Genomic DNA, 72089 nt, shown 5'->3' with positions numbered 1-72089 from the left:
TGCACAATGACTCAATATGCCAAAACCACTTGTTTTGATACTGAAAATAATAATACAATCTATTAAAATTACATTGTATTATGATATAGTGGTCAAATGAGCGATTTTGTAATGTAACTATACGAATGACGTCACATGAGCTTTATCCGTCATCATATTCTGTCAATAGAAACAGTGGTTGCAGGATGAAAGTTTATATCTTTCAACATTCTTGTTTAGTGCTATATATTCAACTTTAAACAACCCCTCAATAAAAGAAATTGGAGGAAAAACAAAAAACAATCACCAACTTTTTTAAACTTGGCTGTTAAGAGTTACATAAAACAATAATTATTGAAGTCTGTGGTATGTCTATTCTATCTACCCTAGTGGGTTTCTTGTCTTTTCTCCAAGAGTTAGAGATGTATGCTTTTCAATCCATGTAGCCGATAGGATATAGCATACTAGTTCAAACAAGTATTGGACAGACACATAAAAATAAATGTTTTCATCACCACCATCATCACATCTTGTTTATTTAAACCCATGTCCATCACAGAGCATGTCCTATATCAACTTGGTCAACAATTAAATAATAATACAACACTATACAACTGACATACATTTGAGTCTGTAATGAACACATTATATACTAATACATGTATCAGCTTAAATCAGTTTTACTAAACCTATATTAACATCATTAATTAACACTTTAGTAATGCACATTTAATTAAAATATAAAATCAAATGAAAAAAACACCCAACAACAATCAAAAGCAAAAAACCAACAAAACCAACAACATGATCAAACATACACATGGAATAAAAATGTAGTACATAAAAAAAAAAAATTATATAGGAACTGTGATTTCAATAGTAAATACAGGTAACTCACATGTACTTATTTTTATGCTAATATGCACTTACCTGAAATGTGTGATATAATACCACAGATAATTCAAAGCACTACAGAGAATGTTCTACAAAAGCTTTAAATATTATACAGGAACTGTGATTTCAATAGTAAATACAGGTAACTCACATGTACTTATTTTCATGCTAATATACACTTACCTGAAATGTGTGATATAATACCACAGAAATTTTGAAGCACTATAGAGAATGTTTTATAAAAGCATTATAAAGACATGTAAATCTTTGTCCAGCAGTAATCCTCGCCTAACTAGTTAGAATACTCTGTGGAAGCGCAACACTTTGCTCCGTCTCAACTGACACACACAACTGGTGTTTCCCAGCCTGATGAAAAACAGTTCTGGCTACATGGGCTGGACTAGATTTAACTCACATTAACAATAAAGTCTCTTTGTGCAAAGAGAAAAAAACTCAGATGAATCAACAAATTATTGTCAGTGATACTAAAAGCTAAAACAAAATACAAAAGTTTTAAATCAGCATCAGTATAAGTTCATATTAGCCGTTTACGAAAACTTCAATGAAATTTTAGTTTCTGTGAGTGATTGAACAAATGAATGAACAAAAGAATGAATAAACCAATCAATCAATGATGGATGAACTATTGATTGAACAAATAAATGAATGAACAAATGAATAAATACAGTTCTATGAAGGAAAAAAAATGGGGTATACAGCCACATAACATAAATGCACACAAAGTATTGTTTTATATACATGTATTCTGTACCAGTTAATCAATGGTGAGTTGATGGATGGATGGATGGAAGGATGGATGGATGGATGGATGGATGGATGGATGGATGGATGGATGGATGGAAGGATGGAAGGATGGATGGATAGATGGATGGATGGATGGAAGGATGGATGGATGGATGGATGGATGGATGAATGGATGGAAAGAAGGATGGATGGATGGATGGATGGATGGATGGATGGATGGATGGATGGATGGATGGATGGATGGATGGATGAATGGATGGAAAGGATGGATGGATGGATGGATGGATGGATGGATGGATGGATGGATGGATGGATGGATGGATGGATGGATGGATGGATAGAAGGATGGATGGATGGAAGGGTGGGTATTGGTTGGGTGGATGAATGGATGGATGGGTGGATGGATGGATGGATGGATGGATGGATAGAAGGGTGGATGGATGGATAGATGGATGGAAGGGTGGGTATTGGTTGGATGGATGGAATGATGATTGGATAGATGGATGGATGGATGGATGGATGGATAACCAGTATTGGTATTTTGAGGGAACAATATGTCTGGAATAATGTCATTCTAATACATCCAAATTTTAAAAAAAAAGAGATGGCCAATTCCAAGCATTAAAACAACAACCTTTTTCTTTCTTTCTTTTAACTTTATTAATGTGCCTATATTCAAAAGAGGTTCAGGCAACCTTTTTAATACAGACGGCTATTTAATGCTGCTAGCAATATGCATGTGCAGATACCACTGTTCTAATGGGCTGCACCCAAATAAGAGGGTAATGTTAAAATGTGTTTTGTTTAACAACACCACTATAGCATATTGATGTATTAATCATCAAATATTGGATCTTAAACATTTGGTAATTTTCACATTTCTATTAGTAGCAAGGGATCTTTTATATGCACCATTCCACAGACAGGGTAGCACATACCACAGATGTTTGTGCACTGGCTGGAACGAGAAATCCCAGACCAATCATGCATTAAGTAAGTGCTTTATAACTGGGCTATGTCCCATCCCCCCAATAAGACGTAGAGGGAACCTCACTAGCACTTTAGGAATTTTCTCCTGCACTTCAGATGACACATATCTTTGGTATCTAACATTTTTAAATAGAAAGGTATGAATCTATCTTCATGGGCACCTGACTTCATTTCAACAATCCATGCTGATAAATGGGACTAAACAGCCAATATTGTGACAGTACCCGGTATGTCACACCATGTCCACTCTCTGTATAGAAGAATCCCATGCATGGGTGGCAGTCTTTGGAACAAAAATATATTCTTTATTACTGGGATTTCAGTATATAGGACAATAAAACATATATGTCTGTGCGGGAGACAGGTGGTCTGGGTAAAATATTTATTCAGCATAGATAGCTACCTGCAGATTAGAAAAATAAACAACTTTGGACCAATTACTTAAAAAAAATATCAGCTATCTTAATTTAGCTACCTTCCACATAGATAAACAAGCAACTCTGAAACACTTTAGAAAAGAAACCAGCTATTGTGGGTTACGTAATCAGTGACTATCAGGTTAGAGTTGGCATGTGAAATTTTTTAAAGAGATAAGCAGACAGTGTATCTGTACAATAAAATATCCAGTGTAATATCCAGTGTTTCTAACAGGCCACACAGCAGGATCTCCCAGATGTGAGTTGGCAATATTTATTAACAGGCTGGAAAGGCATTATGAAACAGGTTGAGTTTTATTATTTTGTGAAAAATTCAAATGTGTAGCACTTTAAAAAGTTTAACAAAATACCTGAGTGTTAAAATGTTAACAGTTTGAGTTTGTTTTGTTTAGCAACACCACTAGAGCATCATTTGGTCAAACATTTGGTAATTCCAACACATTTTTCCATAAGCAGCATGGAATCTTTTATATATACTTTCCCACAGACAGGAAAGCACGTATTACGACCAGTTGTGGTGCACTGGTTGGAACAAAACAAAAAACCAATCAGTTGAATGGATCTAACGACGTGGTTTGATCCTGTGATGCAAGCACCTCAGGCATGCACTCAACTGACTGAGATAAATCCCGCTCAAAATGTTAACAGTATAGCACCTTAAAGGCATATTATCACAGACCACTGACCTATAAAATGGCCTAATAAAGTATTACCTGAAAAAAAATATTGGATCTATCCCTAAATGTACTTTATTCAACCATTTACGTAACCACCATATTCCACTTATTAAGGATATTTTATACAAATAATTGAATTATGGCAATGGTCCATAATTAAAAAACTAAAATTGCGTAGAGGGTTGACATGGATTTCACTCCATCATGATTCAGTTAAGGCAGTGTTCAAGATTAAAAATTTTGGGCAGTATCCCAGTTGGATACTAACATTTAAAAATCTGGTATCCCACCTGAGAATTTTGTATTTATATGGTATCCCGGTGGGATACTGGATTCTTGAAGTCTGGTATCCAAAATTAAAGTCTGGTATCCCCGGGATATCAGGATACCGTTAATCTCGAACACTGAGTTAAGGTGATGCGATAGCTAGATTTGGTTTCCAAAAATTAATGTAATTTTCATTTATTATTAATTTTTAGAGAAATAAGGTCCTTAAATCCATGACAGTATGCCTTTAAAGGAATGAAAACACATACCTTAATATTAATAATTTGTGATATTAGGTGGGGTTTTTTTAAATGAATCAGTTTCTTTAACAGATGTGCTAATATAGGACAGTGTAGGTAGTGGGCATGTAAATGAGCTACATATTAAAATGTACCAGCTACTGTAGTGCTTTAAACAGCTACTGTAGTGCTTTAAACAGCTACTGTAGTGCTTTAAACAGCTACTGTAGTGCTTTAAACAGCTACTGTAGTGCTTTAAACAGCTACTGTAGTGCTTTAAACAGCTACTGTAGTGCTTTAAACAGCTACTGTAGTGCTTTAAACATGTGACAAGTCCTACTAAAACTAGGATAATAAATGTTGTGCTGAATTAGGGTAGTCAAAGACGCTACCCGTTATGTCTCAAATGAGCAGCTTAATTAATTATCCTTTTTTCTGACTTATTTTAACGGTGAGGGGTGGTAGTATTTACATCTATGATGTACATGTTGATTTAAATGTTGCATGTAGGAGTCTTAGCCTCATAGTAGTGTCGTATGTGTGGTTTGATTTGGTTGTATACACCCTAAACATATGTCATATACTCCTAGAATATACAAGCCATGTAATATGAATAATGACGCAGATCAAAATCTGTTACCACAACAGGTGTGCCTGTAACAGCTTGCTGAGATTAGCACATAAAATCTGTTCCTTACCGTGTAACACTTGTAAACACCTATCTATAAAGAGATTTCAGAAATGCCAATAGTCTAACGTGTACTTGTATAATGATAGAAGCTGCCTGTAAGAGTTATGTTTTGTCCATTTCAAACAGAGTTCCAGTAAAACTGATCACTGGGATCATGAACAGAAGTAATATTTCATCACAGTTCAACTCTGTTTAATCAACATAAGGAAACGGAACTCTGTTTAAGGACACCTAAACAAATTGTATTATGGTTATTTTAATGTTCAATATTCCTAGAAGTGAAACTGCTGCACCACATATCTATACAGCAGGAAGTTGTATTCTATATGAACTTCCCATAAACAGGACAGTACATAATCACAGCCTATGATTTACCAGTTGTACAGGATGAACCAGTCCTTCAGTGCTTGAAATTCTTGGATTAACAAAGTACCCATACCAGTCCTACATCCTGGAACACCTTGGATTGGGATCAATCCTATATCCTGGGACTTCGCGGGTTGGGATCAATCCTACATCCTGGGACACCTCGGATTGGGATCAATCCTACATCCTGGCACTCCTCAGGCTGGGATAAATCCTACATCCTGGGACTCCTCAAGCTGGGATAAATCCTATATCCTGGAACTCCTCAGGCTGGGATAAATCCTACACACTGGGACACCTCAGGCTGGGATAAATCCTACATCCGGGGACACCTCAGGCTGGGGTCAATCCTACATCCGCACCTCAGGCTGGGATAAATCCTACATACTGGGACACCTCAGGCTGGGATAAATCCTATATCCTGGAACTCCTCAGGTTGGGATAAATCCTATATACTGGGACACCTCAGGCTGGGATAAATCCAACATCCTGGGACACCTCGGGCTGGGATCAATTTTACATCCTGGGACACCTCTGGCTGGGGTCAATTCTATATCCTAGGACATATCAGGCTGGGATAAATCCTACATCCGGGGATACCTCAGGTTGGGATAAATCCTACATCCTGGGACACCTCAGGCTGGGATCAATCCTACATCCTGGGACACCTCAGGTTAAGATCAATCCTATATCCTGGGACACCTCGGGCTAGGATCAATCCTACATCCTGGCAAACCTCAGGCTGGGATAAATCCTACATCCTGGGACACCTTGGGCTGGGATAAACCCTACATCCTGGGACACCTTGGGCTGGGATAAATCCTACATCCTAGGACACCTTGGGCTGGCATCAGTCCTACATCATGGGACACCTCGGGCTGGGATAAATCCTACATCCTGGGACACCTTGGGCTGGGATAAATCTTACATCCGGGGACACCTCGGGCTGGGATAAATCCTACATCCTGGGACACCTCAGGCTGGGGTCAATTTTACATCCTGGGACACCTCAGGCTGGGGTCAATCCTACATCCTAGGACACCTCAGGCTGGGGTCAATTCTACATCCTAGGACACCTTGGGTGGGCTTCTCTGAGATTATTTTGCTAAAAAAAAAATTAATTCTGTCAAAGACTTAAATCTTTTAGCATATGTTATTTTATATTACTGAATCATATTTCAAAGCAGATCCAAACTCGTGACGGTTCAGTTATAAGAAATGCAAATTTCATCATTTAAAATGTAACCTATAGCTACCGCTTAACTCTCAACCAGGAATTGTATGGTCTTTTATGAGCAGATGATCTGAATTATATAGTGGGGCATTCAGCGTGGAAAAACGGATAAAAAAGCATTTTGCAGTTCAAATGTCAGCATGGAGTCCTTGATGTTAAATGAAATATTCATATTTTCAAACAGTAAAGAAAAGTGACTATAGACAAGTGATTCAAGTTTGTTAGATGTTTAACGACACTCATAATCACTAACAACTAACCCACGTTCCTGGACAGACAGACACGAAAATAAGTTGAATGAAATGAACGACACCCTAGCACAAAAAAAAAATATATCAGCTACATTGTATAGTAAATAAAGACATATGCAAATCATTGGAAGTAAGTTAACTCATACATAACTAGTAAACAGAGGTGATTTGACAAGAGGCACTATACAATCCATACATAACTAGTTTAGATGATTATATAGACAATAACTTACGAGTTACGAGGAATTATGGATTATCTGTCCCGAGTGAAATTAATGTTATCAGTCATGAGCATTAGCGAGTGACTGAAACATTAATTTCACGAGGCACAGATAATCCGTAATTCCGAGTATCGAGTGGGTTATTGTATTTATTACCCATAGTGCAAATAGTTTAGAAACAAACTTCAAACTTCTTATATGACACAAACTATACAATATACAAGACGTGAAAGTCTGAAAAAACTGATGACGTCACGAATGAAAAGCAATGACGTCAAAAGCTATCTTTAGGTACACAGAAGCAAGAGAGGTCACATTTGTAATGAACTGATGTTTCTAGTGGGAAGTGAATGAACTACAAAGAAATTAGTTTAGAGAATGTTTGATTGTTAATAAGAACAAATTGCTTAAACGATTTCAACAAAAACTGAACACTTGTGGAGCTAAATGTTTTGTAAAATCTCATCAATAAGAGACGACAGTCGAGGAAACCAAACTAACGTCATGACGTTAGATAGCTTCTATCTTTCCCTAGGGAAAGATAAAAAATATATTCACCCGCATCTCACTGCCCATATGGGTAATAAATTAGAATTATTGCGAGTACTTCGACAAATACATAACTAGTAAACAAAAACCAAAACAAATATGAAACAAGAGTTTCTGTACATTAACAGAAACATTTCTATGAATATTCTGATCAACATTAAAATAAGATGGAAACAGATTTACAGCAATGTACTATCAATAGGCCATGTTTAGAGGGGGTTGTCCATTATTTAAATTTTGTAACATTTTTATAATATACTTTTGAAAGAAGCCCAATTTATCACTCAGATCGGAATATCTGTATGAGACAATTTTCACAAATTTGACTGAACAAGAAGAAAGAAGAAAAATAAGGCAGATGTCTTGACTGAAAAGAAAATGGTGCCGATGGGCGAGATGGGTTATTTTTCTTAGTGGTTGTCTTGACATAGTGAGCCTTGAAACACTTGGTTTAATGTGCTCACAAAATCTCACATGACAGACTTTCAAAATCATCAAGCTGACAGTTGTGTGGTGTTTTGCTGCACTGAGGAAGAATCTGGCTGCACACACAAAACTGTCAGCTAAAATAAATAACTGAAGGAACCATATAGGAGGCAGGATTATACTGCAACATGAATAGCTGATATATATGTCGCATTTAATGCCACTGTAATGCAACATACAACATACAGGATTTTTATGGAACTCATTTGGGAATTATTTTACTTCCTGAACAAGAACACATGCTACAATTTGTTTCAATGTAACCATTTATTGTATACCATATGGAAAAAAAAGAGATGTATTTACTACCATTAAGGCCATCCTTATAAAACCATGCTTTCTGTAACCAGCTACTCAATAACAGTGATGCAGAATATTATCCAAAATATGACAGTTCAATTTAAGATCAAAAAGTTTGTTTTTTCCTTTCTGAATATTAGAACATCCAACATCCACACTTGTTTATAACAGACCTGGATGAAACATTTACAAATATTAAGGACGTAGCCCAGTGGTCAAGTGCTCACCTGATGCGCGGTCATTCTGGGATCAATACCTGTCAGTGGGCTCACTGGGCTATTTCTCATTCTAGCCAGTGCACCATGACTGGTATAACAAAGGCTGTGGTATGTGCTATCTTGTCTGTGGGATAGTGAATATAAAATATCTATTAATGGACATATTAAGTGGGTTTTCTCTCTAAAACTGTATTTCAAATTACCAAATGTTTGACATCCAATTGATAAATCAATGTGCTCTAGGGGTCTCATTAAAAAAAACCCCAAGTAAACAAAGCGGTAAAAAAGTTGTCAACCCAAAATGTAAATATTATATCCTTCAGTCAGTTTCCTGCTGTGAATATATTTTTTTCTGGTTTATCCTCAGACCCCATAAAAGATAGAGACTGCACTAAATAAAAAAAAAACCTGCACATCAGTTCTGTCAAGTATGAACTTATCTCAAGAGGTTCAATTTCCTGTTATTAACAACAGTCACGTTGGATTTCATGCTGAATTTATTAAGACTCCAGACTTCAAAGAAAATTCCTTTTTGACAGACAAGCATGCAACCGCTAAATCTTAGAATATCATGTTGTGGGGGGTTTTCTGTTTGTACTTCTTTTTCGCAATGTAAACATGATTGATAAATGAAGGTAATTATAAACAGCATATATAGATAATTTGTAATATAATGCTGGATGAAAAGGTATCAAAACTTGATTTGCAACTATAAAACAACTTTTTACTCTCACTGTCTTATGTTTTTTATGTCCATCTCATCGCCTAATGTGTTTGTGTTACCATTAACATCAACACTAATGGAACGTTGATGGATAATATAAAAAGTGTAGAATCAGCTACTGAAAACTGCCATATAATCAACAAAACATTAATCAGTGGGGGGTTTTAATTGGCATATCTTTTAAATTAATTAATTAAATAACTATTTAAGTCAATGTTAGTCCCAAAATATATATATATATGTCATTAAACTTTCACAACTTCCCAAATCATAGTGCAATGCAAAAATACTTGCGAAAACAATGTGATGTTGTTTTAGAAAGTTAAGAGTGCTTTGTGAATTAGGCCAAAAATCTATATATATTTATTAAGGAATGGCTTAGCTCAGTGCTCTACAAAGCAAGTTCAAATTTACTCTTCCCTGGCCAGTAAAGTATAATATTTTAGTCGCCAGCCACTTATATTTAGTTGCCAGCTAATATATACTTGTCATTAAATCGATTCATCTGCCATTTTATGGCACATTACTAATGCCGTAATTCTTATTAGGACTGCATTTGAATGAACTCGTGAAGAGGTGATTCCTAGTTGTTAAATAGAAATTACAAGTTACTGTTTTTGTGTCCGGTTCTACTAAAACAGTGAAAGACTATTAACTATCATTATCAAATTCTGTACCCGTAAAGCGAATTACTATTTTAATGGCATTGCTAAAATTTGCATTTAAATTGCAGTACTCATTAAAAGTTAAATAAAAGCATTGTGATAATATCTACCAGGTTTCAATGTGTTACTAGTAGTTATCAATCAGCTACCTTACTTTTGGTTTAAATAATATTTATTTTCGTCACATACTGCCTTGTAAATCCATAAATACTTTTTTGTAAATAGTTGTGTCTCAAAGCCGTTTAAAGTCGAGTCATGAAAATAGAAACATGTTTTCATCCTCCACTGGTGAACATGACTTCAGACGTGATTAAAATGACATTCACGATTGGAGACATCGTTATCGTGGAGGGACCCGTTATCACGATAAGCATGAGACGATTGGAGCGCAGCATAACACATATACAAGTCAACATTTAAAATAATTAACGTTTTAGTTTCAAACAGACAAGTAAAGACACAGTGGCTCAACAATGTCATTTTAATACATAAATAAAACCTGGCTCTAAATGGGACAGGACCGACTTGATCCAAAACTGAACTGGAGCCAAATTATTTCAAAATGCTTATTCACGTTAAGGGAGATAACATCATAACAAAGTATTACCTCCCACTTAAAATCACCGTGTTTACTCTTGAATACTGGAAAATCGTTATTCATAGTCCGATTAACATGTCTAAAATTTTTATTTTTCAAACAAATTACTGATAGAAAACACGTTTTATGGAAGATAAATTGCTACTGGTCCACAGTGTTTTCCGATGTCCAGTTTTGTTTACAGATTAAAGTAAAATTATTGGACAGTCACCAACTAGCGAATGTGATTTTGTTTTTTTAGACGCTAGGGAATGTTTTTAGTCGCCATGGTGTGTATTTTACTCGCTTCGTAGAGCACTGTAGCTATATGTATTTCATAGCTTACCTAAACAAAAATCAGAAACAAATAAGGAATACACATCATGAAATTCAATACACAAAAATATACTGATATATCACATTTCGCCAACATAACTACACATACACAGGTAATTTATTAAGTGGTGTCAGACAATGATTTTTGTAGGATATTAGGCCATTCTTTAAACAATATTTGTTTCCTATAACAAAACATTAAATAACTTTAAACATTTGGTAATTTTGACATAGTCTTTGAGAGAAAAACCACTACATTTTTCTATTAGTACAGTACCTATGGATCTTTATTATGCACCACCCCTTACACAGGATAGCACATACCACAGCTGTTACAGTGCATTGGCTGAAACAAGAAATAGCCCAATGAGCCCACTGATGTCGATCGATCCAAAACCAACAGCGCATCAAGCGAGCACTTTATTACTGGGCTACGTCCCTAAAGTTATTTCACTACTTGGGCTCCAAATCCATTTTGATATTAATTTAATGAGCCATATTGTAAATGTTATAATTATTTCTATTTTACCAGGCCTCATTCTTAATGACACCAGTTGCTGTCTTTGTAATATTAACTTTCATAGGTCAGAGTCTTACCTAATGGTCTTTGTTTGCCGTTGGATAAAAATGACTTCTATTGGTTGAAGGGATGAATTTCTAAACTTCTAATTTTGGCAAATTTTATTACAATTCATTTACTGGAAATTTTCAGTTTAAAATTGCTGTAGGCAGGCACAAAATCATTTAAAAATTGCTGCATGTAACAAATTCTTAAGTTTATGTCCTTTTTCACTTTTTATTACAAAACCGATATAAAAAATAAAGCCATGGGCTAAATTACAAAGCCTTGTTGTTTTTAAACGCAAGTGTTTAAGCAATGTCACTGGCGTAGGAAGCGGAGGGGAAAGGGGGCATGTGCCCACTCCACTTTTCAGATATTTTGCTTTATATTTGCTTTATAATAGTGTAAAAGTGTGTAAATATAAAAGTGTATCCCTACTTTTTGACACCTTCCTACGCCATTGATAATTTATAACTTTATGTAGTTACATGCTTGTATGTCTAAAACAGGCTTTATAAATGTAGTTCATTATGTCTAAAACAGGCTTTATAAATGTAGTTCATTATGTCTAAAACAGGCTTTATAAATGTAGTTCATTATGTCTAAAACAGGCTTTATAAATGTAGTCCACAATGTCTAAAACAGGCTTTATAAATGTAGTTCATTTTGTCTAAAACAGGCTTTATAAATGTAGTTCATTATGTCTAAAACAGGCTTTATAAATGTAGTCCACGATGTCTAAAACAGGCTTTATAAATGTAGTCCACGATGTCTAAAACAGGCTTTATAAATGTAGTTCACTATGTCTAAAACAGGCTTTATAAATGTAGTTCATTATGTCTAAAACAGGCTTTATAAATGTAGTTCACTATGTCTAAAACAGGCTTTATAAATGTAGTTCACTATGTCTAAAACAGGCTTTATAAATGTAGTTCATTATGTCTAAAACAGGCTTTAAAAATGTAGTTCATTATATCTAAAACAGGCTTTATAAATGTAGTCCACGATGTCTAAAACAGGCTTTATAAATGTAGTTCATTATGTCTAAAACAGGCTTTATAAATGTAGTTCACTATGTCTAAAACAGGCTTTATAAATGTAGTTCATTATGTCTAAAACAGGCTTTATAAATGTAGTTCATTATGTCTAAAACAGGCTTTATAAATATAGTTCATTACGTCTAAAACAGGCTTTATAAATGTAGTCCACGATGTCTAAAACAGGCTTTATAAATGTAGTTCATTACGTCTAAAACAGGCTTTATAAATGTAGTTCATTACGTCTAAAACAGGCTTTATAAATGTAGTCCACGATGTCTAAAACAGGCTTTATAAATGTAGGCTTTATAAATGTAGTTCATTATGTCTAAAACAGGCTTTATAAATGTAGTCCACGATGTCTAAAACAGGCTTTATAAATGTAGTTCATTACGTCTAAAACAGGCTTTATAAATGTAGTTCATTATGTCTAAAACAGGCTTTATAAATGTAGTCCATTAAGTCTAAAACAGGCTTTATAAATGTAGTTCATTATGTCTAAAACAGGCTTTATAAATGTAGTTCATTATGTCTAAAACAGGCTTTATAAATGTAGTTCATTACGTCTAAAACAGGCTTTATAAATGTAGTCCATTACGTCTAAAACAGGCTTTATAAATGTAGTTCATTACGTCTAAAACAGGCTTTATAAATGTAGTCCATTATGTCTAAAACAGGCTTTATAAATGTAGTTCATTACGTCTAAAACAGGCTTTATAAATGTAGTTCATTACGTCTAAAACAGGCTTTATAAATGTAGTTCATTATGTCTAAAACAAGCTTTATAAATGTAGTTCATTACGTCTAAAACAGGCTTTATAAATGTAGTTCATTACATCTAAAACAGGCTTTATAAATGTAGTTCATTATGTCTAAAACAGGCTTTATAAATGTAGTCCATTACGTCTAAAACAGGCTTTATAAATGTAGTCCACGATGTCTAAAACAGGCTTTATAAATGTAGTTCATTACGTCTAAAACAGGCTTTATAAATGTAGTCCATTACGTCTAAAACAGGTTTTATAGATGTAGTCCATTATGTCTAAAACAGGCTTTATAAATGTAGTCCATTATGTCTAAAACAGACTTTATAAATGTAGTTCATTACGTCTAAAACAGGCTTTATAAATGTAGTTTATTACGTCTAAAATAGGCTTTATAAATATAGTCCACGATGTCTAAAAGAGAATGTGAGTCAGAGGAATTTGCAGGAATCAGTTCGGTTTTCAACAAAGTGACAAACAGTTTTTTTTTAAACACTGGCCTCGGTGCATGTTGTGAAAGAATATGAGACTTTAACTCATTCTTCTTCACTTGTTACCAGAACAGACCTGCCATTTTTTGTCTTGTCTGCCAGATGTTCTAGAGAATGACAGTCATGTTAGGTATCTGGGCAACTGTTAAGGGAATGTTTATGTCATCAGACATCCCCAATTATGAGGGTGTTTCAGGTACTTCGTGTCTCAGCTCCCCCAAATAGATCGTGAAACTCAAGAATCTGAGGCAAGCAGAACATTTCAGTCTGGAAAGTCTTAACGGGAATGTTTTCTTAATGACACCTCAGCATGATGATCAGTCAGCAGTTAGTAGCTGTCTAACAAAGTACAATGATATTCAGTCTACAATATTAGAATATTAGAGTTTAAAGGTTTTGTTTTGCTTAAATACACCACTAGAGCATATTCATTTATTAATTATTGACTATTGGATGAACATCTGGAAATTCTGATATATAGTCTCAGAGAGGAAACCCACTACATTTTTCAATTATATTATTTTTTTTAATTGCAAGGGATCTTTTATATGCACCATCCCACAGACAGGATATATCAGTCATGGTGCACTGGCTGAAATGACAAATAGCCCAATGGGTCTAACAACAGGGACTGTATAACAAAGTATAAGGATACTTAGTCTAGAATATTAGAATATTAGCGAGGAAACCTACTGCAGATGAGCACTCTACCCACTGAGTTAAGATCCCACACCATGTATGTAAAGATACGGGAAATGAGCTAGAAACGTTTGTGTAATGACAATTAACTCTGCCTATTGTTTGACTAGCAGTTGTAGTTAACTAACTAGTAACATACAGTGATTTGTGGGCAGGAGGTAGCTCAGTGGTTCATTCATTCATTTATTTATCCACATGCTTCCATACCACGAAGGTTTCAAGCATGTCTGTCCCGGGGTCGAGTTCTGGATAGCCAGAGGTCTACTCCGGGACAGAAAATTTAACGGAATAATTTTGAATTTTATTCAAAAATTAAAAATATATATAGGGGGACAAATTTAACTATATTTAAAAAAAAAAAATTCGAAGGTGTAGTCCAAAAATTTATTTAGAAACTATTATTATATCCAAAATTTTCCTAGACTAATAAATTTTTCACCATTTTAAATGGGCGTTCTAAATTAAAATAATACAACAAACTCTAAGCCCTATCTGGAACGAAGTTGGAGGTTGTTGATTGAAGGTTGTCACAGGAGGTTGATATTAAAATATAATACTAACAGTAATTTACCTTTATAGGGAGGTACCGGGTCCATTTTTAGCTTCAGCGTGGCCGAGGGGGGGGGGGGGGATTAGGGAGAGTGAGGGACGGGGGAAGGCCCCAGACAATCCTATCTCTCCCTAAATCCAAAACGCCTACGCCTAAGTGTCTAACCCCTAATTTCTGGTGGCATTCTCCTCCCCCCATCCACCCCAAACCACCACCCCCATCCGCCCAACCGTCGCGCCAGCCGGAACCCAGCACCACTCCCCTAACAAATAATATACTAAACCAGCGTTGGGGTCTCCAAGTGATGAAAAACACTGTAATTAACCCAGCCCTGGCTACAGAAAAATAACTTTAGTAGATTAAATACTTAAGACAAAATTAAAAGTTAGCAAATCGTGGTAGAGGAAATGCACCCGGTCGACGCGAAGACCCATTGCACCTCTTAGTTAACCCAAAGAACAATTTTTTTTAAATTTTTTAAACAAAGTAAATTTTTAAAAATTGGATAAAACAAAACACATTAAAAAGAGCACGCCAGTAAACAATTAAAGTTAAAAAATGCAAAACACATTATAAATTTTTAAATAACAAAACCTAAAATTGTTAAGGACAAGATCAGTGGTAATAGACTCACTTGATGCGCTGTCAGTCTAGAAGAAATGTTTTATTTAACGACGCACTCAACATATTTTAAGTATGGTTATATGGTGTCAGACATATGGTTAAGGACCACACAGATATTGAGAGGGGAAACCCGCTGTCGCCACTTCATGGGCTACTCTTTCCAATTAGCAGCAAGGGATCTTTTATATGCACCATCCCACAGACAGGGTAGTACATACCACGGCCTTTGATATACCAGTCGTGGTGCACTGGCTGTGATGAGAAATAGCCCAATGGGCCCACCGATGGGGATTGATCCCAGACCGACCACGCATTGAGCGAGTGCTGTACCACTGAGCTACGTCCCGCCTCCCACTGTCAGTCTAGGATTGATCCCCGTCGGTGAGCACATTGGGCTATTTCTCTTTCCAGCCAGTGCACCATGACTGGCTATGGTATGTGATATCTTGTCTGTGGGATGATGCATATAAAAGATCCCTTGCTACTAATGGAAAAATGTAGCATATTTCCCCTCTACGACTATATATCAAAATTACCAAATGTTTGATATTTAATATCCAATTATTAACAAATCAATATGCTCTAGTGGTGTTGATAAACAAAACAAATTTTACCATTTACAGTGATTCCGACATGTTCCCACAACCTTTTGCCCCATGCATGTAGAAATATTACCTTTTCAACCTTCCACACCTGAGTCAACACTAACATATGCAAATTATGTAACACAAGACTTGTATAAAAAGGCTATTACATTTTCCCCCTAATGTACACACATCATAATAGATAAATGTATACTAGTACTATTAATTTGGGCCTCCACGAGTCCAGCATATTGGACTCAATTATTCGAAGGTCAAACTCGACCCGGACCAGAGTACCGGCCATTTACACCAGCTGATAATGAGACTAATATAAGGAATAAAGTAAACTAGCATTCTATTTCATCTTAATTCCAGCACTGAACATGGATCCAAATCATGCCATTGTAATGCATTCCATACATTCGACTTTTGTTTTACTCAGTTTCATAGCTCTATAATGTAACCGGTGTCAAGCATTATATGGCAAAATGACATAAATAATAGAATTAAATGAGTGCTCTTCCTTGCACAGGTAATCGAGTCCTTTGAACGACTCTAGTCTTGCTAGACTCAGCCAGGACCCGAGTACTCGTGGAGACCCTACTATTAATCATTATTTCCATGTAGACATCAATATTGTAAATTCATAAATTTTATAATTTTAGGTACTTTTAGGTCTAGGTACTATGGGGCAGGACATCGCTCAGTGGTTAAGCACTCGCCTTATATTTGGTTAGTCTAGGATTAATCTCTGCCAGTGGGCCCATTGGGAAACTGCATATAAAAGATGCTTTATTGCTAATCAGAAAATAAATTGTTGTTATGCTTTTTGGCACTCACTACATTCGCAATCTGCTACTTTTAAAACCAACTTTAAAAACCATACTTATTTTAATTTGGCAAATTAATTTCATGATAAGATTGATCGCTTGCTAGAAAACAGTGTTTGAGATTAAATTCTTTGGCCAGTATCCCAATTGGATATTAACATTTCAAAATCTGGTATCCCACCTGAGAATTTAGTATTATATGGCATCCCGGTAGGATACTGGGTTCTTGAAGTCTGGTATCCAAAATTAAATTCTGGTATCCCCGGGATATCGGGATACCGTTAATCTCGAACACTGGAAAATAACTGGGTTTCTGACATTTTTAAAATAACAGGGTTTCTGACATTTTTAAAATTTAATATAAATAATTTAACGAAAATGTTCCATTCTCAAAACTTTAAAACAGAGTTGCAAGCTGCATTCCCCCTCCCCCAACTAGGATCTTGGGTACTTCCATGTCCTGGCTTTAGTTTCACTGGGCCTGTCAACAGTGTATCACTATCAGTCTGCCCCAAACCCATCCCATATTCACTTGCTTTTCCCCATGTAATGTAATAACAACAAAGTCAGGAATTGTTGTCATACCATGGTGATAGGACTGGTGACACGACTGACCTGCTGCACCACACAAAACATTAACTTAACTGACAGCTGGAATATATTGGTACAATTACTGTAGGGACATACCAACAACCAAACACATGGCTCAGACTTCGTAATTTGCAAGACTTCGTAATTTGCCACCCATGTAAAACGTCAATTTTTTAGCCTCCATATGGTAGTTTGTTTATTTAAACAGTGACTTTTGTAGCAAATAAACATGACTGAAAGGTTATTTTGCTGTATGAAATCTATTTCAAAGGTATAAAACATTTTGTATACATTTTGGGGTTACCATTGAGGAGCTTTACCAACAGCAGTAAAAAATTTTTTATCTCACAGCACCATCACTAATGCCTCTGATAGAAGGCAATTCATATATGACAATGATAACAATTACTGTTGGTGTCGTCGTTAAGTTCAAGCCCTGACAACAATGGGAAATTTAAAACAAATTTGTTTAAGAACACATCAACAATCTCATATATATCTAATATAGTATTAAATTCTTTACTTCAAGAAAACAAATCCTAACCATACATTTATCATAACCAGAGAGTAGGGGCGTTCGCAGGGTTTGAACTAACCTTAAAATTATCATAATCAAGTACATTTGTTCCACTTTAAGGTCTAAGACATTCTGTACATCCACCACCACAAAACTACACACAAATACCAAATAGCCTCTAATTGCACACACATACAGGGGTCAAAGATGAACCTACATATAGCAAGACATAGGATTTCAACTTTCATGGGAAACACTTTTTTGGTTCCGTGTCTTGTGATCATGGGAACCTATCAGAAAGTGTTTTTTAAAAATACATGTAACTATATATATATATATATATATATATATTATTTTCGTTGAATAATCGAGCTCGATATAATAATCATGGGAAAAAATGTTTTGGTTGTGTGATATTATCGACACGGCATCAAAAAGGACTGTTGCCGTGAAATCAGAGGACCTGTAGAAGTCAACACAAAAACATCATTTCCCATCACTTTACTTGCAAAATCACAGAACCTTATATTTCAAAATCCCCCCATGGGCATGTACATATTACCTTCTATTATTTCTATATACAGTGAAACATGTTTAAACCGGACCCTGAACAAACCGGAATCCTACAGGCAAAACCAGGTTCCAGATTTCTAGATGCTAATATGTGCCTCTTTAAACACTGGATCCTGTTTAAACTGGATAACTATTAGGTCCCCGGTATGATCGGGTTTAGACTGGTTTCACTGTATCACTTTTGCTTTGCTTTTGTTAAATGGTATCTTATGTGTTATGAATACTGCAATCTTTAGAATGTCTCGATGGTTTGCATTCTTTAAGTACATGACCAAGCCCATACATTTTTTATCTCACAAAAACTGATAACTAGTTTCATTTGTGTGTTATATTTCGTGTAGATCCTGTGATAGTCACGTGAATGGTGAATGTGCATAAAAAAAACTACTTTTGAATCATTAAGTTTTTTTTTTGGAACAAGTATATTTTTCACCTGTAATTTATTAGCAACATGTGAGACAGGTGATAAAGATCATAAAGCAGAAACAACATTAATTAATTTAACGTGATATGCTATGAGATATTTGCCATATTATGTATAAGCTTTACAAAGTTCTATCAACTCTTGCATAAAACTAAAAAAATTTACAAGGAGTATTCTTTTTATATATGAATGCAAGTGACACACTGAAACTATAATATAAATGTACATCCATCTGTCACATATTTGACTCGCCAACCATACATGCAGTATGATGTAAGCCACTCAGCATTCCATTCACTCCTAAGTACGTGTACTTCAAATAAAGCAAAACTAGGGTATTTAATAAAACAATCCCTTAGGCCATTGTTCACAAAACTTTGGCTTTATATAACATTAATTATTTTGAAGTGAATCCATATATACAGGAATTTGGGAAGAACAAGCTAATTTCAAGATTCCTATTTTTCAATACATTGTTTTTATACTCAGACAAATATTTTTATTTTTTACTTCTATTTCTGCCACAATTCTTGTCTGAGTTTATCTGTGAAATTTTACTTGAAGAAGTATAAAATTCTTTGTCCTTGAGATATATATATATATTTTTTTAAAGAAGACTTTTTTTTTTATAGTAAGACACAAATTTTAATTATTAACTTTTATTTCAGCCACAATTCTTGTCTGGTTTTAATTTTTTAAATTTTATTTGACCCCAGAAAAAGTAAAACAATTAATTCTCTGTTTCTATATGTATAAATATTTATTCTTAGCTTGGAACATGGTAAGAACCGAAGTTAAGCGACATGGATGATAAAATCCTGATCTTTAAAGATGATTGGTAAATTAATTAATTAATTTTTAATGACACTCAAGCATGAAAAATACACCGCTATTGGGTATCAAAGGTAAAAGATGGTTGGTAAATGACTTTAGGGTGTAACCACAAAAAACACTGCTTTCTTGAAGTATGCAAATGTATATATGCAGATATCCATATGATTATCATTATGTAGAGTTGTTTAAGTTTATCAGAATGCAGTTTAGTTGTGTATGGATTTGTTTCAACCAGATAGTACTCCATGACCAGTGTATCAAATGTGGTACCAGTATGTCCTAAATAAAATTACCTGATATATTGGCGTATGAAAATCTGACAAAGGTGTAGGCCTACAGGCATGAAATAACGAATGTCCCATGTAGGATTACCATCACTTCTGTAACATGAATGTGTGTAAACCGAAACACCCACATGTGGGATGAGGAAGAAAACATTGTGTACGTCACACCCACTTAGCATGTAGGGTAGGAATCCATTACCTAAACTTATCAGAATCAACACACCAGACTCACACAATACAGATCCTGCTTCGTTGTTTTCAAAACATTTAGCAAGTAAATACCCTTTCTGCTTATCGTGCAAACCAGCGGAATACACAATATACCTTTCTGTTCACCAACAGGTAAATGTGGCAGTTATCTGGAATACAAACGTGTCCACGAACCTCCAATGACTGAACAAACACAGGTGTTTACTGAAATAACTAAAACACACACCAAGTCTGGCAAACGACAACATGAAGTTGACAAGTTCTGATTTTGAACACAAAACATGGTGTAAGAACATTGTTTTCCTTTCACAGACATAAAAAAAATAATAAAGAAAATACACCGACACTAAAAATGTGTATAATACTTCTATAGTTTTACAAAACTTTTACACAAAATGTTCTTTTAAAACCCAACTTAACTAATTCATAGACAGTTATAAACCAATTCTATTAGCATTTATATGATAACCATTATAGACAAACGAATTCATAAAAAACAAGGGGATGGATAGATGCAGAAATTTTGCCACATGTGCTCATAAACAAAGATATACCGGTCTCGGTGGTGTCGTGGTTAGGCTGGTAGGTAACTGGGTTCGGATCCCAGTCGAGGCATGGGATTTTTAATCTAGATACTGATTCCAAACCCCGAGTGAGTGCTACACAAGGCTCATTGAGTAGGTGTAAACCACTTTGCACCGACCAGTGATCCATAACTGGTTCAACAAAGGCCATGGTTTGTGCTATCCAGCCTGTGGGATGCGCAAATAAAAGATCCCTTGCTGCCTGTCGTAAAAGAGTAGACAGCAGGTTTCCTCTAAAAAAAAACAGTGTCAGAATGACTATATGTTTGACGTCCAATAGCCAATGATAAGATAAAAAAATCAATGTGCTCTAGTGGTGTTAAATAAAACAAACTTTACTTTTTATAAACAAAGATGAAACTGGGGTGGCCTTTATATCCCATTCACCTTGGGAGTTTATGTATGAATAATATGATGTACCAACGTTTAACCCAAAACAACACGGTTGCAAACACAAAGTAACTTTTCTACATTTATATTCACAATATCAATGGCTTGCCATATGTACAGTGGAAAGTCACCATTTTGACAAAAATATAAATACAATCGACATGGGCCTTTAATTTGACGCTTTTTTAAAAATCAGATTGTAGTTCAGAACAAAATTAAAAGCATAACTTAATTTATGAAAACTAATCTAAGAGCAAAACTCACCGTAGTGAATTATTTGAAAGGTCCGGTAATCCTCAGTATAACGAATCTTCGGAGACAAATGCTGTTAAACGATGTTAGTTTACTTTTGTTACCTGTCCTCAAAAAGCATGTCGCCGCGGACGCAAGGTCAAGGTCGTTAATCATAAAGCACCTGTCTGTTTATAGTGTATAAGGCACGCGACGTTTTGGACTGAAGCCAAAAAACATCGTCATAGACTTGTTAATAGTATTTTGCAGCGTAATCAACGCTGGATATATTACACAATTTAATAAATAAATAAATTCAGTAGATATATAAAGTGGTTTATATTGTTTGTTGGATTTTATTTTATGCCTGCAACTGTTCATGTAATTTTTTTTACAAAAGGTATGACATTTTGAAAAAATATATATTTGCTGTGTAGGCCAACGTATTATGACTAATTTTTTGGTAATAAATAATAATAAAAAAAATAATAGAAAAACATAATTTGATAAAAAAAAAAAAAATTACTAGAAAATTAAAAAATTGTGTTTTTGGGAAAATGGATTTTTAAATTTAAAACAAAATTAATATGCAGGTAAAAAGAGTGCATATATTTTTCATCTGGATCAGTAGAGGTGAATGTATTAAATAGTAAGAAAAAGACCCAATAAGTTAATGGGTCCAGTGAAGAGTTTCGATCCTGCAACCCAAGCATCCCAATCACTGACCTAGATCCTACCCCAGGTTTCGATCCTGCCACCCAAGCACCCCACTCACTGACCTAGATCCAACCCCAGGTTATTTTGTTTAATGACACCACAGGAGCACATTGATTAATTAATCACTGGTTATTGGATGTCAAACATTCAATAATTATGACATATAGTCTTCAGAGGAAACCTGCTACATTTGTAGCAGGGGATCGTTTATATGCACTTTTCCACAGACTGGACAGGACATACCACAACCTTTGATATTCCAGTTGTGGGGCATTGGTTGGTTTGGGACAAAACCCAGTCAGAAAATGGGGCCACTGATGGGATTTGATCCTTCAACCCAGGCACCTGAGGCGAGCACTCTACCGACTGAGCTATAGATCTGAAATCTACTCTCTTGAGTCACAGGATCAATCACCTATACGTGGTAAGTACTGTCCTGGTTTTTACCTAAAAAAATGTTTGCTGCTTTGCAGCTTGAGTGGTAACAGTGGGTTACCTCTTTCTGTAGACCAAGTGTTGAATTATTCTAATGCTGGATCCCACGCTATATAACCGTAAATAAAATGTGTTGAGTGTGTCATTAAATAAATAATTTCCTGAACACCAATGAGCCAGCGGCGGATGTAGCCCAGTGGTAAAGTATTCGCTTGATGCACGGTCAGTCTGGGATCAATCACTGTAGGTGGACCCATTGGGCTATTTCTCGCTCCAGCCAGTGCACAACAACTGGTATATCAAAGGCTGTGGTATGTGTTATCCTGTCTGTGGGATGGTGCATATAAAACATCCCTTGCTGCTAATCACAAAGAGGAGCCCATGAAATGGCGACAGTGGGTTTCCTCTCTCAATATCTGTGTGGTCCATAACCATATGTTGGATGCATATATAACCGTAAATAAAATGTGTTGAGTGCATCGTTAAATAAAACATTTCCTTCCTTCCAATGAGCCATAGTTTGCATTGTTTTAAATGTGGTATCATTAAACAAACATTCCTTTCCTTTTTATTCAACAGAAGCAGCCTGTTTGGTGGCAGTAGTGTTCCTCTTACTCCCAAGAGGTTATCAACATTTTAAATAACATACTAGGCTCACAGTTGCCAGTACCTTCAAATGCCTGTGAATAACCCTATTTTAAACACCAAATAGCCATAGTTTAACATGTGCTGAGGTGTTATTAAACAAATATCCGTTACCTTTTGCCAGATCACTCAAAATATTGTTTTGTTATCAGATGTTTATCATAATGATGATGATGATGATGTCTTTAAATATAATTCATGGTATATGATCTTTGGATTCAATTATGACTATTATTTCATTTCATTTTATTTGCATGCCAATTAAGGTTCAAGCAAGCTGTCCTGGGCACACACTTCAGCTATCTGGGCTGTCTATTCAGGACAGTGGGTAAGTTGTTAGTTGGTTAGTGGTTAGTGAGAGAGAAGAGGGTGTAGTGGCCTTACACCTACCCATTGAGCCCTTAAAAACTCGCTCTGGGTTGGAGACGGTACCGGGCTGCGAACCCTGTACCTACCAGCCTGTAGTTCGATGGCTTAACCACTGCACCACTGAGGCTGGTCTATGACCATCATTGCTTTATTTCTGGAACAGCTATTAATATTAATGCTTATCAACATAACTAACTTATTAAGTAAGTCACCAGGTGCATCAAATACACATCTAGGCATACCTGACTTACCTTACAAACCTCAAATGTTTCACGGAACATATATTTTTACCCCAAAAAAATCTTCTTTTTTTAAATTTATGACTTTTTAAAATCAAGATGCAGGATATGTTACAGGTCAGTGACATGACAGATTAGATATTAATGATGATGTGAAAAACATGTGAAGATGGTCTTACTAGATAGCATCAGGAGCAGCCGAGAGAAAAAAAATGTGCTGAAAGCATTAGCTTCAAACAGACTTGTCTCCTTAACCTGGTCTTAGTTCGTAAATCTGCCAATGACAGAAAAAGATTTGAGCAAAAGAGAAATATACCTAAAGTACTTTTTAAAAGTTGAAATATCTATTCAGGGCTTCTCGAATTTGTATAAAATCCACTAGCCATGGGATCAGTGATTTAAAACATTTACTAGCCACAATTAGAAATTCACTAGCCCTACTTTACTTTAAGTTAATATAATTTTTACTCATTAATAGTAATAATCGGATATGTCACCTAAAAAGGCAGATAGACCTTAAAACACTAACAGAACTTAAAAACACTAACATTGGGTGGTGGTGGGAGGGGGAGCAGAATATTCATATTTACAAAACAGACTTTTAACTGCAGCATTTGACTCGCTTTTTATTTTCACTAGCCATCGGGCATGGCAATAGCAGTTATTTACTAGCCCAACACTGAATATCACTAGCCATGGGAGTGGGGCTATCATAATTTAGAAGCACTGTCTATTTATAAGCATATAAAGAAAACCAAAACACTTGATATTAAAGCCAGTAAAATAAAAAAATATGAAAAAAAATTGTGCCAATACTGAAAAAAAATAGAAAAAAAAGAAATAAAAGCATATTAGAGAAATAGTATCTTATTTTTTCTATGTTCAGTGTTTTATGCTTCTTGAATGAAGGAAGGAATGTTTTATATAATGACACTCAACACATTTTAATTGCTGTTATGTGGCATCAGACATATCGTTAAGGACCACACAAATAATTAATGGGCTACTCCTTTCGATTAGCAGCAAGGGAACGTTTATATGCACCATCCCACAGACAGGGTAGTACATACCATGGCCTTTGATATACCAGTTGTGGTGCACTGCCTGGAACGAGAAATAGCCCAATGGGCCCACTGAAGGGATCGATCCCAGACTGACCGCACATCGAGTGCTTTACCTCTGGGCTACTTCCTGCCCTCAGTTTGGTTGGAGCATAGATAACCAGGGGCTCCATCCCTGTCTGGTTGACCCAGTGCTTTACTACAGATGTGGCTGTGCCGAGTTTGCCAGCTGGTTGGTCTCCCTCTGTGCTGGGTTCGATCCCTTCCATCAGCGCCATAAGATTGGCCCTTATAAGGGCCGGCGGGTGGGGGTGTCGAACTACGGATCGAGACTTGTCTGGGCTGGCTAGTGCATCAACCTCAATGGTATGAGGCGAGGCCTGTCTGCGTGAAGGGGTCGGCATCGGCGTCGGCGTCGTGGCATTGAAGGGACTGCCACCGGTGGAGTAGCCACCAGCTTTGATAACCCCCTGTGCCACTGCTGCTGTCCCTCTTCCTCCGGTTCCTTATCTTCCTCTTGGCTGCTGGTTTGGGTTGGCCACTATACATCAGGGTGATGTAGGCTTTTCTGCTGTTGTACGATACTTTGAATTCAGCCAGCTCTCCAAACAGTTGGATCATTGCCCCCAAAAGTGGGGGGAGATCGACAGTGCAGGCTGCAACATCTAGCTTCTTAACTGGAAGGTCATGCATGCAAGACATCTTACTCTGTCAAGAGCTGGAGCAGGAATGCTGTGTGTGGACTGGACTGGAATTATATTAACGTGCCCCTATCCACAGAGGTTCAGGCACGCCCACTACGGATTTAGCCTCTGACTTCGCCAGTGAGTAACTCCGGAGCAGGGGGGGGGGGGGAGGTAAGTTTGAAGTGGGCAGATTTTGGAAAAAAGCCATTTAGTGAAGTCAACGCGAGCGCGGACCGAATAGCAGACACTTCGCAAACTTGAAGTAACACCGAGTGGGAGCCGTGTTCTGATTGACTGAAATTCGATTCCTCGGTGAAGCCTGTATTTTACCCAAGTCTACAAAGAGTAACTGCATCCAAAAACATGTCTGGACTCTAAATTAAAACCAAAAAGTTTATGACTGCTCGGCCGAAAAGGTTTTAGGGTGATTTTGAGCAATTTAGACGGACTGCCGAAAATAAATGGTTACCGACTGTTTACAAAAAAATAAACGTTTTTGAAATGACGGCCTAAAAAATTAAATTCAGTAAAGTCCATACTCACGGAGGTAAAGGAGGTTGGCAAAGGGGAGGACGTCACGGTGAGCCGATGAAGTTGGTTATGCCAAAATGTGGGATGGCTGGCTGGTAGGTGGATCCTGCTATCGAATTGGCTAGTGATCGATACTCTTTCCCGGCTATGATTTTGATGGCTCGATGGAGGGTCGGGTTATCCATTTCTGGGAGTAGCAGTGCTTGGTTATAGATCCCATTCCGGCGTACAGTGAAACAGAGTCCACGGCCATCCCGCATTGTGACGCTGTGCACACAGAAGTCTCCCTCTGACGGGCTTGTTGGTAGCGGTCTGAAAGCGCTGTGCTTCGGTTGGGTGAATAGGTTCCGGACGTCCTCGATGTTGGTCTTAATTAACTGGGAGTAGCGCGTTGGTAGTTTGCCGGCCTTGAGTGACCACTGCTCCTCAGTTTCCGTAACAGGCTTCGGCGGTTGTGTCGGCGGATCTGGCTTGGCTGGTTGGTCACCTGGAGACGCTGATCTCGTTACTGTTGATCGGTGCTGGGGGTGCACAACGGAAGAGGCCGCTGCCGGCAGTTGAGCTGTCGGTTTTGTCCTCCCCCGGTCCACCCCTGGCGCGTCCGTCTTCCTCCTTCTTCTCCTCCTGGTTGATTTCCTTACCGGGTCGCCGTACACCAAGGTCACGGTTGCCCGTGGCCCGGTGTACGTGACGCGGTATTTGAGAAGCACTCCGTAACTGGCAATGAGTCCCCCCAGGTGGGGGGGGTAACTCGAGAGAGCAGGCGCATACGTCTTGCTTCATCTTTGCAAATTTTACGAGTGCGTGCTGTGTGTGTTCCGATTAACAGCAAGGGATCCTTTTATATAGGCAAACAGGAGAGTACATATCACAGCTTCTGTTACACCAGTTGTGGAGCACTGGCTGGAATGAAAAATAGCCCAATGAACCCACCAATGGGGATTGAACATAGATGAAGCAACATCAAGCAAGCACTTTACCACAGAGCTACATCTGGCCCCTTATGCTTCTTGAAATTCAAATTGGGAGTCTTTCTTTGGTGTCCAAGATGGGTGGATGGATGGATGGATGGGTGGGTGGATGGGTGGATGGATAGATGGTTAAATGGATGGATGGATGGATGGATGGATGGATGGATGGATGGATGGATGGATGGGATGGATGGGTGGATGGATGGATGGGTGGATGGATGGATAGATGGTTAAATGGATGGATAGTTGGATGGCTAAATGGATGGATGGGTGGATGGATGGGTGGATGGATAGATGGTTAAATGGTTAAATGGATGGATGGATGGATGGATGGCTAAATGGATGGATGGATGGATGGATGGATGGCTAAATGGATGGATGGGTGGATGGATAGATGGTTAAATGGATGGATGGATGGATGGATGGATGGCTAAATGGATGGATGGGTGGATGGATGTTTAACAAAATCTCAGCATAAAAAATATATTGCCTACTGTGTGTCAAATAGCATCATCTGATGTTGCACACTTCTTAACACTGACATATACTGTCTGTAAATGATCGCGCTAGTGACACAGACAATTGGGGTGTAAAAACACTCAACCAACAGCAAGTCACATTCTAGTATATCATGCTTTAATTCTTCAAATAAGTCACGGCATGATAAAACAATATTAGTTTACAATGTTTGATGTTTATTTGGCTCATTTTGATACAAGTGTAACAGCAGTTATCTACACTTGTCTAAATAAACACGATATCAAACCATTCTAACATATTTTATATATGTCAGACGTATATATATATACACACACACACACACTGTAGGAGCATGTAAATAATGTAATTCTTTTTGTTTGTTCAGCTATATCCAATGTGTTTGTTTATGCCATACTTTGTTTAAGCAATGTGGGTTGATGAATTGAAATATTGCTATAGTGATAGGTATTGTAAATCAAGAAATGTTATCGAGCATAAAATGTTAGTGAATTGAGTGAGGCCCTGCAATACACTAACATTTCATGACACTAAATTTAAAGAGACATGTAACAGACTGTTCTAGAAAACTTGTGTATGATTGTTTTGTCTGTGATTAACTAAACACACAACAATGGTTATATATTATTGGTGAAACCAAAAGGATAGCAAACAGTAGTTAGTTAACATGCACCTTATTGCAATTTTCTACAAAATTCAAGGTGTCTGTAAGCTGCATAACATCAAGATTCGTCAAAAACATTATTTCAGCTGATCCTGCAACTTCAGCTTATTCTCCTTTTTTTAATATGGTGACCTTGCTAAAGTTGTATGTCACTAATATGTCACTAATATGTCACTTATTTGGATTTCGCTAAATTTTAAGATCGCTAATATTTTATGATTTACAGTAAATAGCTCAGGCTGGAAGGCAGGGAGACAAACAAATAAGCAGGCACAATGCATACAGTTCTAAAATGAGTTTGTTTTGTTTAACACCACCAATAGAGCACCTATATTTATTAATCATTGGCTTATAAATGTCAAACATGTGGTAATTTTGTCATACAGTCTTACAAAGGAAACTTGCTACATTTTTTCCATTAGCAAGGAATTTTTAATATGCAAAATCCCACAGACAGGATAGCACATACCACAGCCTTTGATATACCAGTCGTGGTGCACTGGCTGGAATGAGAAATAGCCCAATGGACCCACCACCGTGCATCAGGCAAGCACTTTACCGTTGGGTTATGTCCTGACCCGCATACAGTTCTGGAAACAAAAATTAAGAATTAACCATAAGAAATAAATTTCTGCCAGAACTCTCTAAAACAAACAACATATTTCTTTTCACTAAAATATTGATTTAAAAACATGACCACAATTTTAAATTTCACATAATCAACAAGCACTCTGAGAATACTACTAAAGCAATACCGCGTATATGTCCCGTACTGGGCCCCAATTTTTTTTAGTCAAGGGCTATAACTCCGCCAAAAATGAGGATATCGTCATAAAATTCAAACATGATCTGTAACAGTGTCATGATAAAGCTACATGTATACACAAACTTTCTGCTCAATATCTTGTGGAAAGTACATTTTTGTTAATTCCAAGTTCAAGGGTCATAACTCTGTCAAAAATGGTAAAAATCGCCATGAAAGTCAAACTTGATCTGTAACAGTACTTGATAAAACTATATACACAAAATTTAACAAAACTATACGGGAAACAAAAGGACAGAATGATGGACAGATATACAAATGAGATAACAAATACAGAAGAACGGAGATGAAGCCTACAGTCCCCTCCAGTTGGACCTGTAGGGGACTAAATTCTACCTACCAGTAATGATTTCATAACAGCTCATTCAGGTATGCACAGAAATGATAATTAGGTTAATAAAGAGAAGCAGAAACATCCCTCGAAATTTGTGACGGCAATCGGCAGTGCTGCTACAAAAACTTCAGCATAATTGATCTGCATCGGCATTTGGAACATTATTGGCTGTTTAATTTATTATCTGTACTAAACTGCCATCACAAAATGATTTGAATTTCGATGGTTGCAGAAATAAACCTTGTTTTAAAGTGTACAATATACCACTAGCAAGATTAGTGTTTGATAAATTGACACAATTCAACAATTTACCAGTTTTATACATTGAACACATATGGAGCAAAGTGTACAGTTTAACTGTTTTGAAAACTTATCCCTTGGATTGTGGAATAGTTAACCTGGCTTAATCATGGAGAGAAATTTAATATTTTTTAACCACAGCCCAGGACATTTTGAAAGAAAGAAAGAAAGAAATGTTTTATTTAACGACGCACTCAACACATTTTATTTACAGTTATATGGCGTCAGACATATGGTTAATGACCACACAGATTTTGAGAGGAAACCCGCTGTCACCACTACATGGGCTACTCTTCCGATTAGCAGCAAGGGATCTTTTATTTGTGCTTCCCACAGGCAGGAAGCACAAACCACGGCCTTTGTTGAACCAGTTATGGATCACTGGTCGGTGCAAGTGATTTACACCTACCCACTGAGCCTTGCGGAGCACTCACTCAGGGTTTGGAGTCGGTATCTGGATTAAAAATCCCATGCCTCAACTGGGATCCGAACCCAGTACCTACCAGCCTGTAGACCGATGGCCTACCACGACGCCACCGAGGCCGGTCAGGACATTTTGAAGTTCAATCATTTGATATTAATATATGGTCATTTTAATCCTTGTTGGTTTATTGAGGAAATGGAACTCTACTATCATTGCGGGGCGAGATGTAATCCAGTGGCAAAATGCTTGCTTGATGCGCAGTCGGTTTGGGATCGATCCCTGTCAGTGGGCCCATTGGGCCATTTCTCACTCCAGCCAATGCACCATGACTGGTACATAAAAGGCCGTGGTATGTGCTATCCTGTCTATGGGATGGTGCATATAAAAGATCTCTTGCTGCTAATCGAAAAAGAGTATCCCATTAAGTGGTGACAGCGGGTTTCCTCTCTCAATATCTGTGTGGTCCTTAATTATATGTCGGACACCATATAACCATAAATAAAATGTGTTGAGTGCATTGTTAAATAAACCATTTCCTTCCTTCTTCTACTACCACCACATGGGCTACACCTACCAAACAGCAGCAACGGGTCTTTCATCTGTACTTTCTAATAGACAGGACTGCAGATACCACAGCCTTTGATGTACCTTTTGTGGGGCACTGGTTGGAATGGGAAGAAAGGAAATGTTTATTTAACGACTCACTCAACACATTTTATTTACGGTTATATGGCTTCGGACATATGGTTAAGGACCACACAGATATGGAGAGAGGAAACCCGCTGTCGCCACTTCATGGGCTACTTTTTGCGATTAGCAGCAAGGGATCTTTTATATGCACCATCCCACAGACAGGATAACACATACCACGGCCTTTGATATACCAGTCGTAGTAGTACACTGGCTGGAATGAGAAATAGCCCAATGGGGCCACTAACGGGGATCGATCCCAGCCTAACCACGTATCAAGTGAGCACTGTACCACTGAGCTATGTCCCGTCCCCTGGTTGGGATGGGTCCACTGGGGATGATCCATCCCACGATGTACTTGGTTCGAGTTCAATCTTGGAGTTACAAATCCTACTCCCATCTGACATAATCAACAATTTCCAAACTGCAGTTTTATTAGCTTCAGGCAAATGGCTGAAAAGCACTCTGACCCACCAGTCAAAATCATATGGTAAAATGTTGTTTTTATTAGTTGTGGCAAATGTATTTTCCTGTCTGTGAGAAAGTGCATATAAAAGATCCCTTGCTGCATTAGAAAACATGTAGCAGGTTTCCTCTGATGACTACGAGTCAGAATTACCAAATGTTTGACATCCAATAGCCGATGATTAATTAATCGATGTGCTGCAGTGGTCATTAAACAAAACAAACTTATTAGTTGTGGCTAGCTTACCATACTATCTACTTCTTGTAGTATAAATTACAACCTCTTTCTGTTGTCATCACTAGTGTCTGATTTTAATATCGGTCAGTGAAAGTTTCAAATATGTCAATGAATATTAACACTATTGGAATCACAAGCCTTGTAAAAGTATAAAAAGTGTGCTTCAGCTAAAATACCTTTATTTGGCATTTGCATTTTAAATGCCTCTATTACCTTGTGGTATTTCTTCACAATAATATTCAGTTGCTGGACAGAATGAGAACACATCTCAATAAAATATAATCAGCTTTATAATCAATAAGTACAGTGAAACCCCTCTAAACCGGACACCCTCAGGACCAAGTAAAATGTCTGATGTTAAAAGGTATCCAGTTTAGAGAGGTTAAGTTTTGTACTGATTTTTTTTTTTAAAGGATCGTGAAAAATGTTCAGTTTTGGGAGAATTCCATTATAGAGAGGGTCCGGTTTTTAGAGGTTTCACTGTATTCATAGAAAATTTTAACAAAGTTTGTTTGATCATGTCAAAAATTGTCATGGAGTCTTTTATTGAAGTTGCATTGGCAAAAATGATAGGTGCATATGCAGAGGAGGGGGTGTTTCAGGTGTCAGATCCCCACACCCTGTTGATGCAGACTTTTGACTTATTATTACATCAGACACTGTTGAATGCTGAAGTGAAATGCAACTGATATTCAATGTTATCTTGCCATGGACCTGTAGCTAGATACCTGACTCGGTATTTACAAGTTCCAGAATCTACATCTAGCATGGAGTTGAAAGAGTTGGTTCAAGAATATTGTTAAGTTCATTTCATACGAATTTTACCAACCTCATTTCATATTAATGTTCTAAAGTTGATTTTATATTAATATTGTCATGCTCATTTCACAGACATGTTGCCAAACTCATTTTCCTACGAATGTTGCCAAGCTCATTTCTTATGAATGTTGTCAAGCTCATTTCTTATGAATGTTGTCATGCTCATTTCTTATGAATGTTGTCAAGCTCATTTCTTATGAATGTTGTCAAGCTCATTTCATATGAATGTTGTCAAGCTCATTTCTTATGAATGTTGTCAAGCTCATTTCTTATGAATGTTGTCACGCTCATTTCTTATGAATGTTGTCAAGCTCATTTCTTATGAATGTTGTCAAGCTCATTTCATATGTCTTCAAATGCTTCATATAAACTTTGTCTGTTATGCCTGGTGTGGGGACAGGAACACTCATCAAGGGATAGTCTAGTTGTCAGACAACATCACTGAGTTATGAGAAGAGTCTGTAACTAAACTTTGTCTGTTATGCCTGGTGTGGGGACAGGAACACTCATCAGAGGTGAGTCTAGTTGTCTGACAACATCACCGAGTTATGAGAAGAGTCTGTAATTAAACTTTGTCTGTTATGCCTGGTGTGGGGGCAGGAACACTCATCAAGGGGTAGTCTAGTTGTCAGACAACATCACTGAGTTATGAGAAGAGTCTGTAACTAAACTTTGTCTGTTATGCCTGGTGTGGGGACAGGAACACTCATCAGAGGCGAGTCTAGTTGTCTGACAACATCACCGAGTTATGAGAAGAGTCTGTAATTAAACTTTGTCTGTTATGCCTGGTGTGGGGACAGGAACACTCATCAAGGGATAGTCTAGTTGTCAGACAACATCACTGAGTTATGAGAAGAGTCTGTAACTAAACTTTGTCTGTTATGCCTGGTGTGGGGACAGGAACACTCATCAGAGGTGAGTCTAGTTGTCTGACAACATCACCGAGTTATGAGAAGAGTCTGTAATTAAACTTTGTCTGTTATGCCTGGTGTGGGGGCAGGAACACTCATCAAGGGATAGTCTAGTTGTCAGACAACATCACTGAGTTATGAGAAGAGTCTGTAACTAAACTTTGTCTGTTATGCCTGGTGTGGGGACAGGAACACTCATCAGAGGCGAGTCTAGTTGTCTGACAACATCACTGAGTTATTGGAAGAGTCTGTAACTAAACTTTGTCTGTTATGCCTGGTGTGGGGACAGGAACACTCATCAAGGGATAGTCTAGTTGTCTGACAACATCACCGAGTTATGAGAAGAGTCTGTAATTAAACTTTGTCTGTTATGCCTGGTGTGGGGACAGGAACACTCATCAGAGGCGAGTCTAGTTGTCTGACAACATCACTGAGTTATGAGAAGAGTCTGTAATTAAACTTTGTCTGTTATGCCTGGTGTGGGGACAGGAACACTCATCAAGGGATAGTCTAGTTGTCTGACAACATCACCGAGTTATGAGAAGAGTCTGTAATTAAACTTTGTCTGTTATGCCTGGTGTGAGGACAGGAACACTCATCAAGGGATAGTCTAGTTGTCAGACAACATCACTGAGTTATGAGAAGAGTCTGTAATTAAACTTTGTCTGTTATGCCTGGTGTGGGGACAGGAACACTCATCAGAGGCGAGTCTAGTTGTCTGACAACATCACCGAGTTATGAGAAGAGTCTGTAATTAAACTTTGTTTGTTATGCCTGGTGTGGGGACAGGAACACTCATCAGAGGCGAGTCTAGTTGTCAGACAACATCACCGAGTTATGAGAAGAGTCTGTAACTAAACTTTGTCTGTTATCCCCGGTGTGGGGGCAGGAACACTCATCAGGGGAGAGTCTAGTTGTTGACAACATCACCGAGTTATGAGAAGAGTCTGTAACTAAACTTTGTCTGTTATCCCCGGTGTGGGGGCAGGAACACTCATCAGGGGAGAGTCTAGTTGTTGACAACATCACCGAGTTATGAGAAGAGTCTGTAACTAAACTTTGTCTGTTATCCCCGGTGTGGGGGCAGGAACACTCATCAGGGGAGAGTCTAGTTGTTGACAACATCACTGAGTTATTGGAAGAGTCTGTAACTAAACTTTGTCTGTTATGCCTGGTGTGAGGACAGGAACACTCATCAAGGGATAGTCTAGTTGTCAGACAACATCACTGAGTTATGAGAAGAGTCTGTAATTAAACTTTGTCTGTTATGCCTGGTGTGGGGACAGGAACACTCATCAGAGGCGAGTCTAGTTGTCTGACAACATCACCGAGTTATGAGAAGAGTCTGTAACTAAACTTTGTCTGTTATGCCCGGTGTGGGGGCAGGAACACTCATCAGGGGAGAGTCTAGTTGTCTGACAACATCACTGAGTTATGAGAAGAGTCTGTAATTAAACTTTGTCTGTTATGCCTGGTGTGGGGACAGGAACACTCATCAAGGGAGAGTCTAGTTGTCAGACAACATCACTGAGTTATGAGAAGAGTCTGTAATTAAACTTTGTCTGTTATGCCTGGTGTGGGGACAGGAACACTCATCAGAGGCGAGTCTAGTTGTCTGACAACATCACTGAGTTATGAGAAGAGTCTGTAACTAAACTTTGTCGGTTATCCCCGGTGTGGGGGCAGGAACACTCATCAGGGGAGAGTCTAGTTGTTCGGGGGCAGCTACTGGGCTCGGTGTATAAGTAGATATTTTCACAGACAGCTGCTGGAAAGTGCTGTGGACAACATCACTGTGCTGTTGGAAAAAAGTATAATCATATCAATGAGGAAATAAGGAAAATCTAAGGAAAAATCTAAGCAGGATAACCTATTAGCAGAAAATTTAAAACTGGTAACCTGTGAGATTCATCAAAATTACTAACCTTTAGACACAACAATTGGTGACCTATTGGAAATAGAAATTAGTTCCCTAAACCAGATATTTAAATTATTGATGGTTAAACCTAATAGTTTCACAGGGCTCACTCAGCCCATTGCCAAATTAGCTAAATGCTAATTAGGTATATAAACTGGCTACAACATTTAGCATTTGGCTATCAAAATTACCAAATGTTTAACATCCAATTGCTGATGATAAATAAATCAAGTGCTATAGTGGTGTCGTTAAACAAAACAAACTTTAATTTTAGCATTTGGCTAATCAAATTTTGTTTAAATTTACCACTTTTATATCCATTTTCAATGAAATACTCTACATATCTTAAAAATAGCCAAAATGAAATTCTTTACTGTGTGAGTCCTGGTTTTATTAAACTAGTAATATCAACAAATTTAAGTGTTACATACAGAAACCTTTTTGCCTCAACTTTTTAAACTGTGAAAATACATTATTACTATGTCTAGACAAGGAAATATTCCATTTTATGATTCAGGATTAAATTTGAATGGGGGTGGGAGGACTACAATTGTATGTAACATCATATGGTAACTTTTTACATTTAGGTACTATGGTGCCGTTTACTTTTACTAGTGTACTCAGGGGAAATAACTCTGTCTTACTTCATTATTTGGATGCATTATCTCCAACAGCAGGTCAAGCCTGGTTTGTGACAACTTGGGATGGACAAACCAAACAAGTCGCAGAAGATGACGCAGAACACTCTCACGCGATAAACCTGTCTGTAATTTAAAGAAATAAAAAAACATGAATTAAGAAAGAATACTCTCGGAAATGCATCAATATAATACAGTAATCGAAAAGAGTAGCCCATAAAACAAGAAAAATGGAAGGAAATGTTTTATTTAAAGATGCACTCAATGCATTTCATTTATGGTTATATGGCATTGGACCACACAGATATTGAAAGAAGAAACCCACTGTTGCCACTTCATGGGCTACTCTTTTTTGATTAGCAGCAAGAGACCTTTTATATGCACCATCCCACAGACAGAATAGTACATACCACGGTCTTTGTTACACCAGCTGTGGAGCACTGGCTGGAACGAGAAATAGCCCAAATAGATTGATCGTGCATCAGGTGAGGGCTGTACCACTGAGCTACGTCACGCCCTTAATATAACACACATTTATTAACAAAAAGTTTGTTTTGTTTTACGACACCACTGGAGCACATTGATGCAGATTTATCAGTGCAAATCACATTGTAGATCTGTTACTTTGCAGGGTAGAATAATGTATATTAATTATTTATTTTTTAAATTCAGTCTATAAAGCTGATCATCCATTACATAATGTATATGTTTAGGAAATATATTACATACAAAACTGGCTTTTTACCATGTTACAGACCTTAATGTGAAAAGAAACTTACAGGGAGTGATTAACTGCTTCACTAACTGACATTAAGGGGAGCCACAATAAAAATACCAGGATGATCAGAAACACTTTGGATGTACAAAAATGGACAATTTAAACAATAAAATCTCATAACAAATGGTCTAATAGTGAAAAATATGCTGTAGTGTTTAAAAAGTAGAGTTTGTCATTTTAAATAAAATATCTGAAAATACAATGTGGTGAATAAATTTATCCCAAGCAATTGTTTGCATCAAACGATATTTTCCCAAATATCTGTTTGCATCAATATTTTTAAAATTTGAATTCTTTTAGGACTTTTAAAACTATCTGCTGACGGAACCAAAATGATTTTACCAATAAGAAGTCATCAAATACGCAGATGCAGAAATCATCGTTGGCGAACTCGTCGGCCATCTGTATGAGGTGTGACACCATCGAGTGGAGAAACGTGTCCTCGTACACGCGGTCATTCTCACAGTGAATCAGCGTCGGCAGCATCTGAAAGTTTTTCAATGTCACAATTAAAATATTCGTCTTTAAAATAATGCAATGCTTGACTAAGAAATATTTGTCCTTAGTTTTATGCTATAGAAAGAAATGCTGGAACACTTGATATTATTGATCAAATCAAATTTATTGCTAGTATAGTAATGTCTGTATAATGTTAAAAAAATGTCAGGTACGACTGATTGTCAGTAACAGTGTTTTCCGTTACTGTCTATGTGATTCCTTATTTCTTTCAATCGGTATCAGACATGTGTGTAGGAAATTAAGCAGAGGGAGTGGGATCTAGACTATGATGAGTGAAATTTCTAGGGGGATTGAATTATGCTCCCCATAAAAATATATGTAGAAAAGAAAATTTGCTATGAGCAGGGGAAGGTTTTGATCCCCAAACTTCCCTGCTCATGCATATGAGTATACTTCCATTCTTTTTAGAAAGCTGCATGATATTTGATACTTACCTGTAAAATAGCCATCTTGGGTTTATGTTTTTTTTACCAGCAACATCCCCCCCCCCCCACATATGCATTTGAGTATACTACATAAAAAAATAAATAAAATACCTGATACTTTATTCTTGTAAAATAGCCATCTTGTGTTTATGTATTTTTACCACCAACCCCCCCAACCTCCTGCCTATGCACTTGAGTATACTACAATGTTTTAAAGCTACATGATACTTGCTACTTACTTGTAAAATGGCCATCTTGTCTTTGTGTCTAGAGACCTGCAGTGTGTAGTACATGGCAAACACAGAAGCAATGGAACTGTTCTTGATGTGAGTGGCGTACAGCTCTGAAGGAACTTGGAATCCGGGCATCGGCTCATCCAATTTGGACTTTACCGAACGGATCTGGTCGTCCACCATCATTCCAACAATGTCAGGCATAAACTTGGTGAACAGTGTGATATCCTGCAAGTAACGAACAACTGAGATGAAAATGAAAATATTTAGTAAAAAAGTATGAAAAACTAAAATCTGAAAAGCATGGGGATCCACCATCAATCCAACAATGTCAGGCATAAACTTGGTGAACAGTGTGACATCCTGCAAGTAACAACCAAATCAGATGAAAATGACATTGGTAAGAAAATCTGAAAAGTTATGCTGAAAAGCATGAAGATTACAGAGCTTTTGAAAGGAACTGAAATCCAGAATTCTTTAAAAATCTATTTTTTCATCTCTGCAACAAATCCGATTGACTTTCTTAGACAATATTATTTATACCTTTAGAAAACAGAACACTTTAGAAATAGCACAATAATTAATAGCATCTAATAAAAATATAATTCATCATCTGAAAAATATCCAAATTATCACTGTAACTTAGTCTCACAAATGGGACCTCACAACGGTCTGTTTGCGATATATTATGACATGAGATTTTCTACCATTCATCACTTTGGGGAAATTTGTTTTTATATAGCCTCCTTTTATTTAAACCAAGTATTTATAGTGGTGTATGAAATGTGGCAGACGTACAAGATTTAAAACAAAATTACAGTCAGGGCTAGCTCTGCCACACGCCAACTTCGCCAACTGTGAATTTTAATAATTGGTGAATTTTATTTTAATTTGGCAAATTTAGATAATGTGGCAAACAGAGCTAGCCCTGACAGTGTATCATGTCCACATCACCACATGGTCAGTTCCGGAGCAGCTCCAAGGTAGAGAGTGTTTAAGACTAAAAATTAGTGTTTTCGGGAATGTGCCGGAAAACAATTTACAGTTGGTTGGGTAGTCTGACCTTTTTTTTTTTTTTTACTACATTCACTCCTATGGGTCAACATAAAACATAATATATTTTCACCTAAATATTAATAATAATACATTAAAAAAAAAAAAATTAGGGTCACCCTTTTTTCTAGAAAGGGTACGTTGGCTTCCCCGAAACACATTTTTTTGTTTGTTTTAGGCCTTACCAATCTTGGTTCTTTGAAGACCTGACTGTCTATCATATCCCATGCCCCGAGTCCCAGCGCCATCATTCTAACCAGTAGTTGCAACTCTTGGTTCTCCTGAAAACAAAACCACAAATTGTCATCAGTACAGGTGGGGATGTATGCACACCTAATTCATGTTGCTATACTTCATTAGAATACGGGCACTCAGTGTTCGAAATAAGCACTTGTCCCTTTGTTCTGACAAGTGAAAATCTATTCGGACAAGCAAAATGTGCTTTTGTGGACAAGTAAATATTTTCAGTGCAGTTTTATTTTGAGCAATCAAAAACATCCTGGTATTTGAATAAAACAAATAATTTATTTGGACATGTGAAAATATTGGCGGACAAGTATATTTCTAGATGTATTTGTCCGGTGGACTAGTGAAAATTTCTGCTTATTTCTATCACTAGCACTAATCTAGCTGGTGAAATGGAGGGGTTTTTGACAAAAGTCTGACTGGATTTTTTTTATTACTGCTATCTATTATCTCACTGCACATTATTATTACCAAAAAAATGACTGCCATACTATATTCATATAACTTTTATCTCTAAATGATGCTCATTTATTCAACGTGAGAATGTTTATAATATGGTTGACCTCGGAATTATTGTTTTATAAACATAATGTAGATCTAATGCAAACATTGAGACATTTTAGGCCGACATTATTAAAAAAAAGGTCATATGTCTAACATTAAATAATTTGGTTTTATTTGCATTATAAAATATAAGAATAAGAACAAGTTGGTATAATTTTAGTATCAACAACCCTCCATGTTGAACATTTTTGAACAGCTCTATACAATAAAAAAAAAATACTCACCCTGGGAAGACTATCCATGCTGATACAATGCTGGAGAGACTTTACTGTTGATAATGCTATTGTGTTCAGAGCATACGGGTCACAGAGAATCATAGATAAGTCTCTGAAATAAGAGTAATAGTTAAAGTATACCAAACATTTGTATTATTTCAAACTAGAATACTTAATCAAGAAACAAATGTACGTGCAGCTGACATAGGAAGTTATAATATATGTAAAACTGACAATTTATCACCCATAGGGTTCAAATATTTTGGTACACATCAAAGTGATATGTCCCACTAGAACACCAATTGGGACGTAACACTTCAACGTCACATAATAACGTCATCGATTGGGACATAACACTTCGACGTCACACGATGACATCATCGATTGGGACATAACACTTGGACGTCACACGATGACATCATTGATTGGGACGTAACACTTGGACGTCACACAATGACATCATCGATTGGGACATAACACTTGGACGTAACACTTGGACGTCACACGATGACATCATCGATTGGGACATAACACTTGGACGTCACACGATGACATCATCGATTGGGACATAACACTTGGACGTCACACGATGACATCATCGATTGGGACATAACATTTCGACGTCACACGATGACGTCATCGATTGGGACATAACACTTGGACGTCACACGATGACATCATCGATTGGGACACTACAACCTTACAGGAACATCAACCAAATGAGTTGAATGATATAAATTAAGATCAATTATAAGTAATAAATAGGATATTAAACTCGCTACCATTTTGTGTCATGTTTATATCCCTCGTGAAATAATGTTCATTATCACTCGCTAAAGCTCATGACAACTGAAAATTATTTCATTCAGGACATAAACATGATACGAAATGGAAGCTTGTTTAATATCCTATAAATATCTGTGATTTAGCATTAATAACATATAAATGGTCAAAAATGGTTATGAAAAACATCTGTGCAATATTTGGAAAAGAAAGGTTTACCACCCCAGCACACTGTTTATTTAATGGCTATTATGGGAAATGTCAGATTTGATTTGCAGAATGAGAGGAAATTTCACTGTAAGTTCATACTCATAGGTTACTCAGTAGGATGCTGCAAGGGATCTTTTTATCTTTTCATTTCATTTCAACTTATTTTCGTGCTTATATCCAATTAAGGTTCAAGCATGCTGTCCTGGGCACACACCTCAGCTATCTGGGCTGTCTGTCCAGGACAGTGGGTTAGTTGTTAGTTGGTTAGTGGTTAGTGAGAGAGAAGAAGGTGTAGTGGTCTTACACCTACCCACTGAGCCCTTAAGAACTCACTCTGGGTTGGCGCCGGTACCGGGCTGCGAATCCTATACCTACCAGCCTGTAGTCTGATGGCTTAACCACTGCAGCCGGTTCTTTTTATCCCCTTTTTCAGGCAAGACAGCATATACCATAACCTTAGGTATAGGATAGCTCAGATCCCTGGTTGAGATGGGCATAACCAAATTATGTGACTCACTGCACCTCAGATAGAAGGTAAGATTAGTAAGGAGCTACTTTCCACTACCAGTATTGGAAAAGTATCCATATTCATTCATTCATTTCAACTTATTTTCATGCTTATATCCAATTAAGGTTCAAGCATGCTTTCCTTGGGCACACACCTCAGCTATCTGGGCTGTCTGTCCAGGACAGTGGGTTAGTTGTTAATTGTTAATGAGAGAAAGGAGGATGTAGTGGCATTACACCTACCCACTCAGTCATTAAACATCGCTCTGGATGGGAACCAGTACCAGGCTGTGAACCCTGTACCTACCAGCCATTAGTCCGATGACTTAACCACAATGCCACTGAGGCCATATTGAAATTAAAGTAGCAGACTTCAAGGGAGGTCATTCTGTTAGAACTCCAGTTTCAGTCTCCACACAAATTGTTACATTCAAAACCTATTCTCACCCTAAAACAAATTCCTGTCCTTTCTTGATACCATCGAGAAATCCTTGAAGCTCCCGAGATCTGTTAGCGTTAACAATCTTCTCCCTGATGCAGGCGTCGACACACCAGGTGAACTTGTGACAGGGATCCACCGAGCAAATCTCATTCATCTCGTGATCGTGTACAGCCATCAGCAGTTCCGCACGTAGCGTACAGTAGTGAACATTTCTAGTCCGCAGAAACAGGGTGCGCAGAAACTGCAGCACCATGTCGTAGAGCTTCACATTCTTACCAATCATGTTGACCAACTTCTGAACCACATCGCCTTGTCGTCGAGTCCGAGGCGAAGGAAGGAAAAACGTCATGGAACTATTTTCGTGACTGAAAAGCGAGGTTTCTTTCTCTGTGATGTACTGCTGAAGCAGAGGCGAAACTTCGTCGCCAAACAGAGCCTGACTGTCCTGCCAGATCTGACGTTTGACCTCTGTAGCTGCTTCAGCGTAAAGTTCTTTGTCGTCAAGAATCTGCGCTAAGTATTCTTCCTTGATGTTGGGGATGTGCTTGAGAATACACATAACGACAGGACGAACCGTCTTCACCTTTATAACAGGAAAACATTTCCCAAGTAAATCTCCCAAAACTGACATGTTTTTCTCCTCTCCGCTGTTTGCTAATTCAGCGATGCGGCTGAGCAACTTGTCACGCAGCTGTTCCAGAGTGGATTCGTGAAATTCAAAGCGTCTAATTCCATGTAGATCAAGGAACGGCAGAGCCGGTTTGAGAGACGGCAACAGAACACCGTTTTCATTCTGAAATTCTTCAATGGCTGCTATTGGATCTGAACAGTTGGTCAGTGCTTCCTGTAAGAAGTCACCCCCTGTGATGCCAAGCTCCTCTAGACCAGACATCTTCACACCTGAGAAATAAAAGTATAAAGCACATCTAAATAACATCAGATAAGGATGTAATAATGTTAAATAACTTTTATTACAATAAAAGCTACATGTACTCTGACATTTAAAGGAAACATGTCACGTAAACCATATTTGGCACCAACCATGTACAATTAATTATAAATTGAATCACCTAAAAAAATAAATTATAAAAAATTAATTACTTAAAATATCTCCATAAAAGAACCCCAGATACGAGCTCTTAGCGGAAATTGCCGATCTTTAATGAGCAGGGCAATCACGAGGTCCGTCACGTCAGAGACGCGTCGCTTGATCTGAAGCCTTACACTTAAAAGCATTAGTCCGTACCACTCATAAAGAATCTAAGACTTGCACAGCTTACCAAAACAATGAGTGGTCGTTCGCAAAACGTTTTGCCGTATCAATATGAGCTGTTAGTAAATGAAGAAAGACACACATTTACTTACAACAGTGATACTGAAGAAAAAACGGATAGCGAGTCGGAGGGTGGAGAAACTGATGGTGCCAGACCAGACCGGTTGACCAATTTACAGCCCGGAGCCCGAAAGTAACCCGGAGACAAAACCAAAACTCGGATGCTAATGCCGAGGTGTATACTGTTCATATTTAGCATAAAGATACACCTCGATATGATGTATTTAAATATGTTAAAAAATATAAATGTAGGACAAACATTGTTTTGTTTTTTTTGGTTTGTTTTTTTAGAAAATATCGCATTTTTTATGTTCGGGCTGTACATAATGAAATCTGTATGCACAGTGTAAACAAACGCTCTAATTTACAAGGCGCTTCACTTTCATTAACCTGGCTTGTAAAACAACATAAATGACTTGAGAGTATAATCAACTTTTAAACTAAATATATTTCTATTTGCATCAATAGAACGAAATGGGGTTATAGTATTTTTCTCTCATAAAAAAAAGTAGCATATTATTAGGCCTATGGGTATTTTTCGTTAGAGTAAAAACGACCACTCACGATACCCAAGTGATAATTTTCTTTTCTTTGGTACTACGTAATTGGTCAGTTTTGTAATTTTAGATGGGAAAGTCTACTTAATCAAGGGTTTTACAGCATTATTTACAGTAATGAAGCAGGGCGGCTGATAATGTCCATTAACATTGTACTATAGTCTCGACAGGTTACACCACAATACCCTGTAATCTTAAACAAACTGGCACGTATTTTGTACGCATGTCCTGACCGTGGTAATCACTTACCTGGTCGATACCCTGCAATATACACCTGCCAATCAGGAATCACATGTGCAGGCCACGGAAAGAAAGGACCAATTAACTAAAACAACACTCCGATTCTCAAGTCAGCCCGTGGATGAAACATAATAGTTATTTCGACACCGACAGTAGTGGGGGTTTTTGTATTGAACTTCGTGTTGCTTAGGGGCTTCGGGCGATGAGGAACGTTTTTGTAACGTATTCCGGCCGAAGATTAAAAACATTATTTAAAATTATTATTGTTTTCTACACGTTTTTTAAAAACATATTTAAATACATCGTACTGAGATGTATCCTCATGCCAAATCCCATGTTTGTATATGCCATATTTAATTACTTATTGACGTTTCCTTCTTCAGACGGTGAATACAGATTTTGTTATGTAGGCCTACAGCCCTAACATGAAAAATCTTTTTGTTTTCCAAAAAAATAAATAAATAAAAAATTCTACATTTTTGTTTTAACATATATAAATACATCATGCTGAGGTGTATCTTTGTGCCAGATATGTACAATGTACACCTCGGCATTCGCAACCGAGTACTGTTTTTGTCTCCGGGTAACGTTCGGGCTCCGGGCTGTAATTAGGCGGACACCAAAGTACTATGCGGTGTTGGTGTCCAATCTTTTCTTTTGCGATAAAATACACACGTCTTTCTTCGGATACAATCCTTTGGAAAACCATAAAAAGACAATCCCGATCGTTTAAACTTTATTTTTACACCCGAAGGCCGCGCAGTACGGCACTGTTGGACTTATTTATTTCAACTTATTTTCGTGCTTATATCCAGTTAAGTTTCAAGCACGCTGTCCTGGGCACACACCTCAGCTATCTGGGCTGTCTGTCCAGGACAGTAGGTTAGTTGTTAGTTGGTTAGTAGTTAGTGAGAGAGAAGAGGGTGTAGTGGCCTTACACCTACCCATTGAGCCCTTAAGAACTCGCTCTGGGTTGGAGCCGGTACCTGGCTGCGAACCTGTACCTACCAGCCTGTAGTCCGATGGCTTAACCACTACGCCACCGAGGCCGGTCTCTGTTGGACTGAAAAGATCGTAAACCCCTTACTCCATATATAAACAGTTAACAACAATGGAAGAGTACAGCGGCTCTGACGTCACTTCCCTTTTTCTCCGAACGCTCACGAAGAAATATGCATAAATCGTACTTTGATACTGGTTAGCGTAATTTCTTCATTTTAAGTTAACTACACGTATTTTATTGTTATAAAGTTATTTGTATATTATTTTTATATCATTTTTCTTTTAAAATGAGCTATAATATGGTCTCGTGTCATGTTTCCTTTAACAAGATACAAGTTCTAACATCAACATTAATCAAGCAGTTATAGGGGCAACAGGTCAGCTCGACCCATTGTTTGGTCAACTCACCCCACAAACATTTTAAACTCGCTCCAGTGCTTGGCCAACTCATACCAATGATTGCTCAGCTCGCTTCAATTTGATTTTAGTATATTCAAATGTAGTTATTATTAATATTTTCAAGATAGTTTAGCATGAATATTGTCTTTCAATAACTTATCTTTCATAATAAACATACATTACCCAAGAATGTCCATGATAGAATGACATACATTTAAACAGTGTTAAGTTTAGTTTATATACAACATTTATATACCAAAATGTACATCAACTTGTTTTCAATAATGTCATACAAATTTGGATTGTGGCAAGTTGACAACATACCTAAAGAGGCAAATTAACTAACAACCATGTTAAATGATGTAAAACAAAAATGACCCAACACAATATTCATATACATACATGTACATCAGTCGATATGAATGAATGAATGAATGTTTAATGACACTCTAACACGAAAAATACATGGGCTGTTGGAAGGCCCACTCAAAATCAGCTGTTCTTGGTCAGTTAAAAATAGCCTGGCTAGGCAAAAAAAAAAACCCCACACCTGATTTCAGTGGGCAGTTTTAGCCTGCCTGCATCTTTTAAATCAAAAGGTCTATATAATATGCTATTTAACTCGTTCGTAAAATGTCACAAATTTATAGTTTATAAATAAAAGAGGGGTTGGAGTGAGTTGACCAATTATAAAGACAAGCTACCAAGTTGATCACTTTTAGGGTGGGAGATTTGGGCACATTACAATAGTTTTAAGTTTTGAGATAAGAAATATTTCATAGAAACTAGATTTGGGCAAGCCGACTAACCATTAAGGCAAATTGATTTTAGGGCAAGTGGACCAGTATTCATTATAGGCATCAGTTTATGTCAAGTAAAGCGTACATTATGGTTGTTAATTTTTGCTATATATATATATATATTGTATATATACTCTTCAAAAGAAGAAACGCAAAACCACATTGTCGTAACATTTGGAGAATTGATTTAATTAGTGAATGGTGAGTCCGATAATTACCAAATGTTGCAGGATTGTTCACAATTCACTCTAGTCCATTGTGAGTAAGTGATAGGACACACCACCAAGGTCAAGGTCATCTGAAGTCAATACCGGGTGTGGCCTCCGCGTGTGTTGACAACTGCCTGGCACCGCCTGCCCATTGAAGCAACCAGAGTACGGATGACGTCCCGGGGGATGGTGGCCCACTCGGCCTGCAAGGCTGCTGCCAGCTCGGGCAGGGTCTGGGGCTGTGGTTGTCGCTGTCGGAGGCATCGGTCCAACTCGTCCCATAGATGCTCAATTGGGTTCAAATCCGGTGATATCGATGGCCAAGGAAGGACATTAATGTTGTTGTTCTGTAGGAAAGCCGTTGTGAGACGTGCTGTGTGAGGCCTGACGTTGTCATGTTGGAACACTGCGTTGGCGTTGGCCATAACTGGAACGATGTGTGGCCGGAGGATCTGGTCAATGTAGCCCTGTGCATTTAGGTTGCCCTGCACGTGGACCAGGTCAGTTCTGCCAGTGTGTGAGATGGCTGCCCACACCATGACACTACCCCCGCCGAATCTGTCCACTTCCTGCACGCAGTTTGCCGCATAACGTTCACCACGACGCCTATACACGCGACATCTTCCATCATGACGTCGGAGCAGAAATCGGGACTCGTCACTGAACCACACCTGTCTCCATCGCAGTTGAGGCCATTGTCGATGAATCTGGCACCACTGCAGTCGGAGTCGACGGTGTTGTGATGTTAAGATGACACCTCGAACTGGACGTCTGGCACGAATTCCTACCTCACGTAGGCGGTTCCGTACGGTCTGGTCGGATATCCTGCGCAAACCTGGTATTGCTGCGGCTGTGGAGGTGGCAGTAGTCAATCGTTCCCGAAGGTGGCGTACCCGGATGTAGCGGTCCTGCCCGGGGGTAGTGACCCGTGGTAGACCGGATCTAGGGAGGTCACGTGTTGATCCATGTTGCTGGTAACGGTCCCACAGTCTGGAGATGGTGCTTGGGGACACATGGAATGCCCTGGCAATGGCCGTTCTGGATTCGCCTGCATCTAGTCGGCCGATGGCATTGTTTCTCTGCGGTTCACTGAAATGTGGCATGTCCTGGATTGTCAACTGTCGGCCAGATACAGAGGCCAGGCAAGCGTACACCCTGCACTTTTATACTGTTGGTGTTTATGTTGCACGTGCAGACAACGCACGTGCAGTGGTGACATGGTTTGCACGTGGCTGCGTTTTTGCGAATATTCACATTTTGGAACTTTATTGTACAGTAGCTGCGTTTTATCGAATGTAACCGTGGGAATGTGTTTGGGACATGCAATGACCTTATATTCACAAAGCATGAACCGGTAGGAAACATAAAATCGGAGTTATAACCCATTTGTACCCTTTTGCGTTTCTTTTTTTGAAGAGTATATATTGGATTTTTTATTAAGTTAATATTTATCCGATATCTAGAAAACCAATATTTTGTTACTCTTTGATTTCTACCTTTGAGCTTAGAATTTAGTTCCAATTTAAACAACTTTCAAAATACTTTTTATTTCTCCCCACATCTGTATTCGATTTGATAGGGTGTATACTACCAAATCAAATCCCATAGATGACAATAGTAACATATGTGGCTAAAACTCCAACCTGCAGCGTATCAATCGACATAAACACCACAGATACAAATACTATCATCCCTCACCCTTAAAGTGAATCAGAAAATATTGGGGGTCAAGGTACTTTTTTTTTTACAGGTACCCTATACATGTTTCAAGCACAAGGCTACATGATACATTGGTACTGGATGAAATAAAACTGTATACATTTTTTGCCGAATTAAAACTTCTTTTTTTTACAACCAACACACTCACATTTATCACCAATCACAGGACTTGTGGTGTTCACTTCTCTATCAAAAGTTCGCTGCACCTCGAACTTTGACCCAGCTGGAAGGTATTTGGTTTAGTACTACCTTTAGAAAATGCTGGTATCTTGGCTTCTGCACAGAGACTATGGCATATTTTCCACTATTAGAGCTGTTTTTGATGATTGACATTATTTTTAATTTTATTACTTAAGTTATCCATTTCCATACATCTGACCTGTTTCTGGTAATCCAAGTGTTTTTTAATACAGTGAAATATATTTTTCATATTTAAAAAAAACTCATCTACTTCTGACAATTAATTGTTAATGAAATGAGCTCTAATCTATTTTTGAGGGTATTTCTACGTTTTAACGTCACATACATAACTTTGTTTCACTCTTCATCTTTAACTTTATCCAAATGTGTTAATAGTTTGTAGATTAAGTAAACGTAGTGTCCATTTTCACAGGTTGAATTAAGTAAACGTAGTGTCCATTTTCACAGGTTGAATTTAAAACTAGGGTCTGTGACTTTAAATTTAGTATTAAACACTGTCACGGTGTCAACTAAAATGGTATCCCTTGGAAGAATGCTATTAAAAACAACCCAATTTAGTATTAAACACTGTCACGGTGTCGACTAAAATGGTATCCCCTGGAAGAATGCTATTAAAAACAACCCAATTTAGTATTAAACACTGTCACGGTGTCGACTAAAATGGTATCCCCTGGAAGAATGCTATTAAAAACAACCCAATTTAGTATTAAACACTGTCACGGTGTCGACTAAAATGGTATCCCTTGGAAGAATGCTATTAAAAACAACCCAATTTAGTATTAAACACTGTCACGGTGTCAAATAAAATGGTTGGAAGAATGCTATTAAAAATAACCCAATTTAATATTAAACACTGTCACAGTGTCAACTAAAATGGTATCCCCTGGAAGAATGCTATTAAAAACAACCCAATTTAATATTAAACACTGTCACAGTGTCAACTAAAATGGTATCCCCTGGAAGAATGCTATTAAAAACAACCCAATTTAATATTAAACACTGTCACAGTGTCAACTAAAATGGTATCCCCTGGAAGAATGCTATTAAAAATAACCCAATTTAATATTAAACACTGTCACAGTGTCAACTAAAATGGTATCCCCTGGAAGAATGCTATTAAAAACAACCCAATTTAATATTAAACACTGTCACAGTGTCAACTAAAATGGTATCCCCTGGAAGAATGCTATTAAAAACAACCCAATTTTCAAGAATCAAAGATGTATAAATCTTTGACCCACCCACACAAGTCATCTCCTAAATGATATATATGTAATATATAAATGTATGCAAATATTGTTTTTATTTTGTTATAACCATGTTTATTTTAGAAACAACGCAGGTGAGTCATGACATGCTTTAGTGCCAAACACAAGGGCCAGTAACAAGCAACACTATAACAAAGCCAATAACTGGTAATGGTAAAAACCAATAGAAATAAATAGTCTAACCTTAAAGCCGCACACCCTAGTTCCATCCAGTGAAAATAAATTATAATTTGGTTAATCTACAAACCTGTAACACACTTAGATCATGTTTTTATCAAATGGAGTGAAAAAGCAGGTTTTATATCGATAAATACCATGGGAATCCCCATGTCCCAATTGCTTGAAATAATTTTGAAAGTTAGTATTCTGATGTCACCGGTAGGTGTCGCTCGAAGCACAACAATGCCTACGTCACGACAAATTTCACAGAGTGCGCACAGACTTGGGGTGCGTTCTTTTCACCTCTCCTGGACATGTTACATCTGTTCTGTCCTGGTTGTATCCCCTCTCCAGATATCGTAAGACTTAGCAAAATTATTGGTTTTAAGGGTTTGTAATGTTTTGTATTGAGACACTTACTTGTCTGAACTTTATTGTTACTGAAAATGTTCACGAACTATGGACATTTGGACATAAATACACTCTCATTACAGTCAGAGACCAAGCTATGTATTTTTTTGGCAATTCCCGACAACCAAAAAGTTGGCAAAGATTTCCGCTCTAATACCACAACAATCCTATGTTTGACGTCAAATCGATCATTTTCGAGTTAACTGATTAAAATAAATCCACATATTAATCACTAATACACATAGTACAGAAAGAAATCCGACAGCACCCACATTCAGCTACGCTTCGTGACACTCCGTCACAAGAATTACAAAGCTTGGTGACCTATTTCGTGACGTAGATCACGTGATCGTCCACTGGGTGATTCCGCCTAGTAGATGGAATGGCTGAGTGGGCGATCATGTGATGCAACGTCACAATATAGGTTGGCTAACTTAGAATTCTGCTGTCCGGAGTTTGCCGAAGCTTAGCTGAATGTGGGTGCTGTCAGGTTCCTTTCTGTAGTGTGTGTATTAGTGATTAATATGTGGATGGTTTTTTTAATCAATTAACTCGAAAATGATCGATGTAAAAGTATTTGACATCAAACATAGGATTGTTGTGATATTAGAGCGGAAATCTTTGCCAACTTTTTGGTTGTCGGGAATTGCCAAAAAAATACATAGCTTGGTCTCTGACTGTAACGAGAGCGTATTTATGTCCTAATGTCCGTCTAGCTCTCTTACAGTCAGAGTACTCGGGCTACTAAAAGGGCAACCGGACAGGGTCTTGTCAATTATCAATTATCATTATGATTTACACATTGCAATGTTATGATATTGTAAATAATTGTTCGCATAAAAAATGCTGATACATGTAACAATACCTGATTAAAATCAAAAAATTTCATCCGTATAGTTTTATACATTTACAAAACAACAAAATAACAAATAAAATAAAAACGAATAATTTCTTTCTCTCCGGAACTTATACTATTTATATCTTTCTTTTTAAAACGCACATAAAGGGACATAACTAGATTTCATCGGGCTGTTGGATTACCGAAAAGTACTGCTTAAAGCCCTCAAGGTAGGTTGGATTATGTGTTGCATTTTGTAATACGAACATAGGGCGTAAAATGTATGTATGTCTTGGCAGAAGTCCCGAATGTCTATGCCTACAGATCTCTCTCTCTCTCTTTTTTTTTCAGCCAGTGAGATTTTAGTTTTGGGGATTAATCAGATCATTGAAACTGAAGGGAGAGGGTGCGTGGAGTGGAGTGGGGTCCGTGAGAAACTAAAATCTGGAGACATTTAACACGGCGCACTTTTTCTCTCCTTTTTTTCCTTTTTGTTTTGTTTTTGTTTTTGTTTTGTTTCTTTAAAATCTTTTTCTTTTTTTACCTCCCTCTGTGTGTGTGTGTGTGTCTCTTTCTCTCTCTCTCTCTCTCTCTCTCTCTCTCTCTCTCTCTCTCTCTCTCTCTCTCTCTCTCTCTCTCTCTCTCTCTCTCTCTCTCTCTCTCTCTCTCTCTCGCTTTCTCTCTTTCTCTGTTTTGGGGATTAATTAATCAGATCATTGAAACTGATGGCGTTTATAGGGGTGAGGGTGGATATGGTGGAGTGGAGTCTGATAGAAACTTAAAACTGGAGACCTATAGCACAAAAGTCAATGATCAGTTTCAATACAGGATGGCAGTCAAGTGGGATGGAAAGGTGATTAGCAAAAGCTACTCTGGTTAATTAATTTGAGTTATTATTATTATTATTATTATTATTATTATTATTACCTCAGCCCCGTTTTGACCTATTCCATTGTCTGATACTGTTTTGATCTTATTCTCATGACCCGCCTCGTAAAGTCTCCGGGGGTACTCAAGTACTCGGGCACGGGTCGAGTCTAGCAAGACTCGAGTCCGTTCACAGGACTTGAGTATCCCTGCAAGGAACGGAAAAACACTTTCAGTTAATTCTATTTTTACGTTATTTTGTCATATATGCTTGCCGCCGATTACATTATAGGGTTATGGGACATGGAGGGAAAACAAAAGTCGAATGTGTGGAATACAATACAATGGCTTGATTTGGCATCCATATTCAGCGCTGGAATTAAGATACATAATGCTATTTTACTTTATTCCTTGAGTCTCATTATCATCTCGTGTAAATGTCGGGTACTCTGGTCCGGGTTGAGTTTGACTCTTAAGTATTTGAGTCCAATATTTTGGACTACTTGAGGCCCTACCGCCTCGGCTTCTAACAACTGGCTAGACAGTTCCGTTGCAAATTTCGTTAGTCATTAATTATTAAATACTGTAGACAAAGGCACGCGCACACAGGACGTAAGGAGATGCCATGCTCACCCCCTCCACTTTCCCCTGTTTTTGTATTAAAAATTATGGATATAATGGAGCCATTTTTTCAAACGTTGATTAACTTAACAGGTTAGGGCTCTTCATGTCCTCCGTTTTTCATTCGCCGGGATACAACATTGTCGGTGCCTCCTCACCCACCCCCAACACACACGTTTAAATACAATCAGCGATACACGCACACGTATCAATATAAGACACGATTACGCAAAGCAAAACAGAAATAAATGAAAACTATATCAGCAACAATCAAACAAAAAATACTGGCAATTCAATACTATGTACAGTCTTCAAAGATCTAGGTGGTTTTTCGCGATTATTAGGTGCGTCCCATTATTGTTGACTGGTTTATGGTTCTTTTTTCTGATTAACTCCAGGGCAGAGTTATATACCCGTGTGTTATTGTCTAACACAACAGAGATATCCGACACTACTGAATTATTGAGGATTGTTTATGATACTCACTTAAAGGTACCGGTTAAGCATTTTTTAGATGATAATATTTACTTCCGGTGTGAAATGTTTGGTTGGAAACGAGACGTTCTTACATCCTAGATTAGCCTACGTTCTTTGATAACACTGTAACACATTCTCTTTTCACTGATGTTCGTTTATTTGTAGCGGAACGTAAATATCAAAATGTTGGTGCCAATTTTTACGCTCAAATTGAATCATAAAGTTAATGCTCGTATGGTGACGATAGGGAAATACGATGGCACAAACCCTTCTCTCAGCTGCGCGACAACGGCTGGTAAAGTCATCATTCACAACCCTCACAATCGCGGCCAGAACACAGGTCGAATGTCTCTGAGTGCCGAGGGCGACATTTCCCTTCTGAATATTAACCAGCAAGTGACGTCAGTGTGTGCAGGAGTACTGGATGGAAATGCCGCCAAAGATGTTCTTGTTGTTGGCACCCAGACAAATGTTCTCGCCTATGATGTGGAAAATAACTCTGATCTTTTTTACAAAGACACACCAGATGGATCGAATGCGATAATCGTGGGCAAACTTGGAAGCATTGAAACACCTCTTGCAATAATCGGAGGAAACTGCTCCATTCAAGGTTTTGACAAAGGTGGCAATGATTCATTTTGGACAGTTACTGGTGATAATGTTTGCTCATTGGCAATGCTCGATTTTAATGCAGATGGACAGAATGAGCTTATTGTTGGCTCAGAAGACTTTGATATTCGTATTTTTAGAGAAGATGAAATTATTGCAGAAATAACTGAAACAGAAGCTATTACATCACTGTGTCCAATGAGGAACACTCGCTTTGGGTATGCACTAGCCAATGGAACTGTTGGTGTTTACGATCGAACATCTCGGTACTGGAGAATCAAATCTAAAAATTATGCTGTATCTATCCTTAGCTTTGACCTTGACTCAGATGGGGTTCCAGAGCTTGTCACAGGGTGGAGTAATGGGAAAATTGATGCTAGAAGTGACAGAACGGGTGAAGTTATATTTAAAGATACGTTTGGCCATCCTGTTGCTGGCATTGTTCGAGGAAATTACAGAATGGACACCATGGATCAGCTGATTTGTGTTTCATCAGAAGGTGAAGTGCGAGGCTACAATCCTGCTCCATCTGAAATGCATGGCAATTTGATGAGCAACAATGTTGAACAGGACACGATTAGAGATCTTAGTCAAAGAAAACGGAATTTACTTCTTGAGCTACGGAACTATGATGAAAACTCTAAGGCTGCTGCTCTGGCTGGTGGTAAGGATTCTGGTGGTGGATTATTATCAGGCCAAGGAGGTGTGGGGATTTCAAAAACGGGGAAGTTTTCCATGACAGGAGAATATGACTCGAGCTCACAAGTTGGTGTAATTCCTGCCAACACTCAGTTGCAGACCACTCTGTCTGTCAATTGTGGTAGTAGCAACCAGGCACCTTTTGTAGAGCTGACAATCACCACAACAAATGACACCATTATTCGGGCTGTTTTGATATTTGCTGAGGGAATATTTGAAGGAGAGAGTCACGTCATTCATCCGAGCCCTGATAAGTTGACCACATCGCTGACAGTACCGTTGGTGCCACCTAAAGACATTCCTGTTGATCTTCACATAAAGTCTCTAGTTGGCTACAAAAACAGTTCACAGTATCATGTGTTTGAACTCAGCAGAATGCTACCCCGCTTTTCCATGTACTACTTGCTATCTGACGGCAACTTCAAACCGTCACAGAGTTCAGTGGTGTTTCAGGTGAATGATCGAATACAACGATTGGTCATGTGGATTAATCAGAGTTTCTTGATGATGGAGGATCTCGTCTGTGAGGGCGAACTGAACATTGCTTTCATGTCCCTGCGAGGATCTGGTCCTCTCATCATCCAGATGAACCTCTCTGGTCAGATCACAATCCGAACAGATGACATGGATCTGGCTGGCGACATCATCCAGTCTCTTGCAAGCTTTCTCAATCTTGATGACTTGATGTCCACAGCAGATTTTCCAAACGAAATGGAAAAATTGTCCAAAATCCTCGTTGATGTCAATGAGTATCATTCTGTGAGGCAGAAACTCACTGCAGAGATGGCCGATCATTCAAATCTCATTCGAAGCATGGTGGTGCGAGCGGAGGATTCACGGATTATGGGGGATATGATGGGGATGAAGAAGGGCTACAATGAGCTGTTTGATCTGAACCGGGATCTGATGATGGGCTACAAGATCCGCTGCAACAACCACCAGGAGCTGCTGAATCTGCTCAAGCAGGTGAATCAGATCATCCAGAAAGCTGGACGACTCCGAGTGGGCAAGTACAAGACCCAGGTGGTGAACGCATGTCGTGCTGCCATTAAAAATGACAATATCAATGGACTGTATAAAATCATTAAGGCCGGAACTGGTTAAGGACTAAAAGACTGCAGAAATCATTTTCATGTATGTTTACTCTGACTGTTGTGTGTATAAATTACACTGGTTTATCATTGTGGGAATGTTATGAAGTTTATGTTTCATATACTGTATACTGTATAATACATGTATTTTTGAATCATTAATTTTTTTTTTACAAAATGAAATATTAATCAGGCTTCTAAAAATGCAAGAACGATTAATTTTGCGTTTACATATTTTTTAACTCGTGCATTAAACTTATGACTTTATTTACATGGATGTAATGTGTTATGCAAAAAGGAAAAGGTTATTTGAATTTATTTTTGCATAACTCATAAAATGGCTTAGGCAATATTAAAGTTTTTAGGGGCATGATATCTAATGGTTGCATTTAGATATATATACAATGTACATATACACAATGGGAAAAATATCCGCCCGGTTCCCCCTTCCCCTAACCCTAACCCTAGCCCTAACCCCAGCCATAATCCCAACCCTAACCCAACCCTAACCCTAACCCTAACCCTAACCCTAACCCTAACCCTAACCCTAACCCTCAACCCTAACTAAAAATAATAATGGAGGGGACCGGGCGGATATTATACCACACAATGTACAAACATTTAATAGGACCCACAGTTGTAATATTTATTCTAATAACAGTGATTGGCAAAGCAAATACAGTGAGTTGACATGACAGTGTCATGAAATGTTTATTAAATGACAAAGTGAAAAGATCTTAAAAGTTAAAGACATAAAACAGACAAAAATAGGCTACACTGTTTTTTAACCCTTGGAGGTTAAACGTCTACATATTGAAAAATGTGTAGCTAAAAGTTAACCCGGGTTATTTTAATTTTGCAGTCATACCAGTCAGACTATGCTTTTACCCAGATTAACTTTATTTAACTCCACTTTTACCTTCTCCCGTAGATTGCTAACACATCTAGTATCTTGACTTTGCTGTCGAGGTCGCAGCAATTGCTTCTTTACTTCCACTACTTCTGATAGCATGTTAAAACTTTGCAAAAACTAAAGTGATATTAAACTTTAAAAAAAAGGACTACTGGTGATCAAGAAGGTGACTAAGACCTGACTACATAATGGTACATGTACATGTATGAATGTAAATTGTGTTTTAGATGTGGGTTTCTTTTATTTCAGAGTATCACTAATACTTCATGAAGTAATGACATCATAGGCCAGAGACATTAACCCATGTTATTTTAACATAGATTTGACTCTGGTTAAAACTAACCCAACTTAAAACACAGCTTATATGGACATGGTAAAAAAATTTTTTTGGTATAAAGGCTGTCTGTATTAAACATTTCTAATTTTTCCCAGGAACATATCCACGATTTTGAAAGGGGGAGTCACAAAATTCTGTATCCATGGGTATGCTTTCCAGAACATTTTAAAAGAAAGATGCTCAGAGACGCACCCTGACACTACTATGTTTCTGGGGTTAATATATATATTTTATTTTTTAAATGCTCAGAGACGCATTTTCAGGCCAGTTTAGTAATTGTATATTGTGGATGACAAATTTAAAAAAAAAAAACCCCGGCCATTTTAAACAAAATGGGGGAGGCCATAGGACCTGTGATTCCCATCAGGATCCCCTAATGTCACCCATGATTTTTATGTAAAACTTAAAAGTGCTTCTGGTTGTTAACATGTATTTACAGATCTGTGTACAGGGTGTTAGATCTTTGTTAGTATTTAAAGTTGTTCTCTTCACAGTGTTTGTCAATGTTAAACAGTTGACAGTTGTCCGTAAGTTGTTATTAAATAAATGATCTAAATGCAATTGTTATTATTTTTAAACTATTCAGACAGTGTGAAATTTAAATGTTGGCTATTACAGGTGACAACAAATTGAACAATTCATTCTTTTATGTAAATGAATTTTTCTCCCTTCCCCCACTTTGTTGGTATCTAATTAAAATAATCTTTCTTACACACCCATTGGTGAGAACATCGTGTTATCTTTGATAACCAATACTACATGTAATCACATATATACTAAACAAAAAAAGAAACTTCCGATTTGTACATATAGTATTTGTTGTGTTAAAGAATTCATTGTGTAATGAAATTATATAGGTAGTATTAGCCTTGAGCTGTATTATCAGGATTCATGAATTTTATCGATTATTTTTGCACTGTTAATCGTCAACAACGTGAAATTCAAGTTGCACGTGCATGCATGGTTTGACATGTCCCGTGTAGTATTCAGTCAATTTGTTTTACTTGTCTTACTGACATTGTTTTTAAGTGAACGAAAATGCTTCAAAATTTGTAAAAAAATTAATGTTTTTTTACATTGTAGCATTTTTAGTATGCCAAGAATACCCAGTAATGCTGGCATGTCAACAGAAGACGTTGCAAGGCATGTTGGGAGTTCTAGTCGAGCGATACGAAATCTTCACGTAAGATTTCGAACGACGGGAAGCACCAACGACTTGCCACGTTGTGGACGTCCGCGTGTTACAACGCGTGGTCAAGACCACTATATCATGAACACGCATTTGCGCAATCAATTCCAAACTGCCACTGCTACTGCTGCTAACACACCTGGGCTTCATAATAACTGAATCAGTGGGCAAACTGTTCGTAATCGCCTGCGGGAGAACGGTTTACATGCATGACATCCTTACGTCTAAATCGTCTTAATTGGGCACGTGTACAAACTCATTGGATACGGCGACGCTGGAATACCGTTCTTTTTTCGGATGAATCCAGATTTTCTTTACAACGTGGTGATGGCAGGGTGCGCGTCTACCGTAGGAGAAATGAATGCTATGCTGACTGTTGTGTTCTTGAACAAAATTGTTTCGGGGGTGGGGGTTGTGTCATGGTCTGGGCAGCCATTGCCCATGGTTATCGTTCACCACTAGTCATCATTGATGGCAATTTAAATGCTCAACGTTACCGCGATGACATTCTCACTCATCACGTCATTCCTCTGTTCCATAACAATGCCAACATCTCGATTTTTCAGCATGATAATGCCACCTCTCATACAGCTAGAGACACTGTAAATTTTCTTAGGACAAATAACACTGATTTCATTGATGACTGGCCCGCTAAAAGTCCTGATCTCAACCCCATCGAGCATGTCTGGGATAGTCTGGACAGACGATTGAGGCATCGTCCCAACCCACCCGCTAACGTCAACGAACTTCGTCAAGCGCTCATTCAGGAATGGAACAATATTCCACAGGCAGAAATCAACACTTTAGTCAATTCTATGTGCCTGCGATGCACTGCAGTGGTCAATTCAAGAGGTGGTCATACCCGTTATTAAGTGGGTTTTTTTTTTTTTTAACCCCTACCAAACTTGGTCAAAATTTCTCCCAGTTTCTGTTAACCTATGGTCATGATTTTTGCACCAAACGATGCATCATGGAACACTCTTTAAATGCATATATAACAATTATTCCCCCGGTTTGTTTTCATCAAGTTATGTTCAAGCAAAGTTAGCGGAAGTTTCTTATTTTGTTCAGTATATATATGTGATAACAATTCCAAGACATACGACTGGCTGCTCCTAGGTGATGACCAGGTCACCAATGCCATACCATCCAATGAAAAAAAAATGACATTGAAATTGATTGTAAGTTAACCTGAAATTGATTTGTCTGTGACAAGTAAATTAAGCTACATGCACAAGGGCTGTAAATAAGTTTTAGTCTGTGAAAAGATGCTGACATTTATAGAACACTACATTCATATCCATTGGAAGGAAGGAAATGTTTTATTTTATGACACACTCAACATATTTTATGTATGGTTATATGGCATCGGATAAATGTTGGGAGAGGAAATTGCTGTCACCACTTCATGGGCTACTCTTTTCGATTAGCAGCAAGGGATCTTTTATATGCACCATCCCACAGACAGAATAGCACATACCATGGCCTTTGATATACCAGTTGTGATGCACTGGATGGAACGAGAAATAGCCCAATGGGCCAACCAACAGGGATCGATCCTAGACCGCACATTAAGCAAGCATTTTACAACTGGGCTGTGCCCCACCCACCATATCCATTGGATACCATTTAAAAACAACCTTGCTTTCGCTATTTAGATACATTTAAATAACTTGCAAGATAAATAGTATCTAATGGCCACTCGTGTAGTATTCTGTTTATTAACTGAGCAAGATGTGCATCAGTGGGAGAACTGCTTAATGTGTGATGGGTAAACAGATCAAGTTCCCTGCAACTCATTGGATTATTTCCCAATCCAACCAGTGTTGTGATTTGCCAGAGTTAAAAATTAAAGTTTGTTTTGTTTAGCGACACCAGTAGAACACATTGATTACTTAATCATGAGCTATTTCGATGTAAACATTTTATATTTACATGTGGTCTTGGAGGAAACCTGCTACATTTTGTCCAATACTAGCAAGGTATTTTATCTGCACTTTGCCCCACTGAAGACAGAACATACCATGGCCTTTGATACACCAATCGTGGGGCATTGCTTGGGATGTGAAAAAAACAAAAAAATGTCGTAGGTTGATGTCACAATGAAAGTATCTCAGGTGACTTAGATCCTACCCCATTCCCTTCAAGATTATGATATGTCTTGTTTGTAGAGCAAATGCTTAAAAAATACCCTTTGCTACTAAATGAAAGGAATGTGGGTATCTTTTATTCTCAAAGCAAAGTGTCCCCACTGTCATGTTGGACGATGTCGGCCCGGGACGTAGAAAATCCTATTTTGTGTAGTACCGGTTTGCCGAATTATGAATGTCCCGGGAAGTAGAAGGAACTAATTGGTTTACATGTTCTGCGTTGCAGTGTGAGCCGTGTTTTCTTTACCAACGAAATGAGAAGCGTTTATATTCTAGCATTACTGTTCGGGGTAGCAAATGAGCTGGCGCTTGTGTGTGTTTTCTTTTCTTGTTATTTCTTCTTTTTTTCCTCAGTTTTGTTTTATTTCGCTTGTTATGGTCTACTATTTTAAAGCTTTACTGTCCTGGGTAGTATTTGTATATCTGTGTTTGATTATGCAGGTGCTTGCGCATTGTAGGTTTTTCCCTGTTTAATATATAGAAAGTTTTGCATGGAAATGGGAAACTCTTTGAGATTTAAAATAATGGCAGCTGAACAGGTTCGAGTGACTTATATTGACACAATACCTCGACTACCCCAGACAAGACAGGAAATCAACCTGGAAGGCGAGTGGACCCGTACCGTGGGAGGAGATCCTTTTCTGTGCCGAGCTGAAGGATGAGAGCCAAGATTGTTGTTCACGACTGACAAAAACCTGGAGTGGTTGTGTGAGGCTGATGTGGTATTTTCAGATGGGACATTTTCCTCAGCACCCAAGGTTTTTGATCAATTATGTACTATCCATGCCAAATCTCGAGAACATATGTCCCCCTTGTTTATTCTTTTCTCCCCAAACGCACAGAAAACACTAGCCTGAGTACTCTTGACTGTAAGAGCTAGACGGACATTTGGACAGTTGTATATGAACAGAATCATATATATATAATCAACAAAATGTTTTGTGTTCAAAATGAATCATGGAACTGAATTATGGAAACAATGTGATACTGAAGCTTGAATACAAATGTTATGCTACTTTTAAATTGGATAGTTTGTTGTATTGACATATAAAAATTAACAGACAGACATAGATACAGAGAGACAGACACAGACAGACGATGGACGGACATGCATATTAACCCCAGAGCCGTTAAAACTTGGGTTGGAGCCGATATTATTGTAGGCTATATTATGTATATCATTTTCAAAATTTATTTTATTAATTTGTAATACCCGCAACATAACCAGTGAAACGAATTCTTAGTGCTAATAACTGCACTGTGGTACAGAATTAGTTCGTTGTTACCTTTTGACTACACACACCGTCGACCAGATAAAAGGGCAATTAACGAGTACCAGGATGTAGATAGATCCTAATTAGTACACATCAACAAGTCCTGCGACGTAGAATTCATTTTAGGACCATTTATACAAGTTTATCTACTTCCTGAGCCATAACCTGTTGGACACCTACCAGGCGATCCCACGCTTCTGTGAATCTCTTGACTTTGGGTCGAAAACGTAAGATTACGACATCCCAAGATACAGGCATCTATTTTACATAAACCTACCGGTCCATCCAGAGTGAAATAGATTTCATCTCTGTCCTTTTGTCTGTCTTTTTTTTGTGTATAGCTTTATCATGTTCTATTGCAAATAGCCCAGCCCAGCCCAGCCGGAAGACGCATGGAAGCTTCAAGTCAAGAAGATCAAGCCAGCGTTCCGGCATTGCGTGCAGGGGGACACCACCGACCCCGGCAAGCTGATGGGGAAGTTCCTCAACCAGGCCTGGAGACCACTGCAGGATGGTACCGAGTACGAACTACACCATCTCCGGACCAAGGAAGGCCACTCGGGACTCGTTGTGACCCACCGGCGCCGAGACTGCTACCGACAAGCGATCCTGCTACGAGAGATGGATAGCCAGACCATCCACAGGATCATCAAGGCTATCTTCGGCGCCGGCTACCACCAGGTCATACCAGCTATTATGGACAGGAAGCACGAAGTCCCAAAATTGACCACCGGACCCCTCATCAGCTCGCCGTAGGCGTCAACCTTTTTCAGGACACATAGACTGGACTTTAAACTTTTAGACCTCCTTTCAAAATGTTATGTCGAAATTACTCTTTTTTTTTTAAAAATATTATTAAATAGTCCGATCCTCTCTTCTTTCTCTTATTTATTTTTGGACTGTCCGTCTAAAATGCTCCAAATTATATAAATATTCGGCCGAGCAGTCAATTCTTTTTTTATTTTTTATTATTCTACTAATTTTTTTTTTTTTTCTTTACTAATTCCTATTTTCAAAATTCTGCCCATTTTCAACACTAACCCCCCCCCCCCCCATCCCGAGTCAGTGCATCGATCTTGTCGGAGGTTACTCAGGATGAGCGTGTTCGAGGCCCTAGTTATCTAATTTCTTTTTGACCGCCCAATCTAATCTAGCGACCAAATTTCATGAGTAGAATTATTATTTTTAATTAGAGATGCGCATCAAAATTTTAAAGACCCACTATTTAATTTTTGGATGTAAATTTCAAAATTGACCCTATTTGTTAGGTTATCCCTGTCCCGAGTCAGACCCCCGATCCTATCAGATGCCGGACTCGGGATAGGCGTGTTCGAAACCCTAGTGGTATATGGACACGTTAAACCAGTTACTAAGCTAAGCAAATGAAATTTTACTTTTATGGCAATTTGTCCTTTTTTTCAGTTATGGCCTTTGAACTTAGGACTTTTTGCAATGCTTCAAGATGTTGGGATGAAGTAAAGTAAAGTTTGTTTTATTAACGACACCACTAGAGCACATTGATTTTTTATCTTATCATCGGCTATTGGATGTCAAACATATGGTCATTCTGACACTGTTTTTTAGAGGAAACCTGCTGTCAACCAATAGGCTACTCTTTTACGACAGGCAGTAAGGGATCTTTTATTTACGCTTCCCACAGGCAGGATAGCACAAACCATGGCCTTTGTTGAACCAGTTATGGATGCCTCGACTGGGATCTGAACCCAGTACCTACCAGCCTGTAGACCGATGGCCTAACCACGACACGACCGAGGCCGGTATGTTGAGATGAAATTTTTTATATAGCTTTATCACCTATACTATTGTTACAGATCAAATTTAACTTTTACAGCAATTTACCCATTTTCCAGAGTTATGGCCCTTAAATTTAGGAGATATTAAAAAAAAAATTGGCCTAGTAGGGAACATGTATTGCTTTAGCAATACTCTCAGAATGCATGTTTTAAAGTATAAACTCAAACTTTGAATAAACTATAAGCATTTTGCCAATACAAATAGTCTGAAATCATTTGAAGACTAATGTTGAAATCAGGGGCCAATTGTTCACACATTAGTTAGCTCAGGTCTCTGAGAATTGAAAATCTGTGTGACCCATTTATTGGTTACGCAGAAATAAAACCAGATAACCCATTTTCTTATTGCATAACCCGTTATATATCCAAGTAAATGGGGGATCCAAATTTCGTGCAAAAAAATAAATAAATAGGTTGTGCAAAATTAGATTCGCAAGAACTACACATGAACAAAATTATCTTTCTGGCAATTTTCAAAGGCGTGTAGAAAAATTGTCTTATTAAAAACAAAAATCACCCCCCCCCCCCCACACACACACACACACTTTTCTTTGAGTTTTCAATGTGACACTAAAGAATCTTGTGTAAATGTAACTGCTGCATTAGCATTTATTGTGCAAGATTGTAAAATGACTAAACCAGTGGTTAACACAAATATTCAAAACCAAGGACTTCTTCTTCCTCTTTGCGTTCGCTGACTACACTTCTAAATTTGATTGTACGATGAAGAGCATCGTCCTCTCTAGGTCCTCCTTGTTGCCATAGAGCTTGGTAGCAAGAGATTCTTGGTGAGGCCAGATCTCCTCTCTGACCTTCTGCTGCTGCGGACATCTCTGGAGGATGTGCTCTGTTGTCTGGTCTTCTTGACCGCATGTGCATATAGGCAAACCAAGGACTGAATCAGTACTAATAATAAATGAAAACATGTTGAAATGTGATTTAGAACAAGGGTATCCATACATAATTAAATCTGAAGTTTATTTTGAATTTGTGCAATAATAATTAAAAGGAAAATATTAGACTAACCCAGGGTTAATTTTACTATAGATTGAACAACTGGTCCCTGGGCCCCATTCCACAGAGCAATGTTAGTGCTAAGATCATCTTAAGGGCGTAAGGTAGTTGTGCACAAAAAAACTAAGATCTTAGGGCTAAGATAGTATTTTTATAAGCACAAGGTCTAAAATCATAGGTTCATCCTGATGGACCGACATCTGCATATATACTCTTCAAAATAAATCAGATCTTAAATGGGTATAATTATTTTTTAAATTGGCCAAAATAAGGGAAACATTTTTTTGGTTTGTTTTGTTTTTAATATGACAATTTTCTACTGTACAGTCAACAAGGCCAGGATAGTGCTAGAGCATCATAATGATATGCAAGGGCCACTGTAAGAAACAAACTAACATGGCAAAACAAAAATGTCACCGACACAATGGAGGATAAAAACCCAAACATTTACAGCCTAACTGTGATAAATATATAAAGTCATAATGAATTAACTAGTATTTTTAAGCTGTGCCCCTCCCTGCCCCTCTTGCTAGCTAGGATTTTGAAAAATAAATAACTGTGATAAATATATATATAAACAGTCATAATGCCGTCATAAGTTGCGTTAAATAGCATTTTTAAGTTGTACCCCTCCCCGCCCCTCTTGCTAGCTAGAAAAGAAGGAAAGAAATGTTTTATTTAACGACGCACTCAACACATTTTGTTTACGGTTATATGGCGTCAGACATATGGTTAAGGACCACACAGATATTGAGAGGAAACCCGCTGTTGCCACTTCATGGGCTACTCTTTTTCGATTAGCAGCAAGGGATCTTTATATGCACCCTCCCACAGATAGGGTAGTACATACCATGGCCTTTGATATACCCACCGACAGGGATCAATTCCACACCGATCGCATGCTTTACCACTTGGCTATGTCCCATCCCTGCTAGCTAGGATTTTGAAAACTAAATGACTGTGATAAATATATATAAACAGTCATATGATGCGTTAAATAGCATTTTTAAGTTGTACCCTCCCCACCCATCATGCTAGGTAGGATTTTGAAAGCTATAACAAATAACAACAGCTGGACAAAATTTAACATTTATTGGAACTTCTGTCTAAATATGTCTTAAAGACAGACTGTCGAAAAATACACACACACATGTTTAGTTTTGACAAGAAAAAATATTTATCAAAATACATCAAACAGATTTTATCTTGCATATCTATAATAAACAAAGTAAGATCTTCCAATATACATCCGTTTCACAACACCACAAAGGTATATAATATGAACACAAATGTAAAACATGATTAAATGCACTTGACAAAATAGCACTTTGTATTGTTGTGAACACTTAAAAGTATAATTAACAGACACAAGACACATTGGATTTTTTTCAATTAAATAATTACATATAGTGTTATTTGAATTAATTCCAATGCCAATGAAGTGATGTAGGAGTATATCAGTTACATTAATGATGTTCAGTACAATGTATATTTATCTCTGTACCAGAGTGAGAAAACATTTGACAATCCCATTGGTGTGTTCTGGAGACCACGCACTCATGAACAATTTGACATCTAATGAGCAACCCCGATCGCTGGCAGTCCAGGACATACCTCAGACTAGATAACCTGTACCAATGTTAAAATACTGAAAAGTCAAACTGATCTAAAGTTAGTTTGTTTTGTTTAACTACACCACAACTTCTCATTGATTTATTCATCATCGGCTACTGGATGTCAAACTTTTTGTAATTTTTACATATAGTCTTACAGAGGAAACTTGCGACATTTTCCCCATTAGTAGCAAGGCCCAGGCATCTTTTATAGCACTATCCCACAGACAGGATAGCACATACAACAGCCTTTGATAAAGTGGCTGGAAAGAGAAATAGCCCGATGGCCCCACAGACGGGGATCGATCCAAGACTGACTGCACATCAGGTGAGGATTGCACCACTGGGCCATCACGTCCTGCGCCCCAGCACATTGATCGTGACGGTAGTTATTCTGGGGCCTAATTAATTCACTTAACTGCAGTGCAATGCAAAAAGACTTACAAGAACAATGCAATGTTGGTGAACTCTTTGCTGCTATAAAGAGACCTACCCTAGCCCTTGCCACTGACAATTTTGTTATATATATATTTTGAATGGGTTTCAGTGATTTCTAACAACTAGAATGATTAAGTGAAAGACTGATGTAAATTTGGATTGAAATAAGAGGCTTTGACCAAACAGAAAATCCTGCTGGCAATAGCTCCGAAAGATGTAACACTGAGTAGCATCTTAGATTCTAACAGCAGCATGCAAAGAGTTGAGTGAGCTTTGTTAATGATGCCTCTACTGTGCTCACACATTATTACCATTATCCACCTAGTTCAAAATAAATATACCAACACACATGCTATATGCCATGTGCTTCTATCATATCCAGTTGTTTCAGTACTGACATGCATCTACAGAATATTCATGTTTTTGAAGGAATCATGGTTATAGAAAATAACTGCTATCTGGTTTAGTTTGACAAAAAATACTGCCACCATTTTGGTGATTTTTGTTGTTATTGAAAAGGTGTAGCCATATAAATTGAATACTGATGATAGCATTCAGTTGTGGTTGTCATATTGACATATCTGTGGTTTTATTGTAAAATATAGGACATTCAGGTTTTGGAAGTATTTCATGGTTATACAAAATCAATTTCTATGTGGTTTTGGTGGACCAAAAATACTGCCACCGTTTTGTTGATTTTTTTTTTTTTTTTTTGAAAAGGTGTAACCAAAGGGATATAAAATAAATATCAGTGATAGCATTCACTAGTGGTTATGGTATTAGCGTATCTGTGGTTTTGTTGTAAAAAATATTTACCAATATAATCTTCAGTTTGGTTTTGCAAAACAACAGCTTACAGCCTACTCATATATACATGCATGGGTTGCATACAAAATTAGCAAAATTCACTAACGGGTAATTATTCAAAAAGCTCTCACTCAAGGAATAAATAACACATATAATTGTCAATTTGTTTCATCAGTTTCATACAACAAATGCACTCAAATAGATTTCAGCGAGGTTTCAAATACACTTTCCTCCATGTATGCATGGATAGATTAAACAAAATTCTACAATTGAACAGTAAAAAACCAACACAAAAATTCTGGTTCCTTTTTTATGTTTTGCTTAATATTCAGTTTTAGTACTTTATTATTATTATTATTTAAAAAATTTTTAAATAAGGACTGGACAAATTACTGATTTGTCCTTTGGTTTTGTATTTTAACTAAATCATGAATAAATCAAGTAATTTAAAACATATGCTAAAAATGTTAACTTAGAAATGACACATAAATAAAGGTAAATCAATACGCAAATAGCATATAAACATGTAATTATACACCAAAACAAATATTTATGAGACAGATACCATGCATTCAGTAAATTACATAGTGCAGGTTATATTGCTATGCAATAAAAAAAAATAGTTTTATTAGAGACTTGATAAAAAAAAGGGTGAGGATCATTATTAACCCTTTGAACTCTTTCACACATCCTTTAGATTAGTCCATATCAATATTAAATTAAATTAAATCATTAAAATAATTAGCTTCTTAACCCTTCCATACCATACCATTTATAGTGTTTTCCACACCCATCATTCCCCCCACCCCCCCCCAACAATTGTATCGGGAAACATAAAACACAGGTGACAAACCATTAAACAAAGAGTGGCAACATGATTTGACGACATCGAAGATTATGAAAAGATAATACAGTGTATATGTCAAATATATAAAAATCTGATCATTTTGGAATATTTCTGTGCAGCACAAGTATCCATTTTGTCTCGAAGATGTCAATTTACAATGTAATATTACAATAAAAACGTATGTTGGTTACATTCAATGAGGAACAAAACGTTTATATTTTCCTTTTTTGCTGAAAACACCTGTTAGAAAAAACCCCATATAAAAACATGGAATTAAAGAACATATAAAAGGTATTTTAACAGTATGCATAAAAAGTTTTGGAATTCTTGAAAATAAAGGAATGAGTTTTAATATTATATAATAATTTGTGTGGTTTCTGTCTTGCAGTGCCAAGAGTCTGAACTAGTGTTTCAAGAGAAAAACATACCTTCAGCTAACATCATTTATTGCTGACAATATATTTTATGTTGGGATGTCATTAAACATTCATTCATTTATTCATTCATGCCGACAATATTAAGTTATCATGGTTTGATCCCTCCCCCACATTCCACATTAATACAATCTTTGATCTACTATTGTTTGATTCAATAATAATGATTACTATAGTAATTTATAACATTAAATGAAACAGTTGTGCAATTATAATGCTTGGTATCATGATCAGTATATATGTCTATCTTGTGATAAGTCATATGTTTCTGTTTTTAAAAAATAAACAAACCTCAAAATAAATGTTTAAACAAAAAGAAAAGAAAATTCCCCAAAATAAATAAAACATTAATGTGACCTTAAAAAGACACCAAGGCATACACTGGAATGGTCAAATAAAAAAGAAAAGTACTTAATTATACCTTCCATTAATATTACATGAGTCATGAATATTTACATATGAAGGCCATTTTGTATAAGTTAAATATGATATGTACACAAGATATATAGGATCAATAATTAACCAAAACACATATTAGTGACTAGGTGTCTGATTATTCAGTTAGAAACCCACACAACAGTGTTATATATATCTGTTATACAAAAGCATCTGATGACAATTCGGAATACAAATCTTAAAGTAAAATTTGATTGGAAGAGAACTGATGTGAACTGCTGACAATTTGTTTAAAGGAGTTACCTCCCTTAATTCAGTGTGTATATATATATATATATATATATATCACTAGTCACAAGAATGCTCTATATACATATTATATACGTAATACATGTATCTTAACATTTCAAGTGTTACACATATTTCTGGTGAAAACTTATATTTCATGAAAATTACATCCATTTTAGCAGATCGGTAATACTAGTAACTTTATAACATAGGTGATTAAAGCAACAAACAAACAAAAAAGGTAATAATTTGCACAAATGTTTTATCTGAAGACGTGTGACATTCCATTTATTTTTTTCATACACATGTAAATAAATGTTAGTAAGTTTTTTTTATTCTTAAGCAACAGCCAGTGATACAAAGCAAGCCTCTAAAAATTGTTAGATCAATCGTTTTGTTTCGCAAATCTATTTTGCATAACCTATTTTTCTTTTGTGTATTAACTTTAGAATATCATTTTCATGGACATAACCAGTTAAGCAAATAGGAAATGGGTTACCTAAATTTATTTCTGCATATTCCATAAATAGGTTATGCATTGTTTCAAGGCTCAAGAGGCCTGAGAAGTCTGATCAACAACAGTTGTGAATGAAGATATTTCTTTCTCAAATGTAAAGAAGGTGGTCTTTGGTAATGTTTTGAGTTTGTGCCTATGGCAAAACTCTTTAAACATATTTTAAATATTAGCACTTTTAATCAAACCTGGACTGGAAATTTCTAGTTGATAGCTGGACCTTCATATTATACATGGACCAGGGGCCTAATTCACTAAACTCTCGCAACTTTGCAATCTCACAGTACAATGCTAAAAGACTTGCAAAGAGGATGCTTTGTTGTCTAACAGAGCCCAAGAGATCTTTGTGAATTAGATCCCAGGCACCTCCTTAATGCATTGAAACCAATTAAAGTGGCCTTGTCTATTAAGTTTGACTGTAGAAACTCATGGTAATCATCCTGGGTTTTTTTAAAATGTTAACAAATTTAATATACCTCAATTCAGCCTCTCATGGCAGTGGTTATCATTATCAGATATTTGCTTGTTATTATCCGGACTAAATTTAAATCACAAGATATGAATTCTGAGAGCTGTAAATTTGTTTTATTCAAATCATATCACACCTAAATGTTACACAAACATACACAACTGAGCCAAATTTATTTTAAAGGCACTTAACTGCACTCACAAGTTAACATTTATAATACACAGATCTGTGCAGACGTTTCTTGCTTCACAAAATAAGCATTTTATGCTACTACATACACCATTTGATATTTTAATCAAAAAATTAATTTAACGATAAAAATGCTGTAATGGTCACACATATTTTACACTGGCTATAATAACTCGGATTATGCCGGTACTTGGCTGTAAAATATTTTTGACCTTCAATATGTTTTAGAAAAAAGCACTAAGGATGTTCTGATTGATGAATTATTCACCTTCGGGGTATTTTTGTGACATCGACAAGAAAGTACACATTTTAAGCTTGAATGTATACTGAGTGAAAAATAACTATACCTTCAGGGAGTTGTTGAATCTTAAGAAATTTGTTTTAATAAAATAAATAAATAAAAAGTGCAAGTGATGTATCAATTGTGAAATAATTCACCTTTATGGAGTTTTGGGATATTTATGGAAAAGTCCAAAGGCTCTTCTGAGTGTGTAACAATTATTATATTTTTAAAGTAAATTTTTTGGTGAAACTGGATATACCTCATTTGGATATACCAACTGTAGAATAGTTACATTTTCAAGGTTGTTTGGAACATTCACAGAAAGGTCTCAGTTAAGTCTTCACATTGTCTGTTTAATTAGCAGTTTTGTGGGCAAACTAAACCAAGAATGAATAACTTCAGGACAGATCATATTTGTCAAAATGTTTCTTCAGAGCCTCATAGTATTCCTGATTGGCACCCTGAGGCAAGGACACAGACCTTTTCTTGTTCTTCAGTTTGCTCCCTTTACGCCTTAACATTGTCTTTATGCTTTTGAATGGATTTGTCTCCCCTGGACTATGACCCTGTGGACTTGTTTTGTTGGGTGATTTGGACCCCTTCTCCAATGGAATGAGGCCGAGACCCGATTCTGAAAGAGGTCTCTGTTTTTTACTGTTGTTTCTGTTTTGACCATTCACAACAATCTGTGACAGTTCCTGCGGCACAGTGTTAGATTTTGTCAGACACGACTGTTCACAATCTCCATTTTCAAATATTTCATCCTCAGCCTTATCCACCTCTTCATCCTCCAGGTCCAGATCCTCGATTTTGAGATCACATTCCTTGTGTAACTCCAGCAATGGGTATTCTGTTATTTTGGGTGGAAAGTCTGTAAGACTCCGAGGTCTTTCCTTCTGGCAAGGCATGCTCATTCTCCTCTCCTTCAGAATGTCAATGCTTAATTCCTTGGAATCACTCAGGTTGTCCTGACTGCCATAGCGAAATGCTCCTTCTTCAAGAGTTTCCAGAGGCTCAGGATTGTGCAGCTCAAAGCTGCTGCGATGGCGACGTAACCTCTCACGCATCTCTGTGAACTTCTTCTTGTGTGCTCTATTCCTGTCGAACTCTGAGACTGACCTCTGCTTGAGGCTGAAGTCATCCTGTATGAGCCGGTTTTCATGAACGCCGTTGCTTCCAAGTGGAATATGAAATTCTTTTAAAGCTGTCAAGAGCTTCAAATTGGCAGTGGTCAAACTGTCAATTTCGAATTTCTGTTGTTTGATCAGCTTTTCTTTTTCCTGCAGCAGTTCTAAGATCTGTTTCTGATCTTTACGCAGCTGTCCTTCTAAGAACAGCAGATGCGACACTATTTTTTTGGCTTGTCGCTCATGGTGTTCACGCTGCCATCGCAACTCATGTTCCTTCTTGTAAAGCTGAGCCTTCAGCGATGTCACGATGAGGTTCGTCTTCACCTGGTAGTCATGGAAACGAGACTGTGTCAGGTGCAAGGCATCGTGTGCAGCTTTCAGTTCTTTATGCATTGATTTTGGTTCAGTGTCCAGCTCTGTTTCATTCTGCATCTGAAAAATGCAAAATAAGAAAATAAGTACCACTTCAAAGACAAAGAATTCAAAAGATAGAA

At 37.4% G+C, this 72089-nt stretch overlaps 4 protein-coding genes across 7 annotated transcripts in view; 1 reads left to right on the top strand and 3 right to left on the bottom strand.

The window, feature by feature from the left end:
* The window catches only part of LOC121382708 (SH2 domain-containing protein 3C-like), a 67184-nt gene extending 45364 nt beyond the window's left edge, over positions 1-21820 (bottom strand). Inside the window, exon 1 of the mRNA XM_041512251.1 lies at positions 21679-21820. The gene's annotated coding sequence lies outside the window, so the exon portion shown is untranslated. The remainder of the gene's footprint in view (positions 1-21678) is intronic.
* A 10077-nt stretch (positions 21821-31897) lies between these two features.
* On the bottom strand, positions 31898-51280 carry LOC121383420 (negative elongation factor B-like). 2 transcript variants are annotated; one of them, XM_041513435.1, is made up of 8 exons: positions 51160-51280; positions 42002-42896; positions 40064-40166; positions 39215-39310; positions 37983-38204; positions 37142-37285; positions 36028-36147; positions 31898-35263 (listed from the first exon to the last, which is right to left on the bottom strand). In XM_041513435.1, the coding sequence occupies exons 2-8, from the start codon at positions 42886-42888 to the stop codon at positions 35117-35119; spliced, it is 1719 nt and encodes a 572-aa protein (XP_041369369.1). In that variant the 5' UTR covers positions 42889-42896; positions 51160-51280; the 3' UTR covers positions 31898-35116. The 2 variants fall into 2 exon arrangements, with proteins under 2 accessions (XP_041369369.1, XP_041369368.1); XM_041513434.1 differs by lacking the exon at positions 51160-51280 and adding an exon at positions 48404-49275.
* A 1755-nt stretch (positions 51281-53035) lies between these two features.
* LOC121383401 (Bardet-Biedl syndrome 2 protein homolog) lies at positions 53036-57465 on the top strand. Its single transcript, XM_041513406.1, has one exon. The coding sequence runs from the start codon at positions 53281-53283 to the stop codon at positions 55507-55509; it is 2229 nt and encodes a 742-aa protein (XP_041369340.1). The 5' UTR covers positions 53036-53280; the 3' UTR covers positions 55510-57465.
* An 11790-nt stretch (positions 57466-69255) lies between these two features.
* The window catches only part of LOC121382528, a 79949-nt gene continuing 77115 nt past the window's right edge, over positions 69256-72089 (bottom strand). For all 3 annotated transcript variants that reach the window (XM_041511986.1, XM_041511987.1, XM_041511985.1), the window contains one exon: positions 69256-72027. In XM_041511986.1, the coding sequence (XP_041367920.1) occupies positions 70864-72027 (1164 nt within the window). In that variant the 3' untranslated portion in view covers positions 69256-70863. The remainder of the gene's footprint in view (positions 72028-72089) is intronic.

This window comes from Gigantopelta aegis, chromosome 10, assembly GCF_016097555.1.
Source record: "Gigantopelta aegis isolate Gae_Host chromosome 10, Gae_host_genome, whole genome shotgun sequence".
In the NCBI taxonomy this organism is placed as follows: domain Eukaryota; kingdom Metazoa; phylum Mollusca; class Gastropoda; order Neomphalida; family Peltospiridae; genus Gigantopelta; species Gigantopelta aegis.
Note: the sequence above shows the minus strand (reverse complement) of the source record. Positions and strands in the feature narration are given on the sequence as shown.

Excerpts from the sequence above, each read along its gene's own strand:
- LOC121383401 (XM_041513406.1), top strand. The coding sequence starts at position 53,281 with ATGTTGGTGCCAATTTTTACGCTCAAATTGAATCATAAAGTTAATGCT.
- LOC121383420 (XM_041513435.1), bottom strand. The coding sequence starts at position 42,888 with ATGTCTGGTCTAGAGGAGCTTGGCATCACAGGGGGTGACTTCTTACAG. Across the intron at positions 38,205-39,214 it reads TCTTCAAAGAACCAAGATTG|GATATCACACTGTTCACCAA; the intron begins GTAAGGCCTAAA and ends CGTTACTTGCAG. Across the intron at positions 36,148-37,141 it reads TATTTGATGACTTCTTATTG|ACAGGTTTATCGCGTGAGAG; the intron begins GTAAAATCATTT and ends TTTAAATTACAG.